The 60,948-nt window shown below is 44.0% G+C and overlaps 2 protein-coding genes across 6 annotated transcripts in view; both read right to left on the minus strand.

Moving 5' to 3' along the window:
• The window catches only part of manba (mannosidase, beta A, lysosomal), a 66,572-nt gene extending 58,474 nt beyond the window's left edge, over positions 1–8,098 (minus strand). Inside the window, exons 1-3 of the mRNA XM_067994790.1 lie at positions 7,865–8,098; positions 3,384–3,478; positions 1,641–1,746 (exon numbers count right to left, since the gene is read on the minus strand). Of these exons, the coding sequence (XP_067850891.1) occupies positions 1,641–1,746; positions 3,384–3,478; positions 7,865–8,098 (435 nt within the window). The remainder of the gene's footprint in view (positions 1–1,640; positions 1,747–3,383; positions 3,479–7,864) is intronic.
• Positions 8,099–23,497: 15,399 nt separating this feature from the next.
• On the minus strand, positions 23,498–60,470 carry LOC137331188 (ubiquitin-conjugating enzyme E2 D2). Of its 5 annotated transcripts, XM_067994803.1 has the most exons (8): positions 60,159–60,467; positions 54,459–54,522; positions 47,351–47,382; positions 47,192–47,269; positions 44,412–44,517; positions 37,189–37,282; positions 27,601–27,650; positions 23,498–24,333 (listed from the first exon to the last, which is right to left on the minus strand). In XM_067994803.1, exons 1-7 carry the CDS (start codon positions 60,180–60,182, stop codon positions 27,602–27,604), a joined length of 447 nt encoding a protein of 148 aa, XP_067850904.1. In that variant the 5' UTR covers positions 60,183–60,467; the 3' UTR covers positions 23,498–24,333; position 27,601. The 5 variants fall into 5 exon arrangements, with proteins under 5 accessions (XP_067850904.1, XP_067850917.1, XP_067850911.1 ...); XM_067994816.1 differs by lacking the exon at positions 47,351–47,382 and having other exon boundaries at positions 60,159–60,470; XM_067994810.1 differs by lacking the exon at positions 27,601–27,650 and having other exon boundaries at positions 60,159–60,461.
• Positions 60,471–60,948: the final 478 nt, after the last annotated feature.

The following is a 60,948-nucleotide window of genomic DNA, read 5'->3' on the forward strand; positions in this document are numbered from 1 at the left end:
GGAGGGAGATCCAGAGAGCAGGGTGGAGACGCCAGGCCTTCTTTGACAAGCCGAGTGAGATTAAGGAACTGTGGAGAATTGTGGGGAATGAGTAGGTGCCACACTCTGCTATATTTGGTACATGATGCTGCACAGTATATCGTTTGGCAAATTACTCAGTCTCCAGCACTGAGTGTGAATAAAATCATGCGATGTGCACAGCACTGAGGAAAGAACAAATTTCCACTGATAGCTACACCCATTACCTTCTACATATAATACTTTCGGATAGGATTCATATTTGTGTGCAGAGGAACAGAAAGTGAGATGACGAGGCTGTGCTACCAATAGCAGAAGAAGGGTTACCATAAACGTGTGGCCGACATAGCACTCTCACTTGAGTCAGAAGGACGTGGGTTCACTCCAGAGACTTGAGCACAAAATCTAGGCCAACACTCCCAGTGCGGTACTTAGGGAGTGCTGCACTGTCGGAAGTGCCGTCTTTTGGATGAGACGTTAAACCAAGGCCTCGTCTGCCCTCTTGGATGGACGTAAAAGATCCCACAGCCACTATTTCAAAGAAGAGCAGGGGAGTTCTCCCAGTTGCCTGGCCAATAATTATCCCTCAAACATCATCACTAAAAACAGATCAGGTCATTACCTCATTACTGTTGTGGGATCTTGCTGTGCGCAAATTGGCTGCCGTGTTTCCTACATTACAACAGTGACTACACTTCAAAACCACTCACTTGGCTGTAAAGCGCTTTGGGACGTCCTGAGATTATGAAAGGCGCTGTAGAAATGTAAATCTTTCTTTTTAAATGGTCTGAATGAAGAGATAGTGGGATTAATATAACTGTAGACCCATTCTGTCACATTCTTAATATCTGGCAGCCTATCAAAGGAAATGCTGAACAAAGGTTATCCATTTTCCATTGGATGGGGGAAAGGGGAATTAAAATTCATAAGGTGTCGCCTCTGTCTGCTTTCTTGCACTGCCAGGCAACTGATTATAGCGATTTCCCATTTCAGCTGGGGAACTATAGAGGGCATGGGAAGATCCAAAGAGGAGATCATATTAAAAATATGGAGTTAGAAAAAGGGTTAGCAATGCCAATCTGCAACGTTCTCCGCAAAATTCAGAGACATGCTTCTTTTGGTGCTGGGAAACTCTTCTTGACTCAAGGTTATCCTCAGATCGCCTGATATATACACTGGGACAATGCTGTTAAAAAGATCTTACAACACCAAGTTATAGTCCAGCAATTTTATTTTAAATTCACAAGCTTTCGAAGGCTTCCTCCTTCCTCATTTACCTGAGGAAGGAGGAAGTCTCCGAAAGCTTGTGAATTTAAAATAAAATTGCTGGACTATAACTTGGTGTTGTAAAATTGTTTACAATTGTCAACCCCAGTCCATCACCGGCATCTCCACATCGTTAAAAAGATCAACTAGACATGAGTGGAAAATAGAGAGAGTCAGACAGGTATGATTTTCATTATTTTTCTTCCATTAAGATATGAAATCGGGGAAGTATCCACACAGTATCTGCAGGAATCCTAAGAATATAAGGTAAGAGAAAATATTTTTTAAATTACCACTAAGAAATAAGTTAGCTCTGGCTTACTAGTGTTAAATGAGTCTTGTACGGTTTCACTCACATATCGTCTAAACATGTTGTTTGATGTCCCAACTGCGATATTATTGATCAGAATTGTTGCAACGGTGTCCAGCCCATCACAAACTAGATTCACTCTCTTCCATTTGCTGATAAAAAGAAAGAAAATAATGATCCACATACTTTTTTTTAAAATCCTATTTGTTCCTGAAATAAAGCACAGCCTCTATCGCCCTGCTTGAACCAGGTTTCAAAATTATTTTTAAAATTCCACAATTTTTTAAGTTAGTTTGATAAATCAAAGTTCAACCAAACGCCGGCATTTCATGCCAGATCTGAATAATTGCATGGGGGAAGGGCAGGGAGAGGGGATTAGAATAGACCGCTCCAGATGAGGAACTCGCACCTGCAAAAGTGCAAACAGCTTCCTTCTGTGCTTTAATTTCTATGAACCTAGATTTTCCAATCGGTGTTCACACCAGCATTAACACATCTATTTTAAAGAGCTCAGCTCTGAGTCGACCAGGACACTGAAGTTTCAAACAGTCAGGTTTAGCCTGAGACAGTGACCAGGGCAGAAAATGGATTCGGTGGCCAGGGTAAGGAGTTTGTGGCAGGGGCTGAAGACAACGGCTTTGGTCTTCCCAATGTTTAACTGGAGCTCATCCAAAATTGGAGGTCAAACAAGCAGTCTAACAATAAAAAGGTAGTGGAGGTGTGGAGGGGGGCCGAGGGGGGCAGTGGAGAGGTTGGAAGAGGTGGAGGGGTAGAGCTTGATGCCATCAATGTACATGTGGAAACTGACCCCATGTCTGCCGGTGATGTCACTAAGGGGCAACACGTAGATGAGGAAGAGGCCTTGCAGGTATTCAGAGGCAATGATTCAGGGGCGGGAAGAGAAGCCAATGCTGGAGATACTTTGGCTACAATTGGTTAGTTAGGGATAGAATCAAGTGAGGGCCCACTGAGCTGGACAATGGAGGAGAGGCGTTTGGAGGAGGATGGCGTGGATAATGCATCACGGTCACAGAGGATGGCAGTGGAGGCTTTGGTTAGGGCCATTTTGGTGCTGTGGCAGAGACAGAGATATGTTTGGACAGATTCAAACATGGTGGGAAAGATGGGCACAGATTTGGGAGGCAACACAAGGACTCTGGAAAGGAAAGGAACGGAACGTGAGGTTGGAAATGGGACAGTAATTTGCAAGGACAGAGGGGTCAAGGGTAGGTCTTTGGGGGGGGGGGGGGGGGCTAGCGGTGATTTAAGAGGGAGTGGGAGAGTACCTGAAATAAATTGCCAGCTAATCTGTTTTTGGTGGTATTGGACAAGGGAGGAATATCAGGAGAACTCCTGCTCTTCAAATAGTGCCATGGGAGCTTTTCAGTAAAAGCTGCGGGAGCTGTAGGTCTCAGAGGAGGAATCACCATTACACAGGTTCAGAGCATCACAGAAACAACTCCATGTAAAGTCCTACATACTTTAGTGAAGTCTGGTGTCCTGGGTGTAACAATCTACATAGACGTTTGAGGTGGAACAACCTCTAGATGTGAGCTATATACAAGAATTTTAATTAAACAGATCATAAGATTCTAGCAAGCTGGGGTGCCAATGGGGTCATGTACCCCAGCAAATCGGAAGGAAAAGTGTCCTCCAGTTTCTTACCCCTTCTCCCATTCAGAGAGCATTTCCTGCTGCCAATGGATAGAAAGCAGAATACATGCAGCTTTTCAATAACTACAGTCCACTCTCCCAACAATTCTCTATAAACCACAGCGTTTGTACTAACCTGACATCAGATGGAAGAGTGAATGTTCTACTATATGTCCAGTTGTCCAGTGCAATCCATCTGTAGGCATCATCATTAAACCTATAGTAAGGATCCTATAATTAAAACACAAGAGTTATATTTACACAAGATACTTTTCTAAGATAAATTTTTTTCTCTCCTAATGGTTATTCTTCAAAAATGCACGGTTCTTTGCTCTGAATCGTTTTTTAAAAAAACAGTAACAATTAAAAATACCTACACAGAATTTACAGCACAGAAACAGGCCATTCGGCCCAACAGGTCTGTGCCGGTGTTTATGCTCCACACGAGCCTCCTCCCTCCCTGCTTCATCTCACCCTATCAGCATATCCTTCTATTCCTTTCTCCCTCATGTGTTTATCCAGCTTCCCCTTAAATGCATCTATACTATTTGCCTCAACTACTCCTTGTGGGAGCGAGTTCCACATTCTCACCACTCTCTGGGTAAAGAAGTTTCCCCTGAATTCCTTATTGGGTTTATTAGTGACTATCTTGTTTATCTTAACACCAAACAATGGCAATAAATGCTGATGATATTATTCACCACTGAAACATAAACATCCTGAGACAGAACATATTGTGTACTAAAATCAAGGCAAACTTTATGGAGAACAAAACCAGAAACCACTTGAAACAAGGCTCAGCACTTCCTTAAAACTGAACAGTTTAGATGAGTTAAACTCGCCTAGCAATTGTTCAGGTCACTATATTTCTATTCAATTGACTGAACAAGGGCACATTTAAAGTACAATATCTGAAAGGCAAATAAAGATAATTGCTAAAAACCAGTAGCCCTGCAACTATTTTAGAATTTCTAGAAATGTCAGTAGAAAGGACTAATTGCCCACAAAGCTATCTCTCCTAAACCCACCTCCCTATTCGTGGCCCGTACCCTTTCATATTTTTCTTCTTCATCTTCAAGTGTTAATTAATTCCCTCTTAAATGTTATGATTGACTCAGCTTTAAAATTGGCTGCCACATTTCCTACATTACAACAATGACTACACTTCAAAAGTACTTCATTGGTTGTGAAGTGCTTTGGGACATCCTGAAGATGTGAAAGGTGGTATATTCATTCAAAATCTTTCTTTTCTTTAAATACTGTCATAGGATCTTTTATGAGCAGGCAGACGAGGTCTCGCTTTAATATCACATTTGAAAGATGGTTCCTCAGTCAACACAGAACTCCCTCAGTACTGAAGGGTCAGCCTAGATGGTGTGTTCACGTTCTTGAGTCGGGCAGTAGAGGCAAAAATACCACCGAGTCACGCTTAATTATAATAGCAAGTGTTGCAGATATAAACCAATTACCCGCTTGACAGAAAAAAAAACAGCAAAATGATTTTATCCTTGAGTCAAATATCAATCATCACAACTCAGCAGCAATGCTTTCACCAAACGGTCTCACCTTCGTAACAGGTCAGCAAATAAACCAGACATTCAGCCAGAGCTAACGGGTGCAGCTTGTAATATCACAACCTACTAGAACGATAAGTTTAGAAAACTTTCCATTGTAACTGTTCTGTATCATATCTATTATATACGATGTATATCTATTATATACGATGTATATCTATTATATACGATGTATATTTATATACGTTTCATGTCTACAATGGACGTCAATTTTCCTTCTCCTCCATGGTTAAATCTATAGTCTGTGTTTTCTGCTTTCTAATTGGTTATTGTCTGTTTTTATCTCAATAATGTCGATCAACTTAATTCTCGCCAAAAACGTTCAATTCCCCATCACATTACACAAAAAAAATCTGGACAATTATTCGCTCACCATATTATATACGCTTAAAAATAACATTTGATTATAACATAAAGAACACAAAAAATTGAAAAGTCATAAAAATATCACAACTTATTCATTGACTTGGTTTAACCCTGTCCCAGGATTTCACAGCCTGGTTAGCTGAGGCCTGACACTGTAAGGCCCCACACAATGTAGCCCCTCCCCACATAGAGAATTAACAGCATATGCCAACCAGACTTTCCATCAGTGTCACAGCCCCAAACATCACTAGTCCCAGCACTCAGCAGGCAGGTACAGCCCACACATGGGGAAGTTCCAGTTTGTACATATATATTTACACACACACAGTCCTCCTACGCCTCCAATTTAAAATTCTCATCTTCGTATTTAAATCCTTTCTTGGCCGTCTACCTCCCCACCTCTGTAACCTCCTCCAGCCCTACGCTCCCCACTCCCCCACCACGCACCATCTCCTCATAACCACTGTCCCTCCGATGCTGGCCTCTTGTGTATCTCTCCATTCGATCCTCCATTCGTGGCCACGCTCTGTAATTCCCTCCCTGAAATCTTCCGCCTAAGCACCTCCCTCTCCTCCTATAAGACCCTCCTTAAACCCCACCTCTTTGGCCACCCCTCCTAATATCCCCTGCTTCGGCTCGGTGTCAATTTTTGGCTGTTTATTTCTCTGTGAAGCACCATTGAACGTTCGTCTACATTACAGGCGCTAAATAAATGCAAGTTGTTGTTACACTTTCCCAAAAGTGTGCAAGTGTGATCAGGAAGTGTGCAATGTTAAAAAAAACTTTATACACTAGTAAACCTTCTGTGGCATTGCCCATCATAACTTGCAGATAAAAATTCATGAGGGAAGGCACAAATGTAGATATATTAAATCAGTCACATAAAATGATTTTAAAGGTTCCAAAAACTGCAAAGTAATAGGAACTTCAAAAGGAAACTGCAGCAAAGGTGGAGAAAATTCCGTGCTGGGAGACAGGCAGAGGAGTCACATCACTGGATAAAGGCCTGAATCATCTCAATCCATTGTTGACAGAGGCACCGTAGGAAACTCCCACCATAAACGTCAGCTCAAAATGTTGACATAAAAACATCTCAAAAGTCATGATAACAGGAAGTTGAGTTTTCGGGACAGGGAGTGTACATGTGCACAAGATTTTTTGCATAATATCCCACAAAGAATTGAGCAATACTCAGGAGCCGTGTAAATCTGTGAGTCATACCGTAGGAGATCTACCAGGAAATAACATCTCTATCCCAATACAAACAGCCTAAAGCTGTGCTTGATATAACAAAACATTGTCTTGCCAATTAAATTATAAAATGTATTATTACAGGACTATCTTCCCCACCACAGCAGGTCATATTTGAAGTTTTAAAAGTGTTTATTTTATTTTTAACAAAGATTACTTTATACCAGGTAATTTTATGGTATATTGTTCCTCAAAGTTAATACTTCAACATATCTCAAACGACAGAGATGAGAAACGGTCATTTGGCCCATTAAAACTAATCATTAAGCCTTTGATTAAGGTATCTAGCTGTATTAAAAAAAGCAATGCTTTGCCTCCATCGCCTTGTTTGGTAGATTATTTCAAACATTTAATACTCTTTGAAGAAATAAGGTTTGCCTGATATTAGGGTTAGATGAAGAGGGGTGGGAAGAGACTCGTATGGAGCATAAACACCAGCATGGACCAGTTGGGGCGAATGGCCTGTTTCGGGCTGTCAATTCTATGTGATATCTGTGCCAAATTTACTTTTCACCTATTTTCATTTAAGGCTTCTTGTCCAAATTTGTGGTGTAATTACAATCCAACATTGTACTTAGGAGGCAAATTTCACTGGGCGATACGACTTCTGTTAAAGAAAAGAAAGACCTACATTTATATAGCGCCGTTTATGACCTCAGAACAACTCAAAATGCTTTACAACCAATGAAGTACTTTTTGAAGTGTAGTCACTGTTGTAATGTAGGAAACACAGCAGCCAATTTACTCACAGCAAGATCCCACAAACAGCGATGAGATAATGGCCTGATAGTCTGTTTTTTAGTGCTGTTGATTGAGGGATATATATTGACCAGGACACCGGGGAGAACTCCCCTGCTCTTCTTTGAATAGTGTCAAAGGATCTTTTACATCCACTTGAGAGGGCAGGCGGGGCCTCGGTTTAATGTCTCATCCAAAAGACGGCACCTTCGACAGTGCAGCACTCCCTCAGTATACACTGGGAGTGTCAGCCTGGATTATAGGCTCAACTCTCTGGAATGGGACTTGAATCCACAACTTTCTGACTCAGGGGCGAGTGCGTTACCCACCAAGCCGGGGCTGACACCTTATATCATTGCGGCCCCTCCCAGTGCGGGGGTGCTGACCGGCAGTGCACGTCACTGACCCCTCGCTGACCCCCACTACAGGTCACTGACCCCAGTGCAGGTCACTAACCCTTCGCTGACCCCCCCGCTGCGGGGCGCTGACCCCTCGCTACGGGGCGCTGACCCCCGGTGTGGGTCACTAACCCCTCGCTGACCCCCCCGCTGCGGGGCGCTGACCCCCGGTGTGGGTCACTAACCCCTCGCTGACCCCCGGTGGGGGTCACTGACCCCTCGCTGACCCCCCCCACACTGCGGGTCACTGACCCCTCGCTGACCCCCGGTGCCCGGCCCCCCGCACCCACCTGGATGACTCCCCCTGTGACCAGGCCGCTGTGCACCGACCCCGGCACCGCCGCCGCGCCCACCCGGACGCTGCCGTTTCCGTTGCGGATTTGCCAGCTGTTTCCCCGCAAACTGTAAACCCCGGGCCCGGGCTCCGGCTCGGCCTCGCCGCGCGCACAGGCCGCCAACAGCAGCAGCACCAGACAACCCCGGCCCGGGGCCTCGGCGTCACCCGCCCCGCTCCGGCCCGCCATCAGCCTGAACCCTGACCCCGCCCGGCCTCCGCGCCTGCGCATTAACAGCCCGCCAGGAGCCCCGCCCCCTACCCATCCCCCACTCCGGGAGCCCCGCCTCCACTCCCGCCAGGATCCCGCCCCCTCCCCACCGGGAGCCCCGCCCCCTCCCCACCTGGAGCCCCACCCTCTCTCACCTGGAGCCCCGCCCCCTTCCCACCTGGAGCCCCACCCTCTCTCACCTGGAGCCCCGCCCCCTCCCCACCTGGAGCCCCACCCTCTCTCACCGGGAGCCCCGCCCCCTCCCCACCTGGAGCCCCACCCTCTCTCACCTGGAGCCCCGCCCCCTTCCCACCTGGAGCCCCACCCTCTCTCACCGGGAGCCCCGCCCCCTCCCCACCTGGAGCCCCACCCTCTCTCACCGGGAGCCCCGCCCCCACCCTGCCGGGAGCCCCGCCCCCTCCCCACCGGGAGCCCCGCCCCCTCCCCACCTGGAGCCCCACCCTCTCTCACCTGGAGCCCCGCCCCTTCCCACCTGGAGCCCCGCCCTCTCCCGCCAGGAGCCCCGCCCTCTCCCCACCGGGAGCCCCGCCTTCTCCCGCCAGGTGCCCCACCCCCTCCAACCGTTACCGGGAGCCCGGCCTCTGCGATGAGGCGTACCAGCAGCTTTCGATGCTCTGCCAGTGAGCCTCTGGTCTTCCTCCATTGCTCCGTAAACTTCAGCTCATCCAATATTTTGCTGCTCACGTCCTGTCCCGTACAGAAACCCCACTCACCGCTCACCCCTGTCCTCATTGAGCTGTGTTGGCTGCCAGTCCCCAATTTAAAATTCTCATCCTCATAGCAACATGTTTAAATCTCTTCCTGTCCTGACCCCATTTTTTATTCATTCATGGGATGTGGGCGTCGCTGGCAAGGCCGGCATTTATTGCCCATCCCTAGTTGCCCTTGAGAAGGTGGTGGTGAGCTGCCCTCTTGAACCGCTGCAGTCCGTGTGGTGAAGGTTCTCCCACAGTGCTGTTAGGAAGGGAGTTCCAGGATTTTGACCCAGCGACAATGAAGGAACGGCGATATATTTCCAAGTCGGGATGGTGTGTGACTTGGAGGGGAACGTGCAGGTGGTGTTGTTCCCATGTGCCTGCTGCTCTTGTCCTTCTAGGTGGTAGAGGTCGCGGGTTTGGGAGGTGCTGTTGAAGAAGCCTTGGCGAGTTGCTGCAGTGCATCCTGTGGATGGTACACACTGCAGCCACTGTGTGCCGGTGATGAAGGGAGTGAATGTTCAGGGTGGTGGATGGGGTGCCAATCAAGTGGGCTGCTTTGTCCTGGATGGTGTTGAGCTTCTTGAGTGTTGTTGGAGCTGCACTCATCCAGGCAAGTGGAGAGTATTCCATCACACTCCTGACTTGTGCCTTGTAGATGGTGGAAAGGCTTTGGCGGGTCAGGTGGTGAGTCACTCGCCACAGAATACCCAGCCTCTGACCTGCTCCTGTCGCCACAGTATTTATGTGGCTGGTCCAGTTAAGTTTCTGGTCAATGGTGACCCCCAGGATGTTAATGGTGGGGGATTCGGCGATGGTAATGCTGTTGAATGTCAAGGGGAGATGATTAGACTCTCTTATTGGAAATGGTCACTTGCCACTTATCAGCCAAGCCTGGATGTTGTCCAGATCTTGCTGCATGCGGGCTCGGACTGCTTCATTATCTGAGGGGTTGAAAATGGAGATCCACACCGTGCAATCATCAGCGAACATCCCCACTTCTGACCTTATGATGGAGGGAAGGTCATTGATGAAGCAGCTGAAGATAGTTGGGCCTAGGACACTGCCCTGAGCAACACCTGCAGCGATGTCCTGGCGCTGAGATGGTTGGCCTCCAAGAACCACTACCATCTTCCTTTATGCTAGTGCTCTATCTCTGTCACCTCCTCCAGCCCTACAATCCCCCTGCCTTCAGAAACGTAGGTCCCACTCTCTGGTATTCACTCCATGTCCCTCACACTTTTAAGACACTCCTTAAACCCACCTCTTTGACCAACCATTTGTTCACCCTTCTTAATATTTCGTTCCTTGACTCAGCATCCATTTATTTCTGATTATGCCTCAATGAAGCACTGGGATCTTTTTCTTTGTTAAAGATGCTATGTCAATACAAGTTGTTTGAACTCTCTCTGCACCTTAGATATGGGGATGATGCCTAAGGACTGGAAGATTGCAAGTGTTATACCCCTGTTTCAAAAAGGGGAGAGGGATAAACCCGCAATTATAGGCCAGTCAGCCTAACGTCACTGGTGGGGAAAATTTTAGACAGTAATCCAGGACAAAATTTAAATTGGCACTTGGAAAAGTATAGGCTAGTAAATGAAAGTTAGCATGGATTTGTTAAAGGAAAATCATGGCTGAAGAGATTAGAAGTGGGGGGATCTCAGGATAAGGACTCGGCCATTTAGGACTGAGATGAGGAGAAATTTCTTTACGCAGAGGGTTGTGAATCTTCAGAATTCTCTACCCAGAGGGCTGTGGATGCTCAGTCGTTGAGTATGTTCAAATGTAAGGAATCTTACAACACCAGGTTATAGTCCAACAGTTTTATTTGAAAATCACAAGCTTTCGGAGGCTTTCTCCTTCGTCAGGTGAGCGACGAAGTGACTTCACCTGACGAAGAAAGCCTCCGAAAGCTTGTGATTTTCAAATAAAACTGTTGGACTATAACCTGATGTTGTAAGATTCCTTACATTTGTCAACCCCAGTCCATCACCGGCATCTCCACATCATGAGTTTTTTCAAGACTGAGATTGATAGATTTTGGACACTAAAGGAATCAAGGGATATGGGGATTGGGCGGGAAAGTGAAGTTGAGGCCATGATCTTATAGAATGCTCCTATTTCATACATTCTTTGAGTAACTTGATTGAGTTCTTTGATGAAGTAACGGAGGGGGTTGATGAGGGTAGTGCGGTTGCTGCGTATATGGACTTTCAAAAGTACCACATAATAGACTTGTTAGCAAAATTAAAGCCCATGGGATTAAAGGGACAGTGGCAGCATTGATACAAAATTGGCTAAGGGACAGAAAGCAGAGAGTAGTGGTGAACGGTTGTTTTTCAGACTGGAGGGAAGTATACAGTGGTGTTCCTCAGGGGTCAGTATTAGAACCACTGCTCTTTTTGATATATATTAAGTGACCTGGACTTGGGTACAACGGGTATAATTTCAAAATTTGCAGATGACACGAACCTCGGAAATGTAGTAAACAATGTGGAGGATAGTAACAGACTTCAGGACAGAGAGAGAGTGGTGAAATGGGCAGACACATGGCAGATGCAATTTAATGCAGAGAGGTGTGAAGTGATGCATTTTGGTAGGAAGAATGAGGAGAGACAATATAACTAAAATGGTACAATTTTAAAGGGAGTGCAGGATCAGAGCAGGAACTGGAGGCACATACACAAACCTTTGAAGGTGGCAGAACAGGTTGAGAAGGCTGTTAAAAAATGATGTGGGATCCTGGGCTTTATTAATAGAGGCACAGGGTACAAAAGCAAGGAAGTTATGCTAAACCTTTATAAAAGACTGGTTAGGCCTCAGCTGGAGTATTGTGTTCAATTCTGGGCATCGCACTTTAAGAAAGATGTCAAGGCCTCAGAGAGGGTGCAGAGGAGATTTACTAGAATGGTACCAGGGATGAGGGACTTTAGTTATGTGGAGAGACTGGAGAAGCTGGGGTTGTTCTCCTTAGAGCAGCGAAGGTTAAGGGGAGATTTGATAGATGTGTTCAAAATCATGAGCGGTTTTGATAGAGTAAATAAGGAGAAACTGTTTCTAGTGGCAGAAGGGTCGGTAACCAGAGGACACAGATTTAAGGTGATCGGCAAGAGTCAGAGGTGACATGAGGAAACATTTTTTTTACATAGCGAGTTGTTATGATCTGGAATGCGCTGCCTGAAAGGGCGGTGGAAGCAGATTCAATAATAACTTTCAAAAGGGAATTGGATAAATACTTGAAGGGGAAAAAATTTACAGGGCTATGGGCAGAGCAGTGGGACTGATTGGATAGCTCTTTCAAAGAGTCGGCACAGGTAGGATGAGCTGTACCTACTATACTTCCCTCATGCTCTCTGAACCTCTGTCTTGCTCCTTGCCTCCCGTCATCCTCTTTCCACCTTACCCTCAATGTTTCCCTCTTCCTCACTATTGGCCCTCATCTTTTCCCTTATCCTCTCCCCTTCAACCTCCCCTCTCTGTTGCTTCTTGCCTCCCTCAATTTTCCTCATCATCCCTTCTTCTCCACCCTCTTTCACTGATTCCCTTCTTTTCCCTTCACTGTTGTCCTGACCATTTCCCCCTTCCCTTAATATTGCCCCTCATCTCCCTCACCATTTCCCTCCTCCTGCTATTACTCCCTCACTATTTCCCTATTTCTTCTTCCCCTCTGCTCAGTCTTCCCTCTTTGTGGCTTCTTGCCACAATACCCAGGCTCGCTACTGTTCACTTTTTAAAGCAGTCACTGCGCTTAGAATACATTTCGGTAAAAGTTACTTAAAAGTTGAGTATTATAAGCATTTCAAAAAGTGAACAGCTGGGGGTTTTGCATCAGCAAAGAGCAGCCAGCAAATGCAGGGTGGTGGTGGAGAAGGGCAGTTAGTGATCTTGGTGTTTTCTGACCAAAAAATTCAACCAGTGAATAATGACAGCAGTAGTAATTTGATGCAGGCGGTGTGGGATAGATGATAAATGATACACACAGTGTGGGAGAGAAGAGGCTATTGCATTAATAGATCAGCTCTTCTCATAGTCTGCTTGCTGCCAGCTAAACTGGTTTAACCTGCTCGAGTTCCCAGGTTTCAGCTTGGGGTCTTGTTCCTGCAATGCTATTGGTAGATTTAGACTAAATCAAATCCTGGAAATTCAAAAAGGTAAAACCAGATAGCTAGCAGAGGAGCACAATTTTTTCATTTGCAAAACATGTGAAACAAAGAAAGCCTTGAATTTATATAACGCCGTTCATGTCCTCAGGACATCCCAAAGCGTTTACAGCCAATTAAGTACTTTTGAAGTAAAAACAGAAAATGCTGGAGTAGCTCAGCGAGTCAGGCAGCATCTGTGGAGACAGAAACAGAGTTAACGTTTCAGGTCAGAGACCTTTCGTCAGAACTTTTGAAGTGTAGGCACTGTTGTAATACCAGTTCGAGCACAGCAAGGTCCACAAACATCAATGAAATAAATTACCAGATAATCTGTTTAAGGTGTCAGTGAAGGGATACATGTTAGCCAGGATACTGCACACAACTCCTCTGCTCTTCTTTGAATAGTGCCATGGGATCTTTTACATCCACCTGAGAGGGCACACGTTTATAATGTCGCATCCAAAAGCTGGCACCTCCGACAGTGCAGCGCTCCCTCAGTACTACCCCTCCGACAGTACAGCACTCCCTCAGTACTGACCCTCCGACAGTGCAGCGCTCCCTCAGTACTGACCCTCCGACAGTGCAGCGCTCCCTCAGTACTGACCCTCCGACAGTGCAGCGCTCCCTCAGTACTGACCCTCCGACAGTGCAGCGCTCCCTTAGTACTGACCCTCCGACAGTGCAGCGCTCCCTCAGTACTGACCCTCTGACAGTACAGCGCTCCCTCAGTACTGCACTGGAGTGTTAGCCTAGATTTTTGTGCTCAAGTCTCTGGAATGGGACTTGAACCCACAACCTTCTGACTCAAAGACAAGAACGCTGCCCACTGAGCCAAGGCTGACACTTGTATGTGAATTTGTAATCGGCTGCCCGTGTTACCGACTTGCCGTGTAAGGGGCAGTGGGCACAAACCGATATCCCAACACTCGGGCTGTAGTTTGTTGAACCATCAACATACTATGTACCTCAGTTAATATTTTCTTCAGGTTTCTTGAAACAGAAAACAGTGTCCACAAGGAACTACCTATACTTCAAAAACTTTCATCAGTTTATTCTCAGTAGATATCGAAAATGGATGCAAGCTATTTCTTGTGAGATTTCCCCTTTTATCAGGTTTTTTTTTAAAATAGTGCAAAATAACTTTGCAACAATACTTAATAATATACAAAATGACAGTATGTTATCTTGATAATCGATTACTAATCTTTCATATAACAGATGTTAGAATCATTAGTCTTTCAGTACTGTTGTCAGCCTGACTACATCAATGTGTGAGAGACAGATATACACAAATGTTCAGAAATCCATCATAAAACAGAAAATTAAATGTTTACACAGATCTCTTATTTTGTCTTCTTTCCAATTTCATGATTGAACATCATACTCCAGTATGGGCAGTACTGTGTATTGGGGTTTCAAAAGTGGTAGGATGTATGTTCGGGTCTACACTTTTCCACACAGTAAGGTTCTGATCTCAAAGTTGCCGTCATGTAGTGGCACTGAGTAGAGGCTCAGTGCCTTGGCACAGAGAAGGGGAGAATTAGACATAGTGTTTCCCTCTGCCAAGCTCTTATGCACCTCTTAGGTGGGTTACTGAGCAGCATTGGTGGATTGCTGAAATATATCCAACAAGGGTCTGGACAGAGTAGATAGAGAGAAACTGTTCCCATTGGCAGAAAGGTCAAGAACCAGAGGATGTAGATTTAAGGTGATTGGCAAAAGAACCAAAGGCGACATGAGGAAAAACTTTATTACACAGCGAGTGGTTATGATCTGGAATGCACTGCCCAAGGAGGTGGTGGAGGCAGATTCAATTGTGGCTTTCAAAAGGTAACTGGATAAGTACTTGAAGGGAAAAAATTAGCAGGGCTACGGGGATAGGGCAGGGGAGTGGGACTAGCTGGATTGCTCTTGCGGAGAGCCAGCAGAGACTCAATGGGCCGAATTGCCTCCTTCCGTACTGTAACCAATCTATGATTTATAAGTCACAAACCCGTATTGCCAAACATTCAGACATTTGAACCCCATATACTTGCTTATAAACTGTTACATCTCTAACTTCTTCCAGTTCTCACAAAAAGTCATCAGCCTTAAATGTTAACTCTGTATCTCTCTCAACAGATGCTGCTTGACCTGCAATGTGATTCCAACTATTTATTTATTTATTATTGTAGCAATCCTCAAGTTCTCCACAGTTCTGCCAAATTCCAGGCTCCCCCTCTATAATAATATCAGAGCAAAGGACTCCCCTGCCATCTTGTCAAACTACAGAGACTTTCTTGGTCATTTACAACATCTATTGACTAATTTTACAGATAAGTTGTTATTTTTTCAGAAGTCAATGTTTTTATGTTCTAAATATTTGGACTCAAATCCATGGCAGCCACATCTAGTGTAAGTGGTGGGACGTGCCCATTGGGTTCCTTTGCCACTGGTGTTACTTGGAGTGGGTCAATGCTCCATGCCTTACATGGCCCCACATAATCCCTGCTATAAGACCAGGACCTAGCATAAGTTCCACCAGAATTACACTGGAAAGTGTTGAGATATGGATGAGGGAAGAAGAGAAACAGTGTGAAGACTGTTAGGGTTTAATAGTCATCCAATTCAAGGGAAGCAAGACAGATAAGCAATACTGGTCGAATACAAGTCGAAACATGTCAACTGACTTTCTATTGTGCAGATGCAAATAGTGTCACTCAAGGCTAAGGAGTTTAACTAGCTCTGTCTTAAAGATAGTCTCGTTGACTGTTGAATTACTTTGGGCACTTTTGACCGTGCTACTTGATAAATAATCAACAAAAACAGTCAAGGGAATAATCAATCAAGTACAGGGAAGTCACACTTCACTCTAAACAAGGACACAGTAATCTGCATAAGATCAAATTTGATGGGAGGAATATCACAAATAATTTAAGTAAGCAAAGATACAGCAATCTTTGTAAGGAAATAGCCGTTTCAAAGCCAACTGTTTTTGAATAGTGTTTTGAGTGTAACACAGACGCGTGGTCTGTGTGTGTTAAATAGGTTGCGGTGGGTGTGTCCAAAGCATGAGGAAAAATGGCATAAAAAGACCACACATTTGACTGTTAGTTGAGTACAATCCTAAAGGTGATATCTCTACTGTACCGAAGGACAGGCTGGAATTAAACCCGTAACAACATTTGTTCAACCGCTCTCCGAACTTAAAGGATAGACTTTCTTTTAATTAGATGATCACTATTCTGTTTACTACACGTATTCTTTAACATAAGGACGATGGATTTTCAGCTCCATTGGTTTTACCTGTATATGGAGATCTCCGTGACAAAAGAAAATATGGCTGGCAGCAGTTTGAAGAAATTACTAGCATGATTTGATTTATTTGCTTTGCGATAGTTGCTGGTTCCATATTTCTGATTTTGAATAATTTGATCATTCTTGTGTTGCTTCCTTATTGCGGACAGGTAGAACATGCTACCAGGTTAGTCATTGGAAGCGGTTTTTGATTGTGTGGAAAGACTGGAACCCAGCCTAAGTCAGTGCATTGGCCAGTTATCGCAGGAGTACACTAAAAGAGCAGCAGTTTCAGCACGATGCCTTTTGTGTCAAGGCTTCTTCAGCTATAGTTTAAAAACAAAAGATTAAAGCTTGAGCACAAAAAACTTACATTACCTTCAAAGCATTTCCCCCATCCTAAAAGAAAATGTTGCATTAGAGGGTAAGAGGGGCAGGGTTTACAAACAGCAAGTTGTACAACAACTTGCATTTATATAGCGAATTTAACATAGTAAAATGTCCCAAGGCGCTTCACAGGAGCGTGATCAAACAAAACTGACCCTGAGCCAAAGGAGACAATAGTACAGGTAACCAAAAGTATGGTCAGAGGTAGATTTTGAGGAGCATCTTAGAGGAGAGGTGAAGAGGTTTGGTTGGGGGGGGGGGGGAAAGAGAATTCCAGAGTTTAGGACCTAGGAAGCTGAAGGCACAGCTACCAATGCTGGGACGAAGAAAGTGACAAGAGGCGACAGTTGGAGGCACGCAGACTTTCCAGAGGATTGTAGGACTAGAGGAGGTTACAGAGATAGGAAGGGGGCGAGGCCATGGAGGGATTTGAACATAACGATGAGAATTTTAATAATCGAGGCATTGGTGGATCAGGAGCCAATGTAAGTCAGCGAGCACAGGGGTGCTGGGTGAATGGGATTTGGTGAGAGTTAGGATACAGGCAGCAGAGTTTTGGATGAGCTTAAGTTTTGGAGGGTGGAAAATGGGAGGCCGGCCAGAACATTGGAATAGTCAAGTCCAGAGGTAACAAACGCATGGATGAAGGCTTCAGCAGCAGACAAGCTGAGGCAGGGCAGAGACAGGTGATACTATGGAGGTGGAAGTAGGCAGACTTTGTAATGGAGGATATGGGGTCGGAAGCCCAATTCAGGGTCAAATAGGACACCAAGATTGCGAACATTCTAGTCTAGCCTGAGACAGTGGCCAGGGAGGGGGAAATTGGTAGCTAGGGAACAGAGTTTGTGGCCAGGACCAAAGACAATAGCTTCAGTCTTCACAATGTTTAATTGGAGGACATTCTGTCACATCCAAGACTGGATATCTGATAACACGAAGGCATTGGAGGGGTCGAGAGGTTCCAAAGACCAGTGTTGCCGTCAATGTTAGCCTCCTGCTGATTACCACCTACCACCCTCCCTCAGCTGATGAATCAGTCTTCCTCCATGTTGAGCACCACTTGCAGGAAGCACAGAGGGTAGCAAGGCATAGAATGTACTCTGGGTGGGGAACTTCAATGTCCATCACCAAGTGTGGCTCAGTAGCACCACGACTGACCGAGCTGGCCAAATCCTTAAGGACATAGCTGCCAGACTGGGCCTGCGGCTGGTGGTAAGTAAACCAACACAAGGGGAAAAACCTACTTGACCTCGTCCTCACGAATCTACCTGTCGCAGATGCATCTGTCCATGACAGTATTGGTGGGAGTGACCACCGCACAGTCCTTGTGGAGACGAAGTCCCGTCTTCACACTGAGGACACCATCCAACGTGTTGTGTGGCACTACCACCGTGCTAAATGGGATAGATTCAGAACAGATCTAGCAGCTCAAAACTGGGCATCCATGAGGCGCTGTGGGCCATCAGCAGCAGCAGAATTGTATTCCAGCACAATCTGTAACCTTATGGCCTGGCATACTCCTCACTCTACCATTACCAACAAGCCAGGGGATCAACCCTGGTTCAATGAGGAGTGTAGAAGAGCATGCCAGGAGCAGCACCAGGCATACCTAAAAATGAGGTGCCAACCTGGTGAAGCTACAACACAGGACTACATGCACGCTAAACAGCGGAAGCAACATGCTATAGACAGAGCTAAGCGATTCCACAACCAATGGATCAGATCAAAGCTCTGCAGTCCTGTCACATCCAGTCGTGAATGGTAGTGGACAATTAAACAACTAATGGGAAGAGGAAGCTCCATGAACATCCCCATCCTCAATGATGGCGGAGTCCAGCACGAGTGCAAAAGTCAAGGCTGAAGCGTTTGCAACCATCTTCAGCCAGAAGTGCCGAGTGGATGATCCATCTCGACCTCCTCCCGAGATCCCCACCATCACAGAAGCCGGTCTTCAGCCAATTCCATTCACTCCATGTGCTATAAACGGCTGAGTGCACTGGATACAGCAAAGGCTATGGGCCCTGACAACATCCTGGCTGTAATGCTAAAGACTTGTGCTACAGAACTAGCCGCACATCTAGCCAAATTGTTTCAGTACAGCTACAACACTGGCATCTACCCGACAATGTGGAAAATTGCCCAGGTATGTCCTGTCCACAAAAAGGTCAAATCCAATCCGGCCATTGCCGCCCCATCAGTCTAATCTCAATCATCAGCAAAGTGATGGAAGGTGTCATCAACAGTGCTATCAAGCAGCACTTACTCACCAATGCTCAGTTTGGGTTCCGCCGGGACCACTCGGCTCCCGACCTCATTACAGCCTTGATCCTAAGTGTCCTAGGCCAAACCATCTTCAGCTGCTTCATCAATGACCTTCCCTCCATCATAAGGTCAGAAAAGGGGATGTTCGCTGATGATTGTACAGTGTTCAGTTCCATTTGCAACCCCTCAGATAATGAAGCAGGGCGTGCCCGCATGCAGCAAGACCTGGACAACATCCAGGCTTGGGCTGATAAGTGTCAAGTAACATTCGTGCCAGACAAGTTCCAGGCAATGACCATCTCCAACAAGAGAGAGTCTAACCACCTCTCCTTGACATTCAAACGGCATTACCATCGCCGAATCCCCCACCATCAACATCCTGGGGGTCACCATTGACCAGAAACTGGACCAGCCACATAAATACTGTGGCTGGAAGAGCAGGTCAGAAGCTGGGTATTCTGCGGCAAGTGACTCACCTCCTGACTTCCACCATCTACAAGGCACAAGTCAGGAGTGTGATGGAATACTCTCCACTTGCCTGGATGAGTGCAGCTCCAACAGCACCCAAGAAGCTCGACACCATCCAGGACAAAGCAGCCCACTTGATCGGCAGCCCATCGACCACCCGAAACATTCACTCCCTTCACCACCGGCGCACAGTGGCTGCAGTGTGTACCATCCACAGGATGCACTGCAGCAACTCGCCAAGGCTTCTTCGACAGCACCTCCCAAACCCACGACCTCCACCACCTAGAAGGACAAGGGCAGCAGGCACATGGGAACAACACCACCTGCACGTTCCCCTCCAAGTCACACACCATCCTGACTTGGAAATATATCGCCGTTCCTTCATCGTCGCTGGGTCAAAATCCTGGAACTCCCTCCCTAACAGCACTGTGGGAGAACCTTCACCACACGGACTGCAGCGGATCAAGAAGGCAGCTCACCACCACCTTCTCAAGGGCAATTGGGATGGGCAATAAATGCTGGCCTTGCCAGCGACGCCCACAACCCATGAACGAATAAAAAAAAAAGTAAGAAATCCTAGCACATTACATTCTAGCCCCAAGCTTCAAAATATGGTGACAATTATTACACTGACAGGAAACAGGATAAGGTGCATTGGAAGTTTTGTTCGTCCTGCTTCCGCTGCAGTCTGGCCTCTTTAGCTGTCACAGGTCCCAGGAACTTAACTCAGTCACCTGAAAGAGGCAGACCTGAAACACAAAAATGGCAAATGGATGGCTAAGTTTAACAACTGTGTTATGAATTATTTAACTGTGATGTTCATTTCATTACAAACCCTATTTTGGAGCACAAAGTCCTCAAGTTTGACAAAACCAGAAGCATTACCATAAATTCAGTGGCTCCCCTTCACATTTGTTAGTTATTTTGTGGCTGGCTGTATCACAAATGCCGATGGATAATTGAAAATTTTAGCACTGCCTTGGTACTTGATGGTTTTAATTCTGCTTGCTTCTTTGTAGGTTGTATAATAAATGCTGTTTTATGAATAACATTTAGCCAATTGGGTGTGATTAAGACACATTGGCCCAGGCCATCACCTGCTAGCTTTTCCACTAGTGCAGCTACACTAGACCTAGTTAAGAATATTTCCTGTCTTGTTCTGCAAACTCAGCTACAGGTCTGTTAACTTCTGTCTACACCACTTCCTTAGCTGCAGCACAGCCAGCTTCCCCTTGTTTATATATCAGACCTACTGTTTTATTTCAGTTTACACTCCAACTGTTACCCTGTAGTTAAGATGACCAAACCATTCTGAACACATCAGCTGGTAAGCCATGTAAAAGGGTGCCAGAACCTCCCCCCAGCATCCTGAGGCGGTGTCAGCTTATACCAGAACCACCAAGAGTGGTTGGATTTCCAGGGCTCCATCACCTGCAGGACAGGACTCAGTACAAATGCCATAAAATGCAGATTCTCCACCGTTTACCATCAACCCCACAGTGAATGGCAGAGTAAAGCCAGAAAAAGTCAGCCCAATGGTTAAATGCATTAAAAGATCATGTAAAATCCATGCAATTCCATCACCGTTGAAAAGGATCAACCTTATTCCACTTTGAGAACTCAGCTGGGCTTTTCTGGAGGTCCGTATCCTGGCTCTCAACACCGTCAATTGGCAACAGAATGTCCCAACTGTCAGCACAGCCACAACAGCGTCAACGACCACTGTCTGCTTCAACAGGGTCGAGGTTGCGCATGTTATACAAACGACAGAGACTGATCTTTAATAAGGTCCTGCCGAGGGAGGGAGGGAGGCAGGCAGGCACGCAGCCAGTCGGTATGGATCAGAGGCAGCATTCATATGGACAACATGTGCAATACAGAAGCAATTGCAAATCAAGTCAGCCTATACTTTGTGAAAAGTCAGAGAGAGATGGCATTGCATTATACTGAGCAATGCTGGTGAGATTGAACTTAATTTAAACAAGAACAGCAAAACTTCAAAATTCAGAACTGACCGGGAGCAGAAGTTTTCCTACTGTAACACTCAAACTGTTGGTAACGGCATAATTGGCGTTGGCAACAATTTTTCTTCAGATGTTTATGTAAGGGGAAGGGGAAGTTAGGAAGGGATGGCAGCATAATTAGATTCTATCAAACAATGTGGAACTGATTTTCTCCCTTCCTGGATTAGCCTATCCTAAAAGACAAAATAGAAGAATCTACTATCCACATCCAATGAACAGTGTAGCCTAAAAGACTGAGCCTCATGTTGGATCCTTTGGACAAATATCTGTTCTATATTAAGTGAGTGATCTCCTGATTCTACAAGTATTGTATTTACAGTGGCACTTCCGGGTGTAATGTACACGACAGCCACCCCCACTGAGCACAGGAATCCCAAGCATCACTCTTTCAGATAAAAATTGAAGTATCCCTACGTTCTCCAATTGAAGAGGATAAATCTGAAACCCTTCTCCTCGAGCAAGAGGGGAAGGCCCAATGGAAAAATACAGAAGGCAAATAGCAGAGGAATCCCAATAGTGGACAGAAGTGCTCAGGTCAAACAGCATCCATCCAGAGATCAGTAGAGCAGCTGCCCACCGCATCCCCATCTGCCAACTTCATATAGTTTTCAAAATACCAAAATATCCCTGCTAACTTAACCATGTAGCATCGTTGGTCCACTGGGACGGGGGGGGGAGGGGAAAGAAATGTTATTCAAGCCAAAAGCAAATTGCTGGTATTAAAGATAAAAACATCATGATACTGGAAGAAAAGGAAGTTGTGTGATGCAGGAAGATCTCAACATTTAAAGTAAATGAAACCCAGCAACATCCAAGAACAATACTGTTTAGTCTGGAAAGCCATAGTTAGGGCAAGTGATTTATTGCAGCAAGTGATTTGTTGTTGCTGTCTCTGGGACTTCATGCAAAATTGCTATGCTGGAGCAGCAAATGACTTCACACGCAAGTGTAGAAATTTCCAGGATTTGTTGTGGGATGTTATGCTACAAATGAATTGCCCTAGCTATGGTACAACAAACCATTAAATTACCTTTTGCAAATCCTTTTCACTGCTCAGAGTTTCCTAGAAGGTAAAATACCTACAATCATCCATACAAGGTCATATTAAGTTTGGAACAAGTACTATCTACCAAATTACATTAAACCACAAACACAGTGACTGCTAAGCCAAAATAAAACCAGCCTGGCAAGTTATAGCTTCAGTAAGTTTTAAAGCTAAACATTTAAAACGTTTCAAATTGATGTAAAATTCATTTTTGCTAATAGTCCAGAATATGTTCTAGGCAGTTTTGAAACCCTCACTGCAGCTTCATTTTAGTAATATTTTAATTACTGTACCTTGAGAATTACACAGGTTTATATAAAAGTTCTCACGTTGCATGTTCTTGTACCAAAAATATCTGCACTTTGAAAAGATTGAAAATTGAAGCACAACTACTGATCTTCATAAGTAATTCTGTTCCTTCAGTCTCTATCCAATTAAAATGACACTACTTAGATTGTGAAAATTCAAGTGTGAAGCTGTGGGTGACTAGGTTTAAGATGGGGAAAAAGACATTTTAAATTACAGTTCCCAGCTTCAATCAGCCAAATCATTATTCATCAGATAGAACCAGCCAGTCTCTCAAGAAAGGAAACTTAAGCTATTGTTGAAACTAGCGACAATCCCACAATATAACTTTGAGCAAGTACATAAAATGGTTTATAGCAGCAACAGCAGTTTGTGACCTACATATTGTTTAAACAGTACAGGCTGCACTCCTGTTCCAACAAAGTTCTGTAAGCTTACATCTGCCAATTTCTGGAACTACATTTTTTAGTTACCAAAAAAAATCAATGTTACCATAACGTAGGCATGAACACTTGATCTAGACAATGTATTCCAAGAATCAAGATACAGCATTAAGGCATTTAAAACCACTGGTTAGAATTGTTTGGCAGAATATTTCAATTTGCACCATTACAAACAGTTTGGGGCTCCACCCCATTTTTACAAATAATCTCAAATGCTGCACACTGAAGACATCATTTAGTCATTTCAACATAGTTGTACCTTAAAAGAAAGCAAGTTGTATTGCATTCATTCAGGCCGCTCAAAAATTGGTTTATGCAACTTTATTAAAAGAAAAACCCAACGAATATGAACTATTAGTTGATCAGTCAGCCGACAGATTTGAATCATAATTCAGTGCCATGTAAAAGTGTTGTGGAAAACTGATTAACTAATAGCTGTAATTTTTTTTAAAAAGCAGTACTGTAAATGAAATTTACAAAATGATCTGACCTAGTTCTTTTGGGGAGGAAGATTAAGAGACAGTAACTTCCATTTCCATTCTGCGCAAAACCAACGAAAACCTTAAGTCATTCCTTTTATTAACATGCATAAAATACAGCATATATTTTAATTAATGCCGACGCTATAACGTTCTGTACCAATCCACCATCCATAACAAAGTTATGAGCATAAAGTAAATAAACTCAAACATCATTTTATCTGGGGAAAATAAAAGCTGCTGTCCCGACAATGCAGCAATCCTTTAAGGATGGAGTTTAACTGCTGATGCATCCAATTTCAGGTAAAAGTCAGCACTATTACAGCAATGAGGAATGCTTTTAGTCTCATAACCAAGTTATCGTGAAGGTATTGGCCACTTAACACATGCTCCATTTATAAAGGAGGTCAGAATTTCAGATGATCGATGAAACTACATTAGAAATTCAGAGAGCTGGTCTTGTCCAAGCAGGAGGTACTAAATTGCCTTCTCACAAGAGCATGTGGATGGGGGACGAAAGATGTGGTCTTACAGGGGGGCAGCCAAATAGGAAAACCAAATATCAGTAATTTAAAGTTTATTCCAGCTATAATGTAAGATATTTGAACTCCAAGGTATCACATTGCATATTTCTGAGTCCATTCCCGGGCTATTCTGTTATACCTGCAAGTAGAAAGAAAGATACAATTTTACATTTTGATCAATTTGAATGGAAGACAGACACACTATATACACACCAAGTCACAAAAACAGAGCATATTTAAAACACCAACATCTGGTACAATTGAGGGACAGAGAATCAATCTTCCACTGTTAACCATGAAGTTACACTTTGAAGCAGAAGGAAGATTAAGGGTATCAGAGTACGATCTTGTGCCTCCAATACTGGCTTGAGGTGTAGCTCGAAGCCAGGACCATGACAAATGGTGCATGTTCTTGGGGAACAAGGAAAAAAGCAAGGGATTAAGAGGGCACCAAAAATGAGGGGTTGAGAGAAAGCCCAGACTACCAAACTGAAAAGTGAAATTTACATTTCAAAACAGATGATCAGAGCCATTTACACACAGAAGCACCAAAGCTTCATTACAGCCAGCAGGGCACTTTCCACTACATGCAAACATGTAATGCTTAAAATCAGATGATTATGCAAGGCTACCTATAAACTATTCTCTTAATCCCAACACACATTTCCAATGATAATCCTTCTCCAAGAAGCAGGCTTCCATTTTCATTCTAAATTCTTCTTTTCCCACTCATCATTTAACTCTTATAAAGCCCCAATTTATCCAATACTGTTCATAGGTCCATGGAAGCTCGTCATCCTTATAAAAGGGAATACAAAAAAATTGCCAACCAATTGGCAAACCTTCTCAATCCTAGATTCCAATCAATCTCTGGGAACTTGTGTCTCCATTTTGACCACTGTTATGACCAATGCAGTTTCTAAAATTTTGACTTGTTCCTCTAAAGCACCAAATGCACAATCCTCTGCATTCTCCCTCCATCTTCACAGCGTTGAAATAAAGATACTGCTGTGATTTATTCTTGCACGTGACCTCAAAATTTTGGAACTCTTTACCTCTCCTACAATCTGCAGGCGTGGCTTTCCCTGAAGCATCATTACATTGGCACTTTAGTCCAGATCGTAGGGAAAGTGATGTCTGTGCAACAACTTCCCCACCACCGTAACTGCATCCTTAGGCAGAATCATAAACCCACAGAAACATAATTTTTTGCACCAGAGACAAGGGAACAAGCAGAGGAATGCTGATTCCCCCACCCCCCCACTAAATCCACCACATTTGCCTGCTTCTCTCCTACTTTTCAATCTTGGTGTTAAACTGTTACACTATCAGTCTTGGCAGTTCACCTTGGTTTTTCGAAAAAGTACTTAGCTGCACACTATCTAAATTTGAGGGGAGAAAATGTTCACCTGTCCCTCTCCACCAAAAGAAAAGTGATCTCCAAGGCTACTTACATTCATCATGCCTTCTCAGCAGCACTCGGGTATAAATATCAATCAGAATTTCAAGTCCAGGCATCATAACCAATGTATGTTGTGAACTACATGACCAGTGACACAGGCAGTCCATACATTTTGTACCATGTGCATCAAATAGCACAACTATTTTTAACCAAATCAAGCTAACTGGTCAAATTCCAGTGTTCTGAAATCAAGAGACATTTCAGAAAAAAAAGTTTACTTTGATTAGAAGTTACATTATACTTCAAAAGCAACTGAAGTAAATCCAACTCACATTAATTCCACCCGACTGCCCATAACTTCCACAACACTGTCAAAAGTTTTTCACACCAGTACTTCACAGAAAATCCTAAAATAACAAGCTAGTATCAGGGTCCAGACATGTACTTTAGAGCCATCTCTAGAATATCCGCATACAATCAGGACCCAGACTGACTGACGTCACTAATTTGCCTCACCCTGTGCGATTCAGAAGATCCTAATTTGGCCAAAAGCCATTATAACCAACAAATGAGTAAAATATGGATCAAGACGAGTGAACAAAATTAATTAACTTGGTCATTCATGCTACTACTTTATACAAATGGAACGGCTGAACCAGATTCCATACATTATCCCATTTCTACACCACTCCCAATTGTTTTTGTTTCAGCTGCTTTTATTTCCAAGGTTGCAAAATCTTGCATTCCAGCCTCCATCACACAATTCTGATCTGCCACATTGAAAAGATTTGAATAAAGCACAAGGTTACAGCAGGGCTGGCTGAGACAAAGGGTTCAATACAACAAGCAAAACATTTCCTGTTTCAGCAAGGGCAGTAAACAGAACCATTGAAGTTTACAGCAAAGGAAGCTCCTGGGTCATATCCGTACCATCTTTCTGATAAAGTAATTCAAAACTAATCCTACTGCCCCATACTCTCCCCATCGCCCTATATCTTCCTCAGCTTCCAATATTTATCCAATTTTCTCTTAAAAGATGTAATAATCTGTCTCAAAAACTCCCTATGACAAAACATTCAACACTTTGACAATCCTCTGCTTGAAGAAATTTTTTTCTAACCCCTCTCCTTACTCTTACTGACAATTTTAAATTGATGTCCTCTCATAACTAACTCTCCAACCAGATGCTGTGGAAATATTCCCAACATCTCAAATCTTTCCTCGTAACTACGGCATCCCACCTCCAAAATTGTCAAACATGATTTGCTGACTATTTTTGATTAACCCATGCATTTTTAAATGTTCACTAATGTTATCTTGAATTATGGATGCTAAGAATTTGCCTACAACTAATCGACTAACTGATCTATTGTTACCCTGTTTATCCTTCTCATTGTTGAAAGCTATCCAGTGCGGGGGCCAATTATAGTATAGAGAACAGGATATGCCCATACGAGACCATAGGGAGGATTCTCAATTGTCGAAGTAGACTTCAAATAAATTTTACTAGTTATATGCACGTGTACAAGATCCACACAGCTAACGGAACAAAATAAAATGCATTGGCAGAAGTGGCATGCCAATACATGTACAGGTCATCAGCAATCTCCAAGCTGAACATATTTACATTTACTTTGATATACTTGAGAATTTACATTTAACTATTAAAATGTGCAGTTTTGTTACTAAAACACTAGTGGTCCACAGGACACAAGTAGCTCTTGATCCAGTTTTGCAGTCTAGCACTGCTATAGAACAGTGCCTAAAATATCAAGCATGCACAGATCCTAAAACTTTTCATGCAGTTATATATATATTATTCAGCAACTGAGAAAAGGCTGGTCAGCCTTAGTCCCTTCTTTCTCTACCACCCCATCAAAAAAACGTGCATCTGACAAGTTAGTTCATACCTGGTCACTCCATCCACCAGCATGCAGCAACATTTAGTATAAGAGAATCTTGCTATTTGTGTGCATTGAGCTTCCAAAGCTGCAAGCACCTTACCCTAGAGCATTGCATACTTTTCTGTCCACTCCCTTGCTAGTCTGTTATACCTATTAAAGTTGACAAGCACAAAATCAGACCTACAAATTTAAAAAAACTTGAGCTGTAGGATTTCCTCCAATCTCTCCCCACATATGAACGTGGCTAGTTTCAACTTAATTAGCAAGGTCAACAGTAAGCTTTTGGGCAACTAACTCATAGCTTAGTCTGCTTTTTAACAACTAGTACAACTGTACCATCAAACCAGCAATACAAGATAGTATCATGCAGTTCTGATGAAGGGTCATCGGCCTGAAACGTTAACTGTTTCTCTCTCCAAAGATGCTGCCTGATCTAGGGTGTTTCCAGCCTTTTCTGATTTTATTTCAGATTTCCAGCATCTGCAGTATTTTGCTTTTCTTTTATAGTATCATGCACATTTGACTTACAAATTATGTTTCCATACAGAAATGATTAATAAAAGGGTTCCTGAATTTGTTAAGCTGGTTACCTTCACACTGCGTTGTACAAAGACGACGGGTGCCTTTATAATAAATCAACCTACATTTTCCAGTAATCAGCTTAAGGAACACAACTCCAAAAAACCAGGGAAATATATGGAATATATAAAAATGCAAAAGTGGGATAACAGGTTCACTCATTAAAAACAAATCCTGATCCTGTGGCTGGAGGCAAGGTTCCAGACTGCCAGAATATCCCATCTCTCCCCCACCAAGGGACAAATGCTCATTATGACCATACCAGGTGAGGAGGGGGGAGGAGAGCAGAGAAATGTTTGTGGAATTATAACCCTTTCCTCTCCCCAACCATAAGTTATTATCCTTACTCCCTTTACAACTTGCAACAAACTGCAAATGATGTCTCAACATAAAATGTTGCTCTGCAAGCAAATCAAGTTTATTTACACTTTCAGCTTTTCCAGCAAACCTGGATGAGGAGCTCAAGATAATTTTCAGGGAAGCATCTCACTGGTGATTAAAATGACACACTGGAATGTTTGTTGAAGCAAAGTTTTATAAGTTATCTAAGACATGGCTCCGAAGGCAGCTCGTCCTGCAAGAGGAATGCAGGAAATAGGAGAGGCCAAGAAAACAATCCATAAGATTTCTCTCAACTCCATGTCTCAAAAGTAAATCAGTGCAATTCCAATCTGGGAGCAGGGGAACAGCTTTCTCAAGACAATCTTAATGCCTATATAAAAAGGCTGTTTTCATCCAATTTTTACTTTCCTAGGCAGTTAGGAAAACTCCCACGGTTCTTGAAATAGCCAAGAAACTCAAAGCCTCACAGGGTGAGGAGACACACTCTGCCACCCGTAAACTCCTACTGATGCACAAATTATGAATGATCAGAACACAGATGCGATTGCAAGCTCTCTCAACTCTTGTGGGTAAACAGTTGAAGCCCTGGCTTCAGAGGCAGGCTGGGGCCTTCAAATAAAAACTTAAATGAAAGTATTACAAGAAACAATTCAAAGGATACATTTAGTGCAATCTTTATTTTTTTTTAAAAATTGTTTAAAGTTCTTATTTTGAACATTAAACATTTGGAGAAAAAATGGCAGATTTTCAGAAAATTCTAAATTGAGGGATCACAGTGGTCTGACTGCAGAGTGAAACAATTTTACATAGGAATTTATGTCCACATTTGTAATGGGGGTAAAAAGAGACACATTTTTAATGTATCTGATTACGGAGAGCAATGTTGCTATACATCTTAATAGCAGTACGTCTAGAAAACTAGACAGTACTTTCCACTGGAAACATTCAATGTAGAGGGAATAAACAATTCAAAAGATTTACCCAGATCCTTTATGTAATTTTTGAGTAGGAATCTTCTTTTAACAGAAGACACAAGTGTTTCAGGCTGCACTGTAAACCTTTGCAGGGTATTGGTGGCTTCAATTTTCATTGGGAGTGGAGAGCAATCGCAAATAAAGTACAGGATCTACCCTTCACATGTGCCCAATTCCAAAATGCTCAGTGTAAAACTAAATTTTTCCCAGCAAAATAAAAGTGCTTTAGGACAATATCAGTTTCAATGCTCCATCATTTCAAGAGGTGTACAAAATCCAAATTCAGTATCAACACATGGACCTGTAAATGGAGTGAATAGCAGCACCACATTCAATCACAGGTACATGCCCTTTTTGACATACACCAAGTCTCACAATGGCACCCATAACCATCTAAGCTGTCCAAAGACATCAGCCAGCAAAACACCTATCAGTGGTGGATGTAAGGTCCACTGCCTCTGGCTGGTGACTTAACAGTTCCTTGGATGTTGTAGCTCCATCTGTAATGAAGTGGATCAGAAGTTATGCGGCGTTACTCCAAAGCACGGGCCAGTTTCTTCAGCATACTAGCAGTTTAAGGAGAGAGTCAGTATATTAAAAAATAGTCTGGATATGGACGACCACAGTATGCAAGTGAGGGGAAGGAGGGAGAGAGGAAGGAAGGAAAAGAGCACGAAAGAGGAGAAAGATGGAGGGGGAAAGAGGGAATGGAGGAGAAAAAAATAATAAAAATGTCTCTCGCTCTAACAGGAATCAGAGGCATTTGGCTCTGAGACCAGAACTTCACTATCAGGTATTTTAAGTAAGGACAGAACTAGTCATCTAGACTTCATATGACCCAGATTTACACCTCATGGCAACTTTTAACAAAGCATTGCGAGATTCCCCCACCCAAGAACTGCAGCAAGTTAAGCAATCCCTTAGGCTCAGTCTCACTGGGGGGTGTCTTTTAGTTTCCTTCGAAAACCACAATCATTCAAGATAAATATTGGTGATCTCATGGGGACCAAGTTCCTTGGAAAATAGCTATATAAACTAAGCACTAACTGGATTGCCTGTGGGCTACACTGGCAAGACTGAACACAAATGGTTGAGAAGTCAAAGGCCAAGGAAAAGTTTGTAACGAATGAGCTGGCAGATGTAATGATTTGCCAGTGAGTAGGTGAGACAGAAACCGTTGCACCTTTTGAGCGGAGAAAGGAACAGAGCTAGAGGAAGTGCCCTGGGAAAGAGCAGAACACTGGGAATTAGTTTGGCATTGCTCTAGCTAACGGTCTGCACAGATTTGATAGGCTGAATGGCCTCTGTCTCTGCTGTAAACATGGTTTTAAAGTCTATGGTTACTTTTAGCGTAGCCCACTGCGTAGACTATTTGATAACTTGATTGTAAATGGCCAGTATGACCAAATATAAAATTCGCACTTTCAGTTGTAGGTACATTATTAGGATTAACTGCAACCTACAATCAAAAGTTGGAATGTTGAGTAGAGATTTATTTGGTGCTAACAGTACATCCCCTTTGTAAAGCAATATCCAGTCTCGACTTCTCTGCTTTCAATCACTGCCCAGCTTAAGGCTGGCAACAAACCTAGATTCATGAAAAAGATCCAAAAATTGATTTGTTAAACAGGTACCAGCTACCTATTTTTACAATGATTTGCATCTATTTAGCATTCCTCACGGCAGAAAGATGTCTTTGAAGTCTTTACAGAGTGGAGAAGAGTGTGTACACCAAGCAGGAGAGGAGAACCAGTAGAAATAGAATTAAGACAGGCTGAAAGAGCAAGTAAGCATTTAAGGTTTTTGAAAGCAGGGAAGGAGTAGGCAAAATTTAACTACAGAATTGAAACTCATGCAATATAAATTTGATCGTGTTCAAATCCAGCATTTTCTGTTTTTGAATAAGGATGGTCTTACGCCCTTATTCTTGAAATTGTGTCTAACCTCCACAGGTGAAATGCAGACACAGAACACCAATAGCCTATTAATTTATGCTATTAGAATATAAGAATTTTAACAAAAAAGGCCATTAGGCCAAACAAGCTTTCTTTTTAAAGAAATCAACCACACCCATGTATATAAAAAATTGTAGAATCCCATTTCCCCTTAGCATACCTTTTTCCACGTGCAGTTCAAATATCTGTGTACTTCCAAGAATATATCTTCATTTTCATCCCCTCACATTTATCTTAATCACATATAATCGGTCCAGCCAAGTCTTTTCCATGTGTTGGCCAGTCCTAAATTTGAATATATATACTGTTCTCTTTTTGGTTTAATTGTCATATTCTGCATTTGCCTTTTCTATACTATTACGCACACAAACGGCTCTGTGATGTTCAGTTATCTCCTTTCAAGGGTAAAAAGCTCAAGTTTTTCTGATCTTTCCACATAACTTAGTTCTCCAGCACTAGGGATTAGTCTTGATCCTTTTCTCTGCACTGCCTCCAGGGCCTGAATGTCTCTTGCACCTCAGTGATCAAACTGTACTCAAATAGAAAAGATTAATCCAGAAGTATTTTAAGTTAAACCTGGATTGTAGGACAAGGTGTCATGGGTTTTCTAGGAAGGATACTGGAGGCTAAAACTCAATAATTCAAGAGGTTCCTTTAGAAGGCTGAGCTAGCTACTTCCTTCAGCTGTACCTTGTGTCATCTATAGCACTGTATAGTGTAAAAGCACAAGTTCCAACTTGTACTCTGATTATAGTTCAACATTCTATTTACTTGGAGGGTTGCTCCACTGCACTGATTGGACTAACGATATAAGAATGAACTTGCATTTATAGAGCGCCTTTCATGACGTCCCAAATCGCTTTACAGCCAAAGATATAATTTTGAAGCGTAGTCACTGTTGTAATGTAGGAAATGCGGCAGCCAATTTGCACACAGCAAGGTCACACAAACCGCTCAATGGCCAGATCATCTGTTTTAGTGATGTTGGTTAAGGGATAAACATAGGCCAGAACACCAAGAACTCCCCTGTTCTTCGAAATAGTACCCGGGAATCTTTTAATCCACCTAAGCAGGCAGATGGGGCCTCGGTTTAATGTCTCATCGGAAAGAAGGCACCTCCAACAATGCAGCACTCTCTCAGAACTGCACTGGAGTGTCAACCTAGATTGTGTGTTCGAGTCTGTGCAGTGGGACTTGAACCCACGACCTTCTGACTCACAGGTGAGAGTGCTACCAACTTAACCACAGCTGATACTTGTTATGCTATATGAATTTAAGTATTTTGTATTTCTGGGTTCTGACAAGTTTTAAAAAAGGGGACCCTGTACTGTTAATTTCTGATCTGTAAGAAGGCTGGAACAATCCAGTCAAGGGTGAACACAAATCAGGAGTACAAGTCAAAGCTCTCTCCAGAAATTCAACTGTACCATCGACTGTATCAGAACTACCAAGAGTTCAACATGGGAAGAAAAGTGACTTTAGTCAGTGCAGTCTACCCAATTAATCCAATTGCAGATTTTCATCTAGAAGCATATTCTGCATAGAACACCACCGACTGCATATTACATCATCCACACTCACAGCAGCAATAGGCCACATGCTACTGGGAGAGGTGGTCTTTTGTGATATTCCAAGATGTTCTGCAAACAGAGGCACCCTGATGTGACCACTGCACTCCTCCGCAGCATAAAAGGGCTTGATGCGCACTGGAGTGCCAGCTCATTTTTCCCAGTCTAGGCTGAACGGTCATGCTCACTCAGATTTCCCTATCCCAAAACAGATTAAGTTGTAATTAAATTTTCACGCATAAAATTTTCTTCCGATTCATCAAATTTTGCATTGTTTCTTGGGAGTCTAGTCTTTTTTTTTTGAAGTACTGAAAACAACTAGTTTATCACATTGTGGCATTTTGAGAGCATTTACCACTGAAAATGGCCAAGACCAGTGCCTGCCCAAAATGCCTAACGATGGCACCTACATTAACCCAAGCTTCACTTCACACCCAGCAACACTGGTTTGACAGACTTGAGATGTAATGTATGAGAAAATTTGACAATGAACCCCATTCAGCACAATCCATTCCATCCTATCCAATTAGCACCACTAGGAAACACTGACCAATTCCATTCAGCAGAAAATGTACGGTACTAACCACCCCCGGTGTCAGAATCATAACACTAACCACTGCTCTAAAGCACTTTTCCAGCACCAAAACTATTTCTCAAAGCACGCAGCTCTATCCAAGGATGCTAACAAGCCTCAGCATGGGCAATCACTGGTTGCCCTCATGGACACTGCCCACCCTTTGATGCAGCATAGCGTGGTACTGCTCAACTGCCGTGGCCCAGTTACTATTCAGGCTGTGCAATCTCAATCCGCACTGGCTAGAGACCCCTCTGTACTGAGACATGTGGCATTCATATCTCGATCAACTGGAATAGAGAGGCAAAGAACTTTCGTCAACCCATCTCACTTCACAACCCACAAATCCCAGGTATACTCCTGCTAGAATCTGGATGGTACCAAAAAGTGTGGTCCCCCAAAACACCAGTACATGTCAGTAAGCTTTTTGTCCTGTCACTACCTGTATACCTCAGGATATTGTTTGGGGGGGGGGGGGGGGGGGGGGCGGTGGTGGTGGTTGGCATTTCAGCCATACAAAGTTGGGTGATCCATGGGCTCCCATTTCCAACAGTGAGCCCTGAAACAAGTTGGCAGGTGAATCCTTGCTCATTACAGGTCCATTTTACAATCAGGCATGTTAGTAGTAACCTTGGTTTCAATCAATTTCAGAAAAACATCCAGGTTCCCAGAATTTCCATTCCCACGGAAGAGTGCAAGTGACCTTCCTTCTAGGGGCTTCTCAAAAGGCAGTCATTGTTCCTGGCTGCTGTCCTCCTTCAGAAAACACTGCTGTGGTGGACACCCTGCAGGCTTAGGTGCCAGCCCAGTGCTTGGGAATCTTGCTCCACTGGCTTGTTAACCCAAGATTGTCAGGTGACCTTCAGGACCCATTGCAATTCCTGGATGCTATTTGATGGACAAACGGAGGTGTTAGAAACTTTTACCACCAACAGAATCGCTAGACTATTCTTGAACTGGCACGTAGGAGCAGAGCTCCCCATCTCCAGACGAGGCACATTTCACAGGCCTAGAAACAGACCACAGCAGCAGTCCTTAGAAAGGCATGCAGCGTATTTGTTCAACGCACTAATGGCCACTTAAGAAGAAAGGCATTTCAAGATCACTGGAATCTGATTTATATAATACCAGCACCAAAAGTTTGGTCACTGTCTTTCTCACCTAAACAATGGGAACTAACACCCACAAATGGAATCACATGTCCCACAAATTGAGTGGTACACATGTCATGGGACCTGAGCTGGGCATGGCCTCCCAGAATCTTGCCAGACATCAATATTTCACTGGAAGATTTGCCCGAACAGCTTGGTCTTCGAGGACGTCTTCCCAGCAGCAAAGGCAGTCCTAACAAACATTTCCAAATGCCTGCCAGCACTTAAGACACACAAAAAACCTTTGTGGAAAAAGGAGAGCCGCAAGAGTGTATAAAGCTAGTTGAGGGAATGGGAGTTATAAAATCATAGAATGGTTACAGCATAGAGGGCGGCCATTCGGCCCATCGAGTCTGAGCCTGCTCTCTGCAAGAGCAATCCAGTTAGTCCCACTCCCTCGCCCTTTCCCCATAGCCCTGCAGATTTTTTTGTTTCAAGTAGTTATCCAATTCCCTTTTGAAGGCCACGACTGAATCTGCCTCCACCACCCCCTCGGGCAGTGCATTCCAGATCCTAACCACTCGCTGTGTAAAAATGTTTTTCCAGATGCCACCGTTGATTCTTTTGCCAATCACCTTAAATCTGTGTCCTCTGGTTCTTGACCCTTCCGCCAATGGGAACAGTTTCTCTCTATCTACTCTGTCTAGACCCCTCATGATTGTGAATACCTCTATCAAATCTCCTCGCAACCTTCTCTGCTCTAAGGAAAACACCCCAGCTTCTCCAATCCATCCACGTAACTGAAGTCCCTCATCCCTGGAATCATTCTAGTAAATCCCTTCTGCACCCTCTCTAAGGCCTTCACATCTTTCCTGAATTGCGGTGCCCAGAATTGGACACAATACTCCAGTTGTGGCCGAACCAGTGTTTTATAAAGGTTCATCATAACTTCCTTGCTTTTGTCCTCTATGCCTCTATTTGTAAAGCCCAGGATCCTGTATGCTTTCTTAACCGCTTTCTCAACCTGCCCTGCCACCTTCAACGATTTGTACACATATACCCCAAGGCCTCTCTGTTCCTGAACCGCCTTTCAGAATTGTACCCTTTAGTTTATATTGCTTCTCCTCGTTCTTCCTACGAAAATGTATTTCGCACTTCTCTGCGTTAAATTTCATCTGCCACGAGTCCACCCATTCCACCAGCCTGTCTATGTCCTCTTGAAGTCTATCACTATCCTCCTCACTGTTTACTACACTTCCAAGTTTTGAGTCATCTGCAAATTTGGAAATTGTGCGCTGTACACCCAAGTCCAAGTCATTAATATATAAGCAATGGTCCTAGTACTAACCCATGAGGAACACCACTGTACACCTCCCTCCAGTCCAAAAAACAACCATTCACCACTACTCTCTGTTTCCTGTCACTTAGCCAATTTCGTATCCATGTTGCCACTGCCCCTTTTATTCCATGGGCTTCAACTTTGGTGACAAGCCTATTACGTGGAACTTTATTAAACGTCTTTTAGAAGTCTATATACAAACATCAACCGCATTGTCCTAATCGACCCTCTCTGTTACCTCATCAAAAAACTCAATCAGTTAATTAAACACGATTTGCCTTTAACAAATCCGCGCTGGCTTTCCTTAATTAATCCACACGTGTCCAAGTGACTTAATTTTGTCCCAGATTATTGTTTCTAAAAGCTTCCCCACCACCGAGGTTAAACTGACTGGCCTGTAGTTGCTAGGTTTATCCTTGCACCTTTTTTTGAACAAGGGTGTAAACATTTGCAATTCTCCAAGCCTCTGGCACCACCCCCATAACTAAGGATGTTTAGAAGATTATGGCCAGTACCTCCGCAATTTCCACCCTTACTTCCCCCAGCAACCTAGGATGCATCCCATCCAGACTGAGTGACTTATCTACTTTAAATACAGCTAGCCTTTCTAGTAAGTGATCTATCAATTTTTAGCCCATCCAGTATCTCAACTACCTCCTCTTTAACGAGGAAAGGCTGCACGAATTGCAACGCATCGCATTCATATACTGAATGATCAGTAGGATAGGTAACTAGAAACAGCTGCAATCTGGACAAATGAGCGTGCCAGATGAACAGTTATTAGATAACCCAGCTAAAACTGAACTTTTGCAAGAACCAAATCGAGGTGTCATGACTTGACTTGTACGGTATGCCGCATTAACCAAGCTTCCATCCAAGATACTTAACAACTTACACAGCAACCAACCTTTAATTGAATTTCTCAGACCATCTCAAGAAGACAGTTGAGAATACACTTCCTTCCTATTCCAAATTAGAGATAATATGCTTAACTAGTACTACAGTGCAGCACAGTCCCAAAGTGGCGATCTACAGCAACTGAGTTTTTAATTCTGTTCCTAGAGAGGCTACCATGTCAAATATATTAAAAATATACAGTAATTAATCTCACCATGAAGTGTTCCCGTTTTGTATTTGCCATCCAAAACATTAAATTTTACACAAAGCCATTTAGCACTGCGTAAAGTGGGATCACAAGACAGCATACTTAAAATTTTAAATCAAAGTTTCTTGACTTTGAACAATGCTTCCTTTAAGGATACTCACTTTTCCCTATCTGTTTTGTAGATACGTGCAATCTCTGGCACTAGCGGGTCATCGGGGTTTGGATCACATAACAGTGAACAAATGGACAATAGAACTGCAAAAGAAAGATGCAATAAGCAATTCAGTTTTATACGTTTTTAGTCTCGCTCCTGAAACATTTACACATTTATTGTTTGTTCCAGTGGTGAAAGTTATCTTCCCTTGAACATGAAACAAACGTTCAGCTGGTTGTGCAAGAAAAACCTCTATAAAGTTGCAGAAAATCCAAGTCAACATTTTGTATTCAGAATGTTCTTGTAAATTGAAACTGAATGTGTCAAAGATTAGCATTTACCAGTAGGCCAACACGTGGGAGAAAATATGCAGTTCAAAACAACTGGAAAATTGAAATCTTCACTTAAACGTTAGCGCTCCAACTCACTTACTGTGCCGCCCAATGCCCGTTTGAAGTTTTTTGATTCCAAAGTAATAGAACACAGCTCAGAACAGATTCCAAAGATTTCATTAACAAAGATCACCAAGTGTAAACTGTGTTACAAATTAAGCTACAGGATATCTTAGAACCACTTTTTTGTGCAACATGTAGAACGAGCCTCAACCTACTGGAAGTTCACAGCCAGAGATACATTCTACCATCCACTTATCTGAATTTAGTATTTATTATTCATTCATGGAATTGGGTGTCACTGATAAGGCCAGCATTTACTTCCCACCCCTAATTGCCCTTGAGAAGGTGGTAGTGAGCTGCCTTCTTCAACCGCTGCAGTCCGTGTAGTGAAGGTTCTCCCACAGTGCTGTTAGGGAGGGAGTTCCAGGATTTTGACCCAGCGACGATGAAGGAACAGCGATATATTTCCAAGTCAGGATGGCGTGTGACTTGGTGGTGTTGTTCCCATGTGCCTGCTGCCGTTGTCCTTCGAGGTGGTAGAGGTCGTGGGTTTGGGAGGTGCTGTCGAAGCAGCCTTGGTGAGTTGCTGCAGTGCATCCTGTGGATGGTACACACTGCAGCCACAGTGCGCCGGTGGTGTATTGGGTGCCTATCAAGCTGGCTGCTTTGTCCTGGATGGTGTCGAGCTTCGAGTGTTATTGGAGCTGCACTCATCTAAGCAAGTGGAGAATATTCCATCACACTCCTGACTTGTGCCTCGTAGATGGTGGAAAGGCTTTGGGGAGTCAGGTGGTGAGTTACTCGCCACAGAATACTCAGCCTCTGACCTGCTCTTGCAGCCACAGTATTTATGTGCCTGGTCCAGTTTCTGGTCAATGGTGATCCCCAGGATGTTGATGGTGGGGGATTCGGCAATGGTAAAGCCGTTGAATGTCATGGGGAGGTGGTTAGACTCTCTCTTGTTGGAGATGGTCATTGCCTGGAACTTGTCTGGCACGAATGTTACTTGTTACTTATCAGCCTAAACCTGAATGTTGTCCAGGTCTTGCTGCATGCAGGCACGGACTGCATCCTTATCTGAGGGGTTGCAAATGGAACTGAACACTGTGCAATCATCAGAGAACATCCCCATTTCTAACCTTATGATGGAGAGAAGGTCATTGATGAAGCAGCTGAAGATGGTTGGGCCTAGGACACTGCCCTGAGGAACTCGTGCAACGATGTCCTGGGGCTGAGATGTTTGGCCTCCAACAACCACTACCATCTTCCTTTGTGCTAGGTATGACTCCAGCCACTGGGCAGTTTTTCCCGATTCCCATCGATTTCAATTTTACTATTGCTCCTTGGTGCCACACTCAGGTCAAATGCTGCCTTGATGTCAAGGGCAGTCACTCTCACCTCACCTCTGGAATTCAGCTCTTTTGTCCATGTTTGGGCCAAGGCTGTGATGAGGGCTGGAGCCGAGTGATCCTGGCGGAACCCAAACTGAGCATCAGTGAACAGGTTATTGGTGAGTAAGTGCCGCTTGATAGCACGGTCGACGACACCTTCCATCACTTTGCTGATGGGCGGTAATTGGCCGGATTGGATTTGTCCTGCTTTTTGTGGACAGGACATATCTGGGCAATTTTCCACATTGTCGGGTAGATGCCAGTGTTGTAGCTGTACTGGAACAGCTTGGCTGGAAGCATAGCTTGTTCTGGAGCACAAGTCTTCAGCACTACAGCTGGGATGTTGTCAGGGCCCAAAGCCTTTGCTGTGTCCAGTGCACTCAGCCGTTTCTTGATATCACGTGGAGTGAATAGAATTGGCTGAAGACTGCCTTCTGTGATGGTGGGGATATTGGGAGGAGGCAGAGATGGATCATCCACTCGGCACTTCTGGCTGAAGATGGTTTACAGAGCCTTCTCCTCCCGTTAGTTGTTTAATTGTCCACCACCATTCATGACTGGTGGGGCAGGACTGCAGAGCTTTTATCTGGTCCGTTAATTGTGGGATCGCTTAGCTCTGTCTATGGCATGCTGCTTCCGCTGTTTAGCACACATGTAGTCCTGCGCTGTAGCTTCACCAGGTTGGCACCTCATTTTTAGGTATGCCTGGTGCTGCTCCTGGCATGCTCTTCTACACTCCTCATTGAACCAGGGTTGATCCCCTGGCTTGATGGTAATGGTAGAGTGAGGAGTATGCCGGGCCATGAGGTTACAGATTGTGGTAGAGTCTGCTGCTGCTGATGGCCCACAGCACCTCATGGATGCCCAGTTTTGAGCTGCTAGATCTGTTCTGAATCTATCCCATTTAGCACGGTGGTAGTGGCACAAAACACGTTGGACAGTGTCCTCAGTGTGTAGATGGGACTTCGTCTCCACAAGGCCTATGCGATGGTCATTCCTACCAATACTGTCACGGACAGATGTGTTTGCGACAGGTAGATTGGTGAGGACCAGGTAAAGTAGGTTTTTCCCTCGTGTTGGTTCTCTCACTACCTGCCGCAGGCCCAGTCTGGCAGCTGTGCTCTTCAGAACTCGGCCAGCTCCGTCAGTAGTGGTGCTACCAAGCCACTTTTGGTGACGGACACTGAAGTCTCCCACCCAGAGTATGTTCTGTGCCCTTGCAACCCTCAATGCTTCCTCCAAGTGGTGCTCAACATGGAGGAGTACTGATTCATCAATTGAGGGAGGACGGTAGGTGGCAATCAGCAGGAGGTTTCCTTGCCCACGCTTGACCTGATGCCATGAGACTTCATGGAGTCCTGAGCCAAAGTTGAGGACTTCCAGGACAACTCCCTCCTGACTCTCTAACACGGTGCCACTACCTCTGGTGGGATTGTCCTGCCAGTGGGACAGAACATACACAGGGATGGTGATGGAGGAGTCTGGGACACTGGCATCTCCCACACCTGCCGCCCATCATCTCTCCCACACCTGTTACCCCGTGTTCTCTCATTGGCCTTACACCGATTGTTTTTTTGCACTTCTATATCTAAGACAACACATGCATTTTAAAAAAAAATAAAAGCTGCCACTTCAGGTCCGTGCAGAGGTGGCTGATCTCATCCAGAGTGGAGAGACAGGTGCTATAATTTACCTCAGCGCCCTTAGACTCTATTGAAAGGGGGAATAAGAAAGAAAGCCAAAGTTGCTACCCCCAACTTCTAACCAGCAATTACTGCTTTCCCACTGGATAAGCGAGTGGAGAACTGAGCAAGTTCCCAGCACCTGTGGATCTCTACCCCATGCTTATGTCAGCACCTTCATGGTAGAAGGGGAGAAGATTGGATAGAAAAAGTAAAGTGGAATCCAGTGGGAAAAATAAAATTTGATTAGTTACAAGTTAAATACTCAGAACAACCTCCATTTGAAACTAAGTAAAGCTGCGAGTTAAAACACCAATGCAAGTCCTGTGACACTGCCATGGTAAATCAGATGAAAATCGATTTTATAAGCACACCATGCAATGTATTATTCTTTTGGTAACGTAGCGCTCTGTCCCTTCATGTCCACAGAATACTTGTTAAAATTTCAGGTGATATGGGGCTTCATTGCTTGGTCAGAAACTTTGCAAATTAGAATGTGCTCGTACTTTTGACTGTTCACATTTTAAGATTGTTTTGTATCTGTATCGGCCGTGCAACACTGTACTCTTTTCAACATATTCCTACTAGTGGCTCTCCAGTGCCGAAGCACAGTGAGCTGGTGGTTGCTCTAATAGGAAAGAGGTTTGGTTTGTTGGAGAAAGGAATCAGTGGCATGGGGGGTGGGGGGGTAGTTTAGGGGGAACAGTGGGTTATTTTTAATTTGTTTAGTGTGTACTTGGGAGCTGAAGAAAAATAAAACTTGAAGTTTGAAGCAAGGATTAGGAAAGAAAAATATTAAAACATGTGAATGGATGAAAGTAAAAATTGTGCTTTTGCCCCCACCAATATAAAAAATATAGTATTTGCTTACTCTGGGTGAGATAATTTCTGCTGTTGTCCCTGTGGTTGGGATGTGACAGGTGTAGAGCCACGTCTGTATCCTCACTGTTTTTGTGATGCTGTGAGGTGTCGGTCACCATCTCCAGGTTCATACTCTAGTGAATCAATCAGCAGGGGTACCACGACTGCGAAGGAAGGGAAGAGGGACAGGAAATAAGGGGAAGCACAGATGAAGGTGAATGTTATCAAGGGGAGGTGATAGAAAAGCAGATGCAGGGAGGGGTGAGACTTAGTGTGTCTGACAGGAACTGGAGACAATGGGGGAAAATGTTAGGCAGCTCTGTGGCAGTTTAAACACAGGGACAAGTAAATGTTAGAATGTTTTGTGTTTGTGTCTTTTTATAGAAAGATGTGATTGCTGCAGATTCTTGCTACAGATTGAGCTGCAGATCAGGACCTTGGCTTTATTTAATTAACAAATCAATTAAGAAGTTGTGACACATTATCGAATTGATTAGAAGCTGCAAACAAAAGAATAAATTATCCTAATTTCAAGAATTATCGTTGTTTAATTTTTTTAAAAAACTTTCCTACATTTATACCCAACTTGCAAGTTGTTCAATTGTTTTTAACCAAACTTACTTGTGGTTTCCTTCAGCTGTTGATATAGTGGAAGTCAGGGCTGGCCGTCAAGTGGCAAGAATGACCCAGTCAGATGTGGGAGAATAAATGTGCCTATTAAATTTACCTAGGTTAGAATAAATTTGACTACCATTAGGTGTAAATAAAGTATTAAAGATGTTACACAAATGTGTTACGGAAGTGTGCAATGGCACACAAGACTCAAAATATTAGAATGAAAAAACCTGGAAAAGGGGGAAGATTTCTTGTAGTAAAACACAACTAATGATGCACTTACTTGTAAAGTGTTCCAAGGTTCTTTACAAAAACTTCCAATGCCTAATATAATTGACACAATGCCTCCCATTTGTGTAAACATTTTAAAAGCTGAATGAACTGTACTTCAAATTAGACAAAGGAAACCAGATTAATTTGTTCCCATAAATTGGCTGCCAGTCAAAATGATTAACAGTTTAATCTCAACCATTAGCTGCCTTTTATGGATTTAGTTTCAAGTGAAACACAAAGTTCAAAAGTAAAATACTTACCATCCATTTTATTTTGGCTTAGTTTAGAATTAACTTTTGCAAAGCTACTGAAAATTTCTCATTATTTCACCACAATTTATAAAGTTTTCATCCAAGTTGTTGCAAGATAATGTTTCCTAATAATTTTTGAATATTAATTCATGGAGGAATGTTAAAGTTTAGTTTCCAAAAAGCAACATCAGCAAGTGCAACATACTGAGTTTTAATGACCAAAGGAAAGTCTCTCAAGTGTAATGCAAACCACCCTTCTGTTCCCTTGCAAAATAATTCTCAGATTGTTTACTTCCTAAACAAAATTGGGGACAAGATTCTAAACTTTTAACACATTTTAATGTTAGTCATATTGTCCTCATCAGACTTAAGGGATCCAATACTAGAGAAATATATTTTCACTATCAGCATCAGGCACTCTCAAGTTAGGTACAGCACTGGCCAAATGCAGAGCAGAGTTCCTTCTGTTTTGACAATGCACCCAATCACAAACCAGGAAAACCATGGATACGAGTTTCAGGTTCCAGAAGATGGAAGTAAAATGGCTGTTTCCCCACAAGACCTTTTTAAAAAAAATCTCCATTCTATCAAGCCAGAATTTAAAGAAAATAAAACAGGAGCTGCTTAATCCTAACACCATGCTAACTAACCTACCCGCCTAAGTGGGTTATTTTGTGTAAATTTCATGCATGCTATACATTACACTTCAATGTGGTAAAGTAAAAAAAAGTTTAAACGGTGAAAAATAAAGCATCATTAAAGTTTAAACTACAATTCAACTAAGAACGACTGACCTTCCATTTTGGATTGCGAAATAGCAGTTTTACCCATCCACAAAAATTCATGTAACACAGCAGTAGACACCAGAGGTAACGCGTAACAAAACAGACTAAGGTTCGGTTTCATGCTCATCAGATGCCATGGCCATTTCACTTGTAAACTCTGCAAAATCAGGCTCATCGCCACCCATGCTGACAAACTCTGCAATGCCCGCTTATTTCACAAATGCTGGGCCCGGGACACCAGCTGAGGCAGCAATTTCTACAGGCTCTCAATGCAAACCAAAAATTCTATAATAGTACTGCAACGTAGATGGTTTTGTTCAGTTCCAAGCACAGCGCAGTGTGTAACTCGCATCCATCCAGCAGGGCGACTTTCCCAGCTTTGTTGTTGGTGCCCTACTTCTGTCCACGGACTTTGGATATAAAAGGAAGCTCTGCCACAGACACAAGACAGCCAGCTATCAATGGATTCAATGTTCCAATTCCAACTACATGGCCAATTCTTGTGCTTTCTCCAGCATGGGTCCAGATACTCTGGCTCCCTTAACAAGGGTTTGCTAGAACCAAAGGAGTCTTTCCCCCAACTTTTTCCCTTCATAGCTCCTCCACGAGGTCACATTTCTTCGCCATTCCCTGGTCTACCTGATCCTCCCAGTTTGCCTCTTATAAAATATTGGCAATACAGAAAAATTGCCAAGGAGCCACTGTTTCTAGCACCTTAAAACTCATTTCCTCCGGTGACCGTTCATTTTCTTTTTACAACCATTGTCACAAATGAGCAGGCAAAGCTCACAAAACTAGAAAGACCACTCCAGCTTTTAAAGTGCAAATGCAGCCGCTGGCCTGGCAGATTGTGGCAGGATCACCTTTGTACTCTGCCAACTATTAGCACCAGTAGAAACCACTTACCTAGCCCAGAAAGTGCTATATGCTATAGATTGTGTTGTTCAAATTTTTTTTTAAAACTAGGTTCACTGTACCTTTAGAAATAGTTAATGCAGGGGACCATTGTGATCTTAGAATATCAAGACAGATGCTGCCATTACTGTTAATATTTGGATGATAAATTCTTGTAGTAAATGCAACCTGCAAGAAAAAAAGAACGTTACTCAACCAGCAATATAGATCACAACATGTATATAAGCTAATTATTCTCTAGTGCTATTTTTAGACTAACCAATTAATGGATCACTGTCAATCCTTCACAGCAAATGTGAAAATTAATACAGCTCAATAGCCAGAGTCAACCATCACCCACAATCTAAAACACGCTTGGTCATCGTTATATAAAAGTTTAGTTGCCGCAATTCGCATACAACATGTCACAATCGAACAGCCTTAAAATACCAAAAAGAAAGTTAGTTCCTAAATTTGAGATAATCTGAAAAGGGAGAGGAACAAGTAGCTGCTAATCTAGGGAAACTTGCAATTAGCCACCAATTGACTTCAAGATCCATTCCTGACAGAGCACACCTGAACAGTGACCTTAAATGGTAAGCCAGGTTAGGGGCTAAATATTACACACATAGATCCCAGTCTACCCATAAGTTCAGCCAGTATTTTACAAAAAGGTAACATACAACTGGGAACAAGGCCATTTTAAATCTCAGGACACATATGTCTATAAACTTCTCAAATTCCACTCTATTTAGAGCAACAGAACCTAATTACTAGAACCTGAAGCTATAATATTCTTATTTCTTTCACTCCACATACAGGTCTTTGCAAGTCAAGTGACCTGATCCAGGTTTCTAGCAATGTCACTTTTCAGTTGCGAACTCTCCAGTTTTCCCTCAAAGCATCAAGAGGAAGTTCCCACCTTTGTCTCAAGGCTGGGAAACACAAAGATGAACCTAAATGCCTCCATCCCACTGCGCTGTCAAAAATAATTTTGAAATTCAATGTTATGCCCAGGTCAAATACAGAGTAAAGCACCTGCCCAAAATGCATCATAGCAGTCGTTTAAGAGCAATCCAGGTTACAGCTAAACATTATAGCTCTGCTCCGGATCCTAGACTACCTCCAAGGTCCCCATAAAAGTCTCACCAAGCCACTTCACTGCTTGAAAGGTCCTTTAAGATGAATGAGAAACAAGAGTTCTATTGCTTCCAATTCCAGGAATTGGGTTCTGTTTACCTCAACTGTCAGTTGTAGTTCAGTGAGTCGCACTCTCACCTCAATCAGGAGGTCTTGGGTTCAAGTCCCACTCGAGACTTGAACCCATAATCCAGGCTGACACTTCAATGCAGTACCATGAGGAAGCACTGTACTAACAGAGGTGCCATCTTTTGGTTGAAACATTAAACCAAGGTCCCATCTGCCTCTTGGGTGTAGATAAAAAAAAATGGCACCATTTGAAAAAGAGCAAGGGAATTCTCCTAGTGTCCTGGAGAACCACAACAGATTAGGTCAATTATATTGCTGCAGTTTGTGGGGCCTTGCTTAGGCGAAATTAGCTGCAGTGTTTGCCTGCATTACAACAGTGACTACACTTCAATGGTACTTCATTGGCTGTGAACTTCTTTAAAGTGACTTAAAAGGTACTATATAAATGTAAGTTTGTTCTAGCTTTAAACAAAGTGGAGGTTGAGAAATCTCTAGGCACCTGTAGCCAGAAATTAAATAGCCTTCAGCCTAACTAGGTAACTTTATAAAACACTAGCTGATTTCACAGCTAGCCTATGACCTGTAGCACTGTTGTAATATTTAGCTCCTAATCTGGATTAGCCTTTAAGGCACTGCTACAGAAGGTTCTGCCTATAAGGAAATGGTCTAAAATAAATACTGAAGTCAAAATGGTTCCATAAGTAACCTACTGGATTAAAGTCAATGTCCACTGTAGCACTAAACCATACCCATTGGCAGGCAAGTGCTAGTCAGCTGATCTAATCAGGTAACAGCTTGGGCCCCACAACTATAGGTCAGGAAGGACTCCAGGTACTGCTCCCAATGGTTATCCAGCAACTCCTACTAGAAAGGCAGCATCGGATGGCGGCAGAATCTAGTTCAGCAGTGATGTCTTCCATTGTCAAACAGCTCAATAGTCACTGGCCAGGTGCACTGGGACTGTGTGGCTATCGAAGGGCTATCAGCACCCATGGAACTCAACTCCACTAATCAGTGCCTTTGGAAAGGGGTGAAAAAAGAAAAAAAAGAGGTCTATAAGATTATGAAAGGGTTTGACAGAGTAGATGTAGAGAAGATGTGGGAGGGACCAAAACTAGAGGTCATAAATATAAAATAGTCACTAATAAATCCAATTGGGAATTCAGGAGAAACTTCTAACCACTCTCTGCGTAAAGAATGTAGAACTCGCTACCACAAGGAGTAGTTGAGGCGAATAGCATAGATGCATTTAGGGGAAAATGGATAAACACATAAGGGAGAAAGGAATAGAAGGATATGCTGACAGGGGGAGATGAAGTAAGGTGGGAGGAGGCTCATGTGGAGCATAAACATCAGCAACCAGAGACAGCCAGAGGAACATGTAGAGTATTCCATTAACTAACAGGTTAGTTTCAGCAACCACAAATGGTCTGGTTTCCTAGCAATTATATTGGGAAATTTCAGAAGCGGATGTGCCATGATCATCTCCTCACTTTCGTCATTAGACGATATCTGCTGCTTATCCTGCCTTATCCCAATGCTCAAGTTTAACACTGAATTTGTCAAGAGTATTCACATGGTAAAAATATAGGACAGCAGTTTGACCAATAGAGAGGAACAAAAAAAAGTGATAGATGTCAACAGCTATACTTGCCTTCGGGGGTTTGAAAGGGTAGTCTGTAGGGAAGTGAATTGTCAAGAAAAAGACCCCACCCTGATATGGACTATCATTCTGTTGAGAGAGAAATAAAAATTAATTTTACAATCCCTTAATAATAAACACTTGTGTATCAAACTTTTAACAGATACTTACAGGTCCCATGATTGTGGCTTGCCAGTGAAACACTAAGAAGAAAGAAATACTGGCCATTAGTATGAAATACAAGTCAGTTTGTTCTGTTGCATGCTCCATTAGCCAATACAGAAAGATGAGTTAGACAATTAATGGATTTGTACAGTCTGACCCTAAATATTACACCTAAAGACAGGCTGGCAGACCGCACACCACTGAAACGTGCCACAAACTGGGGACACTGGCTTTCAGTCTATACTGAACTGAACATCGTATTTACATTCTCGAAATGGTGGGTAGGCACTTACCCAAAAGGGAACATCTTTTCCAGCCACACAACCAGAATAGTGTCAGCAAATATTTAAAACAGTGCGTTAGAAGTGAGATTATTTATGAATCAGTTTAGAATTTGAAAGGTTTCATTTTTAAAAAGTAAACCATAAAATGGGTCACATTTTAACGCCCAACTGAGCAAACTCACGCCAACGAGCAGAACGTGACAAGTCTGCACTCCCAAAGACAGATCGAAGTGTGCAGATGGCAGAATGGTAGACAGGATCAAGTACAAGCAGGACAATACAAGAAGCACAGAGGTAATGTAAGTGGAATAAAACTACATAAAAATTGTCATACCAGCATGTATTTCAAATGCTAAAATGCTCCAAATAAAAAGTAACCCTAATTATGAATATAAATAATGCCCATCACAGATGTCATTTCCTCATTCTGTGAATTCCACATACAAAAATGTAGTCATCAACTAGAGGAGAAAATAAAACCAGATACTATTGCCAAGATCCTCGTCATAATTCCATCAGGTAGCCTTCCGCAACTCTGCATTTGAGGCTTTTTGTGAACTAAAACCTCAGTTCTAAATCACCAGAGGCAGACAACCCTTCCCTCCTCTCGGCACTGGATCAGGATACATTAAAATAGCACCAAGAAGCACTATTTAGAAATTGAGGACCGGCAAGAGGGAACATTTTTAAGGAGGGGCTGAAGTACATTTACAGAATGAGGAAAACCATACCATATGCACAACCTCATTTGTTTGATTCCAAAAGAAATAACCTAAACTAGTTGAGAAGCTAGACATGGGATTCTGAGGACCCATGCAAACTATTCTGGGCCATAACGCCAGAATGCTCATTTTCCTGTGCCAATAGATTAAGACAATACCTATTCGTAGCAAGTAAACATTTCACGGCAACAGCCAGTAAAACCCACATTTTGGACCATGAGGTTCCCATTGTACAGGTAGAATGAGTGCTTCTCTTCCCCAAAGTTCAATTTGCTAACCTTTTCATCGTGCTGAATTTACACAGGGTTCTATGCCACAGATTGGCAAATACACTTTATTCTGCCGACATAGAAAGATGAAGACCTGTGCACAATGTAACATTTAATCTCAAAGGAATGGCAGAGAGGGCCGATACCATTCAACACCACAATTACCAGAGAAGATTTAATTTCAGACAAAGGACAGGTATGGTCTTGTGACTATCCCACCATGATACCAAACAACTTGGATCTAAAAGAATGAAGTTCATCAATTTTACATGCAGGAATTAACATGGTTGAATCAGTTATAAAAGAAATGGGATTCAAATGGTTGAGAATTTATTCAGAACATTCAAACCTCAGATGGGAGCATCATATTTAAAAATTCCAAGCACCTTTCACAAAACTAAAAGATTACAGTGGTTATGTAACTGAATGCCATGTCACTAAAGGGTGACAGAATTCACATGGCAGCCACTTTAACTTAGGCAAACTAGGTGACAAGTCTTAAGCACTCCTAGAGTTAACTATCAAATTAATTTAGCAACGTAAACCCAATGCAATGCTTCAAGTTTCCAAGGAGAAACCCTGCACTATTGCATTAGCAGATCCCATCGGTGAAAGACAAGGCTTTGAACCAGGAACTCCAAAATCAATTTTTTTTCTGCAGCCAACAAAAAAAAGTCACTAAAAGGACTGATGTCTCTTTTGCCCAGGTTTCCTTAAAGATTTTACTGACAAAAAACATGACCTGAGGCAAATCATGATAGAATGGCTGGGCCAGATTTCTGTTGACTACAACCACTGTGGCATTCCCTATTTCGTGCAAGAGAGTTTGGCTCCCTGAAGGACAGCAGAGCTATCCAAGCTAATCAAACTTTAATCCTGCTTATGAGGTCAAATCCAAACATTTTAGCCCTGCGACTTACAATTATGCACCCTATGGTTGTCATAGTCTGAGACTAACCATGGCAAACATGTAGCCAGTAGACTTACTACTTGAATAACCTACCCTCTCAAATTCTTCCTTCAATATTCTGAACTTCATATCTAAGTCAATTATAATTTTTTTAAATTCGTTCATGGGATGTGGGCGTCGCTGGCGAGGCCAGCATTTATTGCCCATCCCTAATTGCCCTTGAAAAGGTGGTGGTGAGCCGCCTTCTTGAACCGTTGCAGTCCATGCGGTGAAGGTTCTCCCACAGTGCTGTTCGGTAGGGAGCTCCAAGATTTTGACCCAGCAACGATGAAGGAACGGCGATATATTTCCAAGTCGGGAAGATGTGTGACTTGGAGGGGAACTTGCAGGTGGTGTTGTTCCCATGTGCCTGCTGCTCTTGTCCTTCTAGGTGGTAGAGGTCGCAGGTTTTGAAGGTGCTGTCGAAGAAGCCTTGGCGAGTTGCTGCAGTGCATCCTGTGGATGGTACACACTACAGCCACAGTGCGCCAGTGGTGAAGGGAGAGAATGTTTAGGGTGGTGGATGGAATGCCAATCAAGCGGGCTGCTTTGTCCTGGATGGTGTCGAGCTTCTTGAGTGTTGTTAGAGTTGCACTCATCCAGGCAAGTGGAGAGTATTCCATCACACTCCTGACTTGTGCCTCGTAGATGCTGAAAAGGCTTTGGGGAGTCAGGTGAGTCACTCGCCGCAGAATACCCAGCCTCTGACCTGCTCTTGTAGCCACAGTATTTATATGGCTGGTCCAGTTAAGTTTTTGGTTAATGGTGACCCCCAGGATGTTGATGGTGGAGGATTCGGCGATGGTAATGCCGTTGAATGTCAAGGGGAGGTGGCTAGACACTCTCTTGTTGGAGATAGTCATTGCCTGGCACGAATGTTACTTGCCACTTATCAGCCCAGGCCTGGATGTTGTCCAGGTCTTGCTGCATGCGGGCTCGGACTGCTTCATTATCTGAGAGGGTTGCAAATGGAACTGAACACTGTGCAATCATCAGCGAACATCCCCATTTCTGACCTTATGATGGAGGGAAGGTCATTGATGAAGCAGCTGAAGATGGTTGGGCCTAGGACACTGCCCGAGGAATACCTGCAGCAATGTCCTGCGGCTGAGATGATTGGCCTCCAACATCTACTACCATCTACCTTTGTGCTAGGTATGACTCCAGCCACTGGAGAGTTTTCCCTGATTCCCAGTGACTTCAATTTTACTAGGGCTCCTTGGTGCGACACTCGGTCAAATGCTGCCTTGATGTCAAGGGCAGTCACTCTCACCTCACCTCTGGAATTCAGCTCTTTTGTCCATGTTTGGACCAAGGCTGTAATGAGGTCTGGAGCCGAGTGGTCCTGGCGGGACCCAAACTGAGTATCGGTGAGCAGGTTATTGGTGAGTAAGTGCCGCTTGATAGCACTGTCGACGACACCTTCCATCACTTTGCTGATGATTGAGAGTAGACTGATGGGGCGGTAATTGGCTGGATTGGATTTGTCCTGCTTTTTGTGGACAGGACATCCCTGGGCAACTTTCCACATTGTCGGGTAGATGCCAGTGTTGTAGCTGCAATGGAACAGTTTGGCTAGAGGCGCGGCTAGTTCTGGAGCACAAGTCTTCAGCACTATAGCCGGAATGTTGTCGGGGCCCATAGCCTTTGCTGTATCCAGTGCACTCAGCCGTTTCTTGATATTACGTGGAGTGAATCGAAACTTCCTTACTGGCACTACAAAATAATACTACCTCTAATTTTCCTAGTTAAATGGTAATTGCTCTAAGGCCTGGGAAAGCAAGTCTCCGGCCCCAAAAGCTTGCATTGAGAACTTTGATAATCCCTAGGCAGTCACTCCTCTAAACATTGGGAGAATCCATGTGAAGTAATGCAGTATTCTCAGGAACTCTTCTCTATGCTCCTCTGGAAAGTGTCATATGGGGCTGTTTCTACCAATATTTAGAGTGGCAATCAATGGAAGACAGCACAAGGAGCAACTGGCACCATTTTCTGGTGGTGGGGGCGGGCAGAAAGAGGGGGAAGAAGAGAAGATTTAAACCAAAACGGTCAAATGTTAAATACTCTGTGCAATAACTCAAATATTGTCCCACTACCAGCAAGACTTATAACCCTCAGTACTTCACAATGTCAGATAGCTCAGAAGGTTCTCTCCGGAAAACAAGTCAAATTGTGAAGCACAAAACCTACCATTGTATTAATGGTTATGTTTCCACAGTTCAAGTGGACAGTGACAGCATTTCACGTGCCTAACTTTTTCCAAAGGGTGTGAACCTCTTTGGCACATCCCGAGGATGTGCTACACAAATGCAAGTTCTTCCTTCTAGTGACTACTGGTGAGAATGTGGATGTAGACTTGGTCCTTGCCCAGAGTACATAGCTTCCACTGTGACTTCAAGAGTCCTAATTGCACCCCCCCCCCCAATTCTAAATAGGCACATACTGGGCACTAGGGTCAATTATGCTGGAGTTAGAACTTACTGAAGCTTCTGTTTGGTCCCCAAAAAGGACACTTTCCTAAAAAAGGAAACTCTAGTTTACTTTGTAAACATGCTGAAAGCTACAGACTTTCAGCTATACAAAGTAGGAAATCATGGGCTGGGCACAAAGGATTCCCACAGTGAAGATTTACATTAGTTTAGCTTTTGGGATATTGTCTCCATTAGCTTGACAACTATCTGCAATGAAGCCTGGCTGTTAAAATACTTAGATAACTCACTTGTAAATAAGTTTCCTTAAGTGAGAAATTTAACAATTTGTAAGTTGCAACAGTAAAAAAAAAGTGCACATCAAACTTATCTTTCCTGGGGGCAGATACGCTTCTCTGTATTAGATGATTATTTATTATTAAACAATTTTTACCCAGGAACCTTTAGGTAAAATCAGCCACATGCTGTGTAAACAAAAGCTTTCAGTAATCTATTTTGTCTTGACAAAAGTAGAGCAAATTCTCCCATACTGCCCTACTGTGGAAAGGAGGTAAATAAAATCCTGGAAAGCATTGGAGGACAATACATCAGTCCATAATGGAATCAGTCTGGTTCACTGGGATAAAGTCCAACATAAGATATCCAAGCATGTGTATTTACAGAGTGGCTACGAGAGCAGGTCAGAGGCTGGGTATTCTGCGGCGAGTGACTCACCTCCTGACTCCCCAAAGCCTTTCCACCATCTACAAGGCACAAGTCAGGAGTGTGATGGAATACTCTCCACTTGCCTGGATGAGTGCAGCTCCAACAACACTCAAGAAGCTCGACACCATCCAAGATAAAGCAGCCCGCTTGATTGGCACCCCATCCACCACCCTAAATATTCACTCCCTTCACCACCGGCGCACTGTGGCTGCAGTGTGCACCATCCACAGGATGCACTGCAGCAACTCGCCAAGGCTTCTTCGACAGCACCTCCCAAACCCGCGACCTCTACCACCTAGAAGGACAAGGGCAGCAGGCGCATGGGAACAACACCACCTGCACGTTCCCCTCCAAGTCACACACCATCCCGACTTGGAAATATATCGCCGTTCCTTCATTGTCGCTGGGTCAAAATCCTGGAACTCCCTTCCTAACAGCACTGTGGGAGAACCGTCACCACACGGACTGCAGCGGTTCAAGAAGGCGGCTCACCACCACCTTCTCAAGGGCAATTAGGGATGGGCAATAAATGCCGGTCTTGCCAGCGACGTCCACATCCCGTGAACGAATAAAAAAAAAAATATACCATTCTTATTAATGTTCAAGGAAGTACATTACCCTCATTTCAACTCATCTGGTACAAAAGGGAACAGATTCTTTGGCCAAAGTAAAATTTGGGTCTACTACTTGTAGCGATACTGGGGGCATGTAATGTTAGCATCGTGAAGGAGCACGAACCTAGTGAATAAATTCCACGCAACAGAACTAGAAATGGCAGAAGACGTGCTAATAAAGCAAATACTTTGATAAGGAAGGATCTTCCTGAGTCACCTATTTGCTTTTGCAAGAGGAATTGCAGGTCCTCTCGTATGGCATGACATCTGTGTCAATCAAGATGTACAACTCAAATGAACCTGAAGTACTAGTAACTGCGTCAGTGCCGGCCAATGCCTGAACAGTCACTTCAGAGATTGGACCAACAGCTGAGCAGTGGGACCAAACACTCTGCAACTAAACCTTCAACAGATTACGGGAATCCAAGACTTTTCCACCGCCTTCGAGTGGTGTGTAGTCTTTATTGCTCCAAAGAATTATCTTTAACTGAACCCAATACTTTGCTAAATTTGAGACATCATTCCTAATGGTTTTCTGGCTGATCAGAATTGCAACAAGTACTCTTGCTGAGCTCTGCATAAGCTTTATAGTACTAGGTACCATATCAGTAAACAAAAAACAGCCATAATCAGTGAATAGAAAATATCCATAGTATTCAGAGATCTTAAAAGTCTGTCAACATTGACTGATGCCAAGGCCAAAGGGAGATCTGTCCAAACCAAGGCTTTTTTAGACCAGCAAGTGTGCACCAAGGTGACAGAGTTGACTAAACACCAAAACCTAGCAGAGGTGGTTAACAGAAAAACTTTAAAAAGCTTCTAAACCATTTGCAGATCTTTAAAAGCAAACACCTTCTATTCTTCATTGGAGTTTGGTAACTAAGGAAGATCTGCATGCAAACTGCACACAACTGTTGCTGACAGATAAGGCGAGGATTCACAATGAGGCCTTTTATAAAAGGACAGTGAAGAACACCTGATGCAATCATGCCAACACGCTTAAGTGTCTTTGATGTTTCCTTCCATGGGAAATCACCAATTTCCCATTTTTAAGTGGAGTTTAAAGAACGCATATGTTGTACGATCAATAGAGACATTTCCTTTGAAAAAAATTTGTGTACCATTTCATTTAAAACACTCACTGTCATCTCCAACTGGACCTGCAGAACACTGTGCTGGAGGATCACGGGCCAAGTCATTGAGTTCCTAGATTTAAAAATGAAAACGGAGTTATAGTTTCATAGATCAAAAGACAATCTTCAAAACAAGTGGTTATTTGAAATGGCAATCTTCCTTGTCACACACTGTCTAAAGCAAAAGTGATAAAAATACATTCCTGCAAACTGGAGGTGTGCACAAGACACGTTTTTGCGACAATCCACCAGTTTCATGGTCATTTTTTTTTGCTGATACCAGCTTTCTATTTCCATTTTTTTTTAAACTGAATTCATAATGGTGAACGGTTATTTTTCAAACTGGAGGGTAGCATACAGTGTCCCCGAGGGGTCGGTATTAGGACCACCGCTCTTTTAATCTTGATGACCTGGACTTGGGTATAAGGAGCATAATTTTAAAGTTTGCAGGTGACAAAGCTTGGAAATGTAGTCAACACTGAGGAGGAATCCAAGGTGAAATAATTTAATGGGAGATTAAATTTAATGCAGGGAAGTGTGAAGTGATGTATTTTGGAAGAAAAAAATGAGGCGAGGCAATATAAACTAAATGGTACAATTATAAAGGGGGTGCAGGAACAGAGAGACCTAGGGGTTCACATATGTAATATCTCTTGAAGGAGGCAAGACAAGTCGATACGGCTGTTAAAAAAGCATATGGGATCCTTAGCTTTCTAAAGAGAGGCATAGAGTACAAAAGCAAGGAAGTTATGTTGAACCTTTATAAATCACTGGCTAGACCTCAGCTGGAGTATTGTGTCCTATTCTGGGCATCACGCTTTAGGAAGGATGTCAAGGCCTTGGGAAAGGATGCAGAGGAGATTTACTGGAATACCAAGGATGAGGGACTTTAGTTATGTGGAGAGACTGGAGAAGCTGGGGTTGTTCTTCTTAGAGCAGAGAAGGTTAAGGGGAGGTTTGATAAGAGGTGTTCAAAATTAAGAGGGGTTTTGATAGAGTAGATAAGGAAAAAATGTTTCCACTGGCAGGAGGGTCGGTAACCACAGGATAGCAGAGACTGGCAAAAAATTCAGGGGGGGAAGCGAGGAGAATTTTTTTTAACGCAATGATCTGGAATGTGCTGCCTCAAAAGGGCGGTGGAAGCAGATTCAATAATAACTTTCAAAAGGGAATTGGATAAATACTTGAAAAGGAAAAATTTGCAGGGCTATGGGGAAAGAGCAGGGGGGTGGGTCTAATTGGATAGCTCTTTCAAAAAGTCGGCACAGACACGATGGGCCGAATGGCCTCCTTCTCTGCTGTATCATTCTATGATTAGTCCATTCCTCTGGATTACTAGTCCACTAACATAACAACACTACCATACCCACAATTGAGAGGGGCAGCTGGTTCAAGCATGCAATTCTATTACCGTGCCGATGAACACTGATGACACCGAGCTCTACTCCGCCACCACCTCGCGACCCCTCCACTGTCTCTGATTTGTCACACGGGCTGGCCCCCTGGTCACCAACAGAGGCTGAACCAGACTGTTCGCAACTTCGGCATCCTATCTGACCCTGAGCCGAGCTTCCCACCCATATCCACTCCATCACCAAGACCATCCACTTCCACCTCCGTAACATTGCCTGTCTCTGCCTCATCCCACCTGCTGCTGAAACCCTCATCCGTGCCTTTGTTACCTCCCGACTTGACTATTCCGATGCTCTCCTGGCCGGCCTCCCACTTTCCACTCCGTAAACTTCAGCTCATCCAAAACTCTGCTGCCCGTATCCTAACTCGCAACAAGCCCAGTTTACCCATCACCCCTGTGCTTGTTGACCTACACTGGCTCCCGGTCGCAACACCTCGATTTTAAAATTCTCATCCTTGTGTTTAAATCCCTCCATGGCCTTGCTCCTCCCCCTCCCTATACCTGTAACCTCCTCCAGCCCTATAACCCTCCGAGATCTGTGTTCCTCCAATTCTGGCCTCTTGCACATCCCTGATTTTAATCGCTCCACCATTGGCAGCCGTGTGTTCAGCTGCCTAGGCCCTAAGATCTGGAATTCCCTCCCTAAACCTCTCCGCCTCCCTAACCACCTTAAAGCTGCTCCTTAAAACCTCTCTCTCTGACCAAGCTTTTGGTCACCTGTCCGAATATCTCTACGTGGCTCAGTGTCAAATACTGTCGGATTACGCTCCTGTGAGGTGCCTTGGGACGTTTTACTACATTAAAAGGCACTATAAATGCAGGCTGTTGTGTTGCACAACCATTATACTTGTTTGTCACCTCCTTTAGCCAGACACAGCACTTCACTGTATAAATGCAACTTCCTCATTCTATTCAATTGTTTAGAAGGTTGGTATACTTCCAGAGAAGCCAGTCAGCTTTATTTTTACCCCATAATTGTCCGTTTCTTTCTCTTCTATCAGCCGCTAGGCACAAATAATTGTTACAGGAAAACAGTGCAATGCTAAGCGCTGAGTATTTGATGCAACAGGCAAATTTCAGTTGGCGCTGAATGAATTGTGTTCCTATGAATGTGGGTGATGCACTGTACAAAACCCACGTGAAAGTTGAGGCCCTTTTCAAAATGGAGATGATCAAATGTTTGCAGTTAATTAATTTCTATGACACCAATGCCACAGTGTTTCAAAACACTGTTAACCCCAAAATCCTAATCTCTATGCTACAAACCATTCAACCCCTTATTCAGCACTTAACCAGTTCTTCCACTAGTCTAGCAAAACAATGTACAATTACCAGTCAGAGGTCACAAAATATAATTCTTTAAGAACTATGACCAACTTGCAAGGGTTTACACAATAACTACATAACTGCTCTGAAAAAACACTCAAAAGAAAACACTCCAAATTAAGACTTAAATTGGTTTTTACATTTTAAATTAAGAAATAAGATCTGAGCAGATTTTCTACCATTAGAAAACCCAAGGACAAACTATACCAACACATTCATATGGCAAAGCAGCTTTGCCCAAATACTCAACCAAAATTAAAAGCGATCTAGTCCACCTTTGGACTTTTTCAGGGCGTACAAGGCCCTGAATTGAAATATGGATAAATATACAGGTTTATGTACAATTTAACTAATAGTTAATGTACATACATAGTGCTGAAACCCCCACAATTTCAGATCAAATCTTTTCTATTGAACCAACAAAAACAAGTGCATAAAAGATTTTTTTTAAAAAGCAGGGACAAGTTACTTGAAGCCTTAAGATATCGTCCGACTTCTAACTTGAACTCTGTACTTCAGCACTGACACAAGATGAAGTTTACTGAATGTTTTATTGACTCCAATGTAACAACTGTGTAATTGGCAATGACTTTAGTTTGGACTGGCTGTCCACTGTCATGCATGAATTTTTTTTGGAGATGGGTGCTGGAATTTGTCCCGATGATATTGGCCAAAATCTTATCAGCCTGTATAAAATAACACATTTTCAGGTAGTACTTTATGAAACTGCTTTAATTCTTCTCTGGGGATTCGAGCATCCTTAGACAAAATTCCAAAAATAACCAAGGTGCACAAGAATTCTATGCAACAGTACAAAAGCTTCACAAGGCACATTTGGAATATATAAGTACTCTAAATAACATCCAAAGAGCTGTTACAAAAGCTTTGCTCCAAGCTCTATCATGCCTTTGAAGTTTTGTTTGGCAGATTAAAAAAAACATTTCCCTTCCAAAAATACCCTCCAAATTGACAAGATTAAGGAACATGTACTAAAGTGACTACAGCAAATATTCATCATCCAATGCACTGTAACTCCTCAAAATCTGTACTCTGATTAAAAAAAGGGGCATTCACCCAAAACATAAACCAGTTCTCTCTCTTTTACAGATGCTGTTTGTTTCTATTTATATTTCAAATTTCTAACTTTTACCTCAGCCTAAACACTGTATTGAGATAATCCCCAATTTTTATTTAAACTTGCATTTCCAATTTGGGTTTCACTGATACATTGTTCAAACAAAAAAGGAAGTTGCCATGGTAAAAAGTTGCTTTCCGTAACCTTTGTACAAAAGCTTCACCCTCAAGTGAGAGCAAAATGTAATAAAGAGATAAATGATCTGAGCAGGAAGGGGAGGGGAAAGGGACTGTGGGTATAATGCAGGTCTGTCTGTAGTGTATAAGTGAGTGAATAATGCGGGTCTGCCTGTAGTGTGAGTCTGTAACGTGAGTGTGCAAGTGTATAGTGCGGGTCCACCTGTAGCGGCCAGTGTATAGTGCGGGTCCGCCTGTAGCGGCCAGTGTATAGTGCGGGTCCGCCTGTAGCGGCCAGTGTATAGTGCGGGTCCGCCTGTAGCGGCCAGTGAGGTCAATGCGGGTCCGCCTGTAGCGGCCAGCGTATAGCGCGGGTCCGCCTGTAGCGGCCAGTGAGTTTAATGTGGGTCTGCCTATAGTGTCGGTGAGTTTAATGCGGGTCTGCCTGTAGTGCCAGTGAGTTTAATGCGGGTCCGCCTGTAGCGGCTAGTGTATAGTGCGGGTCCACCTGTAGCGGCCAGTGAGTTTAATGCGGGTCTGCCTATAGTGCCAGTGAGTTTAATGCGGGTCCGCCTGTAGCGGCCAGTGAGTTTAATGCGGATCCGCCTGTAGTGCCAGTGAGTTCAATGCGGGGGGAGTCCGCCTGTAGTGCCAGTGAGTTTAATGCGGGTCCGCCTGTAGTGCCAGTGAGTTTAATGCGGGTCTGCCTGTAGCAGCCAGTGAGTTTAATGCGGGTCTGCCTGTAGCAGCCAGTGAGTTTAATGCGGGTCTGCCTGTAGCAGCCAGTGAGTTTAATGCGGGTCTGCCTGTAGCAGCCAGTGAGTTTAATGCGGGTCTGCCTGTAGTGCCAGTGAGTTTAATGCGGGTCTGCCTGTAGTGCCAGTGAGTTTAATGCGGGTCTGCCTGTAGCAGCCAGTGAGTTTAATGCGGGTCTGCCTGTAGTGCCAGTGAGTTTAATGCGGGTCTGCCTGTAGTGCCAGTGAGTTTAATGCGGGTCTGCCTGTAGTGCCAGTGAGTTTAATGCGGGTCTGCCTGTAGCAGCCAGTGAGTTTAATGCGGGTCTGCCTGTAGTGCCAGTGAGTTTAATGCGGGTCTGCCTGTAGTGCCAGTGAGTTTAATGCGGGTCTGCCTGTAGCAGCCAGTGAGTTTAATGTGTTGACTTTTATTTCAGTCACAGGGACATCACACCCTGTAACATGATGGGAATCCCAGGGCCGCCATCTTCTAATGCAAGAGGAAATGGAGACCAGAATAAAAATCCAACGCGGCATCGCCGGCCCAACAATCAACACAACCCCGAGGCCTCACTCACCGGGCACGGGTGGGTACCGGCACCCCTTTCCTTCCCCTCCAAACCCAGCCCGCCCCGGGGCCTGAGCGATCGCCGGATCGGGTTCCTTTCCTAAACTACCCCCCCCCCCCTCCCTCCCAGGCCGGGGCTTCAGACACCACGGGGGGTCGCGGCCTCCCTGCGGCCTAAGCGGGTTAGGGCTGCCCTTCAGGCCCGAGTGGTAGTTACAAATGTGACCGGAGGCGGTGGAGGGGAGTGCGGCCCAGTCACAGTCCGCCGCCGGTCTCTTCCTCCGAACCTACCCCCAGCCTGAGTCACCCGCCCGCCCCGGGCCGGGAATGAAGCGCCGGGGCCCGGGCCGGGGAGCAGGAGCCCGCCGCCGCCACCGCCGGGGCCTGCCTGACCCCGGGCCCGGGTTCGCCGTTACCTTGTGAATCCGCTTCAGCGCCATCCCGCGGGCCTGCGTCAGCCGCTCTCGGTGGGGGTTAGAAGTGTAGGAAAATGGGAGGCTGCGAGTGTCCCTTAGGCCGCGGCTTCCTGCTCCGGATCCAAAGGCAAAAAAACCCCGGGGCCTCCGGACGAGTATCGCTGGGTGTAGGTGAGAGAGAGGAGGGGGGGGAAAGCCTGCTGCCAGTGCCCGCTCTGCCGCTCCTCCTGCCCGGGCTCCGACTCACTGCCGCGGCGCCGCTTCTCACCACAAGATGGAGGCCAGCCCGACCGGAACTACATCCCTCGCTGCGCGCGCACCCGCCGCACACTCCGCCCGCCCTCATCACCGCCGAGAAAAGAGTCCGCCGCACCACACACAAACCCCCTTCCCGACAGGGAGGAAACCTTTCCCTCGCACAAAAAATATGCCTTTGTTTTACTACAACAAGGGCCCGCCAGAAAGGAGAGGGAAGGAGGAAACGCCATCATTGATAATGGCGGAGAAATCGCAAGGATACAGCGGGCGGCCACAGCGCCCGGGGTGTGAGGCGGCCCGACCTGTTTGTCTCGCGGTTTGTTCCGTGAAATCTCGCGAGACTCGGCCTCGCGCGTCACGCGCCGGGGGCGAGCAGGGGCGCGGGGCGGGGCTCGGGGGCGCGCGGGGTGCAGGCGGGGGCGCGCCGGGAGCGAGCAGGGGCGCGGGGCGGGGCTCGGGGGCGCGCGGGGTGCAGGCGGGGACGCGCCGGGAGCGAGCAGGGGCGCGGGGCGGGGCTCGGGGGGGTGCGGGC

The sequence above is a fragment of the Heptranchias perlo genome, chromosome 1, assembly GCF_035084215.1.
Source record: "Heptranchias perlo isolate sHepPer1 chromosome 1, sHepPer1.hap1, whole genome shotgun sequence".
Lineage (NCBI taxonomy): Eukaryota > Metazoa > Chordata > Chondrichthyes > Hexanchiformes > Hexanchidae > Heptranchias > Heptranchias perlo.

What these genes read in the sequence shown, in the direction of transcription:
- LOC137331188 (XM_067994803.1), bottom strand. Translation starts at nt 60,182, where the DNA reads ATGGCGCTGAAGCGGATTCACAAG. An exon ending in ACCCTTTCAAACCCCCGAAG is followed by an intron (nt 44,518 to 47,191) that starts GCAAGTATAGCT and finishes TTTTTCTTGCAG; the next exon opens with GTTGCATTTACTACAAGAAT. An exon ending in TGCATTAACTATTTCTAAAG is followed by an intron (nt 37,283 to 44,411) that starts GTACAGTGAACC and finishes TTTCTTTTGCAG; the next exon opens with TTCTATTGTCCATTTGTTCA.